This window comes from Anomaloglossus baeobatrachus, chromosome 5, assembly GCF_048569485.1.
Source record: "Anomaloglossus baeobatrachus isolate aAnoBae1 chromosome 5, aAnoBae1.hap1, whole genome shotgun sequence".
Lineage (NCBI taxonomy): Eukaryota > Metazoa > Chordata > Amphibia > Anura > Aromobatidae > Anomaloglossus > Anomaloglossus baeobatrachus.
In genome coordinates, this window is record NC_134357.1 from 389,249,841 (window position 1) to 389,321,929 (window position 72,089).

Below are 72,089 nucleotides of genomic sequence, written 5' to 3' on the forward strand. Positions count from 1 at the left end.
CTAGCGCTGTCTGTGCTGCCAACTAGCGCTGTCTGTGCTGCCAACTAGCGCTGTCTGTGCTGCCAACTAGCGCTGTCTGTGCTGCCAACTAGCGCTGTCTGTGCTGCCAACTAGCGCTGTCTGTGCTGCCAACTAGCGCTGTCTGTGCTGCCAACTAGCGCTGTCTGTGCTGCCAACTAGCGCTGTCTGTGCTGCCAACTAGCGCTGTCTGTGCTGCCAACTAGCGCTGTCTGTGCTGCCAACTAGCGCTGTCTGTGCTGCCAACTAGCGCTGTCTGTGCTGCCAACTAGCGCTGTCTGTGCTGCCAACTAGCGCTGTCTGTGCTGCCAACTAGCGCTGTCTGTGCTGCCAACTAGCGCTGTCTGTGCTGCCAACTAGCGCTGTCTGTGCTGCCAACTAGCGCTGTCTGTGCTGCCAACTAGCGCTGTCTGTGCTGCCAACTAGCGCTGTCTGTGCTGCCAACTAGCGCTGTCTGTGCTGCCAACTAGCGCTGTCTGTGCTGCCAAGTAGCGCTGTCTGTGCTGCCAACTAGCGCTGTCTGTGCTGCCAACTAGCGCCGTCTGTGTTGCCAACTAGCGCCGTCTGTGCTGCCAACTGGTGATCTCTCTGCTGCCAGCTAGTGCTCTCTGTGCTGCCACCTAGTGCTGTCCGTTGTGCCGCCTCGTGCTGTCCGTTGTGCCGCCTCGTGCTGTCTGTTGTGCCGCCTCGTGCTGTCTGTTGTGCCGCCTCGTGCTGTTTGTTGTGCCGCCTCGTGCTGTCTGTTGTGCCGCCTCGTGCTGTCTGTTGTGCCGCCTCGTGCTGTCTGTTGTGCCGCCTCGTGCTGTCCGTTGTGCCGCCTCGTGCTGTCCGTTGTGCCGCCTCGTGCTGTCCGTTGTGCCGCCTCGTGCTGTCCGTTGTGCCGCCTCGTGCTGTCCGTTGTGCCGCCTCGTGCTGTCCGTTGTGCCGCCTCGTGCTGTCCGTTGTGCCGCCTCGTGCTGTCCGTTGTGCCGCCTCGTGCTGTCTGTTGTGCCGCCTCGTGCTGTCCGTTGTGCCACCTAGTGCTGTTTGTGCTGCCACCTAGTGCTGTCTGTGCCCGCCACTAGTGCTGTCCATGTTCAGCATCTCCTGTGATGTATACACCCCTCCTGTGATGTATATGCCCCAGCCTTTTCTTGGATGTATATGACGCAGCCACGCCTGTGATGTATATGCCTCAGTGTCTCCTGTGATGTATATGCCTCAGTGTCTCCTGTGATGTATATGCCTCAGTGTCTCCTGTGATGTATATGCCCCAGTGTCTCCTGTGATGTATATGCCTCAGTGTCTCCTGTGATGTATATGCCTCAGTGTCTCCTGTGATGTATATGCCTCAGTGTCTCCTGTGATGTATATGCCTCAGTGTCTCCTGTGATGTATATGCCTCAGTGTCTCCTGTGATGTATATGCCTCAGTGTCTCCTGTGATGTATATGCCTCAGTGTCTCCTGTGATGTATATGCCTCAGTGTCTCCTGTGATGTATATGCCTCAGTGTCTCCTGTGATGTATATGCCCCAGTGTCTCCTGTGATGTATATGCCCCCAGCCTCTCCAGACCAAGACAAACCTGGAAAAGCAGTTGTGAGAAACAAAATGATCAATATCACCAAACATCACAGCCGCTCCGGCCACCACAGTAGGGGTGAGTTAATGAATTGTTTGACCAAATATAGCCTGGTCCTTTTCAAGTTGATAATTTTGTGCGGCCCCCGAAGGTTGGTAGAAAATTCCAAATGGCCCCCGGCAGTAAAAAGGTTCCCCACCCCTGCCTTAGTGTAACTGCAGTATAGTTTGTGTGTGTGTGTGTGCGCACGCACACAGCAGAGCTGTGCATTTAAGTGTAACTGTGCAGTAAGCTGTGTGTGTGCACACACGTAGCAGAGCTGTGCATGTAAGTGTAACTGCAGTAGAGCCGTGTGGGAGAGTGTGCACGCACGTAGCAAAGCTGTGCATGTAAGTATAATTGTATATGTAGCAGATCTGTATATAAAAGTGTAACTGTGCATGTAGGAGAGGTGTATGTGTGTGTGTCAGCCAGCCAGCCAGAAGCAGGGGAGGATGGCATGCAGCATACATGCTGGGAGCACCCACTGAGGATCGCAGAAGGACCTGGGAACCATGCAGACGCCCAGGGTCTGGTAAGTATGACAATCCTGGGAAGGGAGATCTGCATTTTTTGGGGAGCTAAACTTTCCCTCAACCATGTTTCCCCCGAGAATAAGCCCTCCCCCGAGAATAAGACCTAGTGCTTTTTTGGGGGCAAAAAAAAATATAAGACAGGGTAATTTCGAGTGATGAGACCAAAAGCAAACTTTTTTGCCACAACCATAAATGTTACATTTGGAGAGGTGTCAATGAAAGGAACACCATTCCTACTGTAAAGCATGGAGGTGGATCGCTGATGATGTGGGGATGTGTGAGCTACAAAGGCACAGGAAACTTGGTCAACATTGAAGGAAAGATGACTGCAGCATGTTATCAGAAAATACTAAAGGCAAATTTGCACTCATCAGCCCGGAAGCTGCGCATGGGATGTTCTTGAACGTTCCAACATGACAACGATCCAAAACACAGAGCCAAGTCGACCTGTCATTGACTACAGCAGAAAAAAGTGAAGGTTCTGGAGTGGTTATCTCACTCTCCTGACCTCAATATCATTGAGCCACTCAGTGGAGAACTCAAGTGTGCAGTTCATGCAAGAAAGCCCAGGAATTTACAGGAACTGGAGGCTTTTTGCCAAGAAGAATGAGCAGGTTTACCATCTTAGAAAATAAAGAACCTCATCCACAACCACCACAAATTACTTCAAGCTGTCATTGATGTTAGAGGGAGTCATACATGGTATTAAGAACTGGGGTATGTGAACTTTTGATCAGGGTCATTGGGATGGTTTTGGTTGTGATTTAAGAAGAGAAAACACAGTAGTTTGACTATAAATGGCTTCACCCAACCACTAACCATGAGTGGAAAAAAGATTGTTATTATTCATATTCTCTGAATAAAGGCCAAGAAATCAAAAAAATCTGGGGTATGTAAACTTTTAAGCACAACTGTATGCAGGCTATGCTGTACAACTGCAATGGTTAGTCATATCGCACTAGATGGAGTAATATATACAGTGGCATACAGCCAATGGTTGCAGACCATGTGGCTGGCACCGGGACCTCCTCTTGTACATATATTTCTATAGGCATCCTGTATGCCGATACAATTGAAAGCAGTGATAAAAGAGGGGTGTGCGCTTCTTCATCCTCCATCATTTTCCTTCGCTGTCTGATGTCTCAGCGCAATGAAGTCACTACAGTGCGCCAGCTGTGCCGTGATGAGCAGAACTGCAGGGATGCTCACCATGGAGACTAGAGCAGGGGAAAAGGCAAGCAGTGAGTGTCACAAACCACCGGGGGGGTCACTCAGAAATCCCCCGCGCTGGCTACCAGTACGTCACAATCGGGGGGTAACAAGTGGGGGTCACCCCTCCCTTATACCTCCCGACCGACAGACAGAGCACGTGACGCGCTCTCTAGCGCCCCTCTTATAGTCAGGCCAATTATGGAATTGCCCGACAATAAGCAAGGAGGCCGCTATACTACTTATGCCGATTATTGAAGGGTCCCCGGTGAGAGTAAGGTATATATTCCCCCGACCTCCGCGGGCGGAATATATAAAATCTCCCCGAATCTCACTGGCCTCCCCACAATAATCCTTGGCACAATTCGCTGCCACCAACCGATTTACGGTAACTATTAGCCGAACACACAGACGTGGGATTCAAGATCGAGATAACAGAACAGCCCAAGATTAATTATATAATTTAATCAGCCTAAAGCACACTAGAAACTACAATATATACAATAGGGAATCTACAGAATATACATATGTCAGAGTACAGTTACAGATAAAGCATGGTTTACAAACAGGCATACACAGTTCAATCAGTTACCTTGTGCGTCTGGCCACAGGGGGGCGCTGTAGACCAGGTTTCCAGGAACTCCCACAGATGTTTCCTACACGTGCCCCCAGCGAAAGAACACTGGAAAATGGCCGAAGTAGGGTTATCAACCTGGCCAAATCCAGGTCCCCTCCTACCTTCGTGACCTCACAGGGAGCACTGCTCCACCCCTGGCTTGAGTTATGGACAATATCCCAACATGGAATATGGGCCATAACTTTGCCTGGGAGCGTCGTAGGCGGACGCCAATGCTCTCATTGTGACAGTTATGAATTTAGCTACAGAACGAGGGGACTCATGACCTGTCTGCCAGTTCCCCATTGGCTGATATCACGCCTGGGGCATTTCCCAATGTCCTGCTCCCATAAAAAGGGTGTGCCGGCATCGTCTGCATGCGGAGACACCATTTTTATGGTTGCCATATTTATCGGAAATATGGCTTGCGAGATATGAACCATTTTTTACTGGAGTCGTTCTGTCTGGCTATTTCCATAGCCTTGCTAACTAGCTAGCAGCTCCTACTACAGGGTGACGGCAGGGAGTCATCCTGTGTCCATTGTTCCCACACCACCTCATCTCCATATCACAGGACATGGCCATGGAGGTGTAAGTGGAACACTGAGAACAAGAAGGGAGGGGGCACTGCCAGGGAGTGATGAGGGATTATGACTGGAGTCATAATTCATCTTCATATCCCGGGATTTGCCTCACACCTCCCCCCTTTTGAGGGCGCTAGGGGGCAGCACACTCCGGTGTTCCCCCGTGCGCCCGTCCGCGACCTCTCCTTGTCGGGACAGCCCGTCTGCGTTACCGTGGTCACGGCCCCTTTTGTGGCGAATGGTGAAGTTGTATTGCTGGAGCGCAAGGCTCCATCGCAACAATCGCCCATTCGTCCCAGAGACGGTGTGCAACCAGCTGAGGGGATTGTGGTCCGTCTCCACGATGAAGTGGCGCCCGTATAGATAGGGTTGCAGACGCTGCAGGGCCCACACTATGGCCAGGCACTCCTTCTCCATCGTGGAATAGGCAACTTCCCTTGGTAACAGCTTCCTGCTCAGGTACAAGACTGGGTGCTCTTGGCTCGCAGAGTCCACCTGGCTGAGCACCGCACCGAGGCCGAAGTCACTGGCGTCGGTCTGTACTACAAACGGCCGCGTGAAGTCGGCTGCCTGTAGCACGGGCGGGCTGGACAGGGCGTCCTTTAGGGCCCGGAAGGCTGTCTCGCAGTCCATTGTCCAATCGACTGCAGAGGGCAGCTTCTTCTTGGTGAGGTCCGTCAAGGGCTTTGCCAGGCTACTATAGCATGGAACAAACCTCCTATAGTACCCAGCGGTCCCCAAGAAGGACATCACCTGCTTCTTGGTCCTGGGGGTGGGCCAGGATGCGATGGCTTCCACTTTCTCAGGCTCGGGCTTCAGTGTTCTCCCACCTACCCGGTGACCGAGGTACTGGACCTCGCTCATGGCCAGCTGACACTTTCCCGGCTTGATGGTCAAACCTGCCCGGTGGATCCGCCTGAGCACCTGTGCTAGATGCTCTAGGTGGTCCTCCCAGGTGGGACTGAAGACGGCAATGTCATCCAGGTACGCGGCCGCGTACCCTTCAAGTCCCTTGAGCAGGGTGTTGACCATCCGCTGGAAAGTGGCAGGGGCATTCCTCATCCCGAATGGCATCACCGTGGACTCGTATAGTCCAAATGGGGTAATAAAGGCAGAGCGTTCCCTGGCCTTGCGAGTCAGGGGGATCTGCCAATATCCCCGGCTCAGATCCATGATGGTCAGGTACTGAGCCCCGGCCAACTGATCGAGCAGGTCATCGATGCGTGGCATTGGGTACGCATCGGCGACCGTGACAGCATTGAGCCCCCTGTAGTCCACGCAGAACCGAGTGGTTCGGTCCTTCTTAGGGACGAGGACTACAGGCGAGGCCCAAGCGCTGTTGGATGCCTGGATCACCCCCAGCTTCAGCATCTCGTCAATCTCCTGGCGCATGTGTTGCTGCACCTCCAGGGAGACCCGATATGCTGAACGCCGGATCGGGGGATGATCCCCAGTGTCCACGTGATGGACAGCCAAGTCAGTCCTTCCGGGCTGGTTGGTAAACAACCCCCGGAAGGGGTGTAGGGTGGCCCACAGCTGGGACCGTTGGTCCTCCAAGAGCTGGTGGCCAACCTCCACATCCTCAATGGATCCGCCTGCCCTAACCTGGGCTAGCATATCCAAGAGGGTTTCCGCTTCTCCCTCCTCGGGCAGGTTGCACACGGGGAGCGCACATGCCTCCCGCTCATGATGTGCCTTCATCATGTTCACATGGAAGGGCTTCCGCCTTCCACGGGCAGGGTCCAGGGTGACCAGGTACGTCACAGGGTTGAGCTGCTGGTACACGAGGTATGGGCCTTCCCAGGCTGCCTGAAGCTTGTCCTGTGGTACGGGGACCAGTACCCACACCTTTTGACCCACTTGGTAGGTCCTCTCACAAGTGTTCTGGTCGTACCAACGCTTCTGATCGGCCTGGGCTTGAGCCATATTGTCGTGTACCAGTTGCGTCAAGGCCTGCATTTTGTCCCGGAAGCGCATGACATACTCGATAACCGACACTCCAGGGGTGGCCAAATCCCCTTCCCAAGCCTCTTTCACCAGAGCCAGGGGGCCCCGCACACGTCGCCCGTACAGGAGCTCAAACGGTGAGAATCCTGTTGAGGCCTGTGGAACCTCCCGGTAAGCAAATAACAGGTGTGGGAGATACCGCTCCCAGTCACGCCCATGGGAGTCGACCAACATCTTAAGCATCTGCTTTAAGGTGCCATTGAACCGCTCGCACAGGCCATTAGTCTGTGGATGGTACGGGCTGGCCACCAGATGTCGCACCTGGACTTGCTTACAGAGGGCCTCCATCAGCTGGGACATGAATTGGGTCCCCCGGTCAGTGAGCATTTCCTGGGGAAAACCCACTCGGGAGAAAATCTCCAGCAATGCGGTGGCCACCTTGTCAGCCCGAATGGACGACAAGGCCACTGCTTCTGGGTACCGGGTGGCATAGTCCACTACCGTCAGTAGGAAGCGTTTCCCGGAGCTGCTGGGGATGGCCAGCGGGCCGACCAGATCCACAGCCACCCTCCTGAAAGGCTCATCGATGATTGGCAGAGATACTAGTGGGGCTTTGGGGCGTGGCCCCGCCTTCCCCACTCTCTGACAGGTTTCACACGAACGGCAGTAGGCAGCCACATCGGCCCCCATTTTTGGCCAGTAGAAATGCTGGTTTAACCTGGCCTTGGTCTTAGCGATCCCTAGGTGTCCGGCCATCGGAATCTCATGTGCGATCCGCAACAACTCCGTCCGGAACGGATAGGGTACCACCAACTGTCGGTCCCTGGGCCACGCCTCCGGTGAACCCTGCTGGACCGTGGCCCGGTACAGCCGTCCTTGGTCCCAGACCACTCGCTCCGGGTCCGAGTCCGAGGGAGGCTGTGCCGCCTGCTCCTTAAGAGCTTTCAGGCTGTCGTCAGCTTCTAACGCTGCCTGAAACCCCTGACTAGATGTGGCCAGAATCGACGAGACTGTCACATCTTCAGTCAGTACCCCGGGACCTGTGTCCTGGCCTCCACCTGACTCGGCTGCCACTTGGTCAGAAGGGGAAGAGCTATCGGACCTCCGGGAGGCCCCTTGGCTTCCAGCACTCCCACTGCGGGTGACAGCGGCCACAGCCGCTGCGACCGTGGGTCGTGCCTGCTCCTCCTCCGTTCCTGACCAAGTCGCCGGTTCAGGCAGACCTACCTGGCTTCCTGACACCCCGGTTGTGGGGGAACCATGCACCGAGATCTTACCTGGGAGCACTTCCGCTCCTGGACCGGCCCCAATCTCACCTGCCTGTTCCCCTCCTGCAGCAACAGAACCCCGCTGTGAAATCTCTGGGGACCCCACATTTGCTGTGGTAGCCCCCACCCCACACACTGGTCCTCCCCCTGCAGCACCCTGCTCTCTGCTTATCCCTGCAGAGGGCAACAGATCCCAGCTCACAGGCTGGTTACTTGTAGAGGCATTGTCACACCTTTCTCTGACCCCCTCCCCTGTCACAGCTGCAGCTGAGTGTGTGTCTATGGTGTCTATGCAAGCAGAAATATCAGAGTTCACTCCCTCCTCCCTTACATCATTCATAGATAACACATTAACATTGTTAGGAGTCATGTCAGTACGGGCTGAAGGGTCAGCCCTTGGTGGGGGCCCAAACTGGGAGGTTATCTGCCCCAAATCTGTCCCAAGTAGCACGTTTGCAGGGATCCGATCAGTTACCCCCACCTCCCTCACCCCCCGCCCTGCGCCCCAGTCCACATAAATGTCAGCAACAGGCAGCGCCGGGTCAGTGCCTCCAATCCCGGAGACAGCGAGGGTTTTTCCAGGGATCAAGTCTTGGGGGGACACCATCTCAGGCCGCACCAGAGTCACCTCCGAGGCGCTGTCTCGCAGTCCTATGGTCACAGACCGGCCGACGGTGACAGGTTGGAAGCTGTCCAGGGACCTACCACCACCCCCACCCACACAATACACCTTGGGCGGCCCTTGGGACGGGGACGGAGCCGGGGCCTTGGGACGCTGAGGGCACATGGCCTTGAAGTGTCCAGGTAGGTTGCACTGGTGGCACCGTCTTGGTTCTGCCACGGGCCTGGAGAGGGGAGTTGAGGGGGACACCCCCTGCAGTCTAGGGGCAGGTGGGGCAGTCGCAGAATTCATCTTACCCCCTCTCCAGGTGCTGCTGGTGGCCGCTCTCCTGGCCTCAGGGGCCCGGTTGTTGGTGTAGTCATCGGCAAGGGCAGCTGTAGCCGTGGACCCCTTTGGCTTCTGGTCTCGGATGAACTGGCGGAGATCCTCAGGGCAGTTCCACAAGAGTTGCTCCGTGATGAACAAGTCCAGGATCTCCGGTCCGGTGGAAAGCTGCAGGCCTTGGGTCCAGTGGTCGGCAGCTCGGGCAAGTGCCCGCCGGTGGTCAGCCCAGGAGTCCTTTGGTCCCTTCTGTAGGCTCCGGAACTTCTTGCGGTAGGACTCTGGAGTGAGGTTGTACTGTTGGATCAGGGCCCGCTTGATGGTGTCGTAGCCCTGATCTGCCTCAGCAGGCAAGTCACCAAGGATATCCAGGGCCTTACCCCTTAAACGGGGGGTCAGGTATTTGGCCCACTGGTCCTTGTTCAGATGGTGCTGCAAGCAAGTCCGTTCAAAAGCAGTCAAGAAAGAGTCCAAGTCTCCATCCTTCTCCAGCACTGGGAAGTCCTCAACACGGACCTTTGGAAGTTTGGTGTCTTGAAGGTCACGTGTGGCTGATGAGGGCCGGAGCTGAGCTAGCTGCAGCTGGTAGTCACGCTCTGCCTGGCGCTCTTCACGCGCTGCCTGCCGCTCCGCAGCCTCAGCCTCACGCGCTGCTTGCCGCTCTGCCCTGCGCTCTGCCAGGAGTCCCTTGTAGCCCTCCTGGTCTCCAGCCTGGAGTAGGGCCATAGCCATTTGAAGAAGGCTATCCGAGCCTCCCAGGCTCGGTGGAATGGCACGGGGTGATCTGCGGCCCGCTGCGGAGCCTGGTGATTCACTGTCCCTTGCAGAGCGGAGGGCTGGCATCTGGCTCGTTGAGGACCCTTGGGTGAGCTGCTCCTCATCTTGTCCATAATTGCCAGCTTGTGCGCTGTCCTCTGCAGAACGGTTTTCTGGCGTCGAGCTCCTGGAGGACTCGTGGGCAACCTCCTCATTACTGCCCACAGCACCGTCCTCCCTCTCTTCGGCTCCTGCTTTAGCATTGGCCAGTTGCATAGCTCTGCTCCTGGTGCCATCAGCCATTCTTGCAGACTTTTGGTCACTGACACAGAACTGACACCTGATGCCTCCACACACCTTACAGTATCTGCACTCTGACACTCTAGTGTTGAGCTAGTCTGAAGACCCCAGCAGCCACAGCTGCTGCAGGCAGTCTTTAGTGTCTGGGAGTATGGGTCTCACACTCACACACACTATTATCTCGATCCCACCGCTATGCCACCAATATGTCACAAACCACCGGGGGGGTCACTCAGAAATCCCCCGCGCTGGCTACCAGTACGTCACAATCGGGGGGTAACAAGTGGGGGTCACCCCTCCCTTATACCTCCCGACCGACAGACAGAGCACGTGACGCGCTCTCTAGCGCCCCTCTTATAGTCAGGCCAATTATGGAATTGCCCGACAATAAGCAAGGAGGCCGCTATACTACTTATGCCGATTATTGAAGGGTCCCCGGTGAGAGTAAGGTATATATTCCCCCGACCTCCGCGGGCGGAATATATAAAATCTCCCCGAATCTCACTGGCCTCCCCACAATAATCCTTGGCACAATTCGCTGCCACCAACCGATTTACGGTAACTATTAGCCGAACACACAGACGTGGGATTCAAGATCGAGATAACAGAACAGCCCAAGATTAATTATATAATTTAATCAGCCTAAAGCACACTAGAAACTACAATATATACAATAGGGAATCTACAGAATATACATATGTCAGAGTACAGTTACAGATAAAGCATGGTTTACAAACAGGCATACACAGTTCAATCAGTTACCTTGTGCGTCTGGCCACAGGGGGGCGCTGTAGACCAGGTTTCCAGGAACTCCCACAGATGTTTCCTACACGTGCCCCCAGCGAAAGAACACTGGAAAATGGCCGAAGTAGGGTTATCAACCTGGCCAAATCCAGGTCCCCTCCTACCTTCGTGACCTCACAGGGAGCACTGCTCCACCCCTGGCTTGAGTTATGGACAATATCCCAACATGGAATATGGGCCATAACTTTGCCTGGGAGCGTCGTAGGCGGACGCCAATGCTCTCATTGTGACAGTTATGAATTTAGCTACAGAACGAGGGGACTCATGACCTGTCTGCCAGTTCCCCATTGGCTGATATCACGCCTGGGGCATTTCCCAATGTCCTGCTCCCATAAAAAGGGTGTGCCGGCATCGTCTGCATGCGGAGACACCATTTTTATGGTTGCCATATTTATCGGAAATATGGCTTGCGAGATATGAACCATTTTTTACTGGAGTCGTTCTGTCTGGCTATTTCCATAGCCTTGCTAACTAGCTAGCAGCTCCTACTACAGGGTGACGGCAGGGAGTCATCCTGTGTCCATTGTTCCCACACCACCTCATCTCCATATCACAGGACATGGCCATGGAGGTGTAAGTGGAACACTGAGAACAAGAAGGGAGGGGGCACTGCCAGGGAGTGATGAGGGATTATGACTGGAGTCATAATTCATCTTCATATCCCGGGATTTGCCTCACATATGTCACGAACCACCGGGGGGGTCACTCAGAAATCCCCCCGCCCTGGCTACCAGTACGTCACAATCGGGGGGTAACAAGTGGGGGTCACCCCTCCTTTATACCTCCCGACCGACAGACAGAGCACGTGATGCGCTCTCTAGCGCCCCTCTTATAGTCAGGCCAATTATGGAATTGCCCGACAATAAGCAAGGAGGCCGCTATACTACTTATGCCGATTATTGAAGGGTCCCCGGTGAGAGTAAGGTATATATTCCCCCGACCTCCGCGGGCGGAATATATAAAATCTCCCCGAATCTCACTGGCCTCCCCACAATAATCCTTGGCACAATTCGCTGCCACCAACCGATTCACGGTAACTATTAGCCGAACACCCAGACGTGGGATTCAAGATCGAGATAACAGAACAGCCCAAGATTAATTATATAATTTAATCAGCCTAAAGCACACTAGAAACTACAATATATACAATAGGGAATCTACAGAATATACATATGTCAGAGTACAGTTACAGATAAAGCATGGTTTACAAACAGGCATACACAGTTCAATCAGTTACCTTGTGCGTCTGGCCACAGGGGGGCGCTGTAGACCAGGTTTCCAGGAACTCCCACAGATGTTTCCTACACGTGCCCCCAGCGAAAGAACACTGGAAAATGGCCGAAGTAGGGTTATCAACCTGGCCAAATCCAGGTCCCCTCCTACCTTCGTGACCTCACAGGGAGCACTGCTCCACCCCTGGCTTGAGTTATGGACAATATCCCAACATGGAATATGGGCCATAACTTTGCCTGGGAGCGTCGTAGGCGGACGCCAATGCTCTCATTGTGACAGTTATGAATTTAGCTACAGAACGAGGGGACTCATGACCTGTCTGCCAGTTCCCCATTGGCTGATATCACGCCTGGGGCATTTCCCAATGTCCTGCTCCCATAAAAAGGGTGTGCCGGCATCGTCTGCATGCGGAGACACCATTTTTATGGTTGCCATATTTATCGGAAATATGGCTTGCGAGATATGAACCATTTTTTACTGGAGTCGTTCTGTCTGGCTATTTCCATAGCCTTGCTAACTAGCTAGCAGCTCCTACTACAGGGTGACGGCAGGGAGTCATCCTGTGTCCATTGTTCCCACACCACCTCATCTCCATATCACAGGACATGGCCATGGAGGTGTAAGTGGAACACTGAGAACAAGAAGGGAGGGGGCACTGCCAGGGAGTGATGAGGGATTATGACTGGAGTCATAATTCATCTTCATATCCCGGGATTTGCCTCACAGTGAGTATTTATTTTTTTTTTAATCAGGGAGTACACTGGTGGCCATAATACTATGCGGGTGACTATGGGGTGTACATTATTTTATGAGTGAAGAAAAAGAGGGACCGCACTCTACACTAGAGGAGCCTCTACCTGGGAGCCAGCTCACAGCTCGTCTCCTGCTTTTTACCATGCACCGTCTAATAAACTAAAGATTCCTGCACAGCGGTACGGAGTGCGGTCCCTCTTTTTCTTCACTCATCCATCGGTACTTGGACTTTTCTTCTGGACGAGCACCCCCGCTCAGGATACGGTAATTCCCAGCCCTCGACGAGCACACATGCGTTATCGCTGAGTGACATACAGTGGTGCAGCACCCTTTCTATCTTGCTGGTGTACATTATTTTATAAAGCGGACTATGGGGGGCATTATAGTATATGAAGGACTGTGGGGGGGTGCATTATTCTATATCGAGGAAGATGGGGTGTGCATTATACTATGTGGAGGACTATGGGGGGTGCATTATGGTATGTGGACGACTGTAGTGTGTGCATTATTCAATATGAAGGACTATGGGGTGTACATTATTCTATATGGAGGACTAAGGGAACCGGAACCGCATTATTTTTTATGGAGGACTATGGGGTATGCATTATACTATATGGGGACTATGGGGTGCATTATATGCAGGACTATGGGGGGTGTATTATAATATATGGAAGACTATGGGGGTGCATTTTAATATATAGAGCACTAAACGATATGCAGTACACTATATGGAAGACTATGGGGTGCATTATTTTATATGGAGAAATATGGGAGGTGTGCATTATTCTATATGGAGAACTATGGGTTGTACATTATACTTTATTGAGCATTATGGCTGATGCATTGCATTAATGATTAATCAATTTAACAAAGTAGAAAGTAGCTGCCCTACCACTCCAAAACCACTGCCATGACTTTATAAAATAAATTCCTAGTCCTGCATAACAAAGAGCTCCTTGATATGCAGTATCCTTATTTCTATGTAGAGAAAAAAAATAGTTCTAAATCTGGTTTAGAGAATGCAAATTAGGTTGTACTAGACTTGTGAGGTTGTTAATTCCCCTAGATTACTGATTGACATTCACCACACAGGCTACTTAACCACTGGGTCCCTTGAAAACTTGGTGTATACGTGCAACATTTTCGCTCCCTGGAACAATTAAGTCAGGTGTACACTCCCAAATTTATGATTGTATTGTGCATGAGCAGGGAGGCAGAACACTGTGCACTTGTAACAAGTTTTCTGGTATGGGATAGTGACATCTCTCACGCCTAGATTTTAGTGCATGCTAAAAAGAGTTACCGTATAAACTGTTTGTTTTTTTTTACACATAGAAATACGAATACTGCGATGAAGGAGTTTATTGTAATGCTCCAGTAGGCTTATATGAAGTAGGGGAGATGACTGATTAATTTTAATAAGCTCTTGGGTCCCATTGCACAGTCCTTAACAATACGCCTATGTATAATTTACAATATAGGTGCTGTCAGACAGACTGTCAGCAGTTTTCACCCATAAAAACTGCAATATAAAGGGATGGTGGGGAGTAACGGAAAATTAACTGGGCTGATGGTCATGCAGTTACATAAACAAATCCATGTTTTCATGCCTCTAGAGGCCCAATCATATGTAGTGCCCTTGTATTTTTTGCTTGATTATTTTCCAGCCTCTCCTCTTTGCATTGAGTGACTGTTCTAGAGTGCAGCGAGCTCTGGACATTTGCAAATGTACTGCTGGGGTAGACATGGATTTCTCTGTTCTATTAACTGCATGTTCATCACCCCAGGTAAATAAACACTGCTTCCCACGCCCTCTGTACAATGCTGTTAACAGTTTTTGATGGGTAAAAATTGCCGAAAGACTCCATGCTAGTGGTAGATGGTTCTGTGGGTCCCTTCAGGCAATAGGACTCAAGTTCTACTGCTACCACTGCGTTCCCTTATTATATCAGGGGTTTGTGCAATTATAAGCTTAGATATCTGTCTGTATGCTTGTCTGTCTAAATATATCTCTAATCCAGGGGTCTCAAACACGCGGGCCACATGCGGCCCCTGAGGCAGCTTCTTGAGACCCGCAGGCCCCCTAACTATCACAGTCCTGTGCCGGGGGCCACAGCCATTTGCGCTTTACTTCAGATGATTGATTTCTGCCACTGCGCACAGGAACTCTCTGCAAAGCTTCACCAAAGGCAGTCGCCAGCCAATCAGAGACCAGCAGCGGACGTCATTATATGACGTCACCTGCTGGCCTTTGATTGGTTGGCAGCTGCCATTGGTACAGTTTTGCAGAGTTCCTGTGCGTGGTGGCGGCAGAAATCAATCATCTAAAGCAAAGCACCGTAAGGCTGAGGCTACTGGCATAGGGCTGTGATAGTTAGGGGGCCTGCAGGCCGCAAAGAGCAGGAAAGAGGACACCGAGGGAACGGAGAACAGATGAGAAGAATCTTTTTTTTTTTTTTTTTTTTTTTTTTTAATGTGTGTATGTGAAAACGGCATAATGTGGCATAAATACAGAATGGGACATTGTTAAAAGAAGGGGACAAGAATGGACCTATTACTACAAGGATGACAAGATGGGCACATTACTACAGGGGACAAGGATGGGGCACATTACTACAGAATGGGGACAAGGATGGGGTACATTACTACAGGGGATGGATCAAGGATGGGCAGATTACTACAGGGGACAAGATGGACACATTACTACAGTATGGGGACAAGGATGGGCAAATTAAGACCAGGGACATGGATGAGCACAATACTACAGGGCACAAGGTTGGGGCATAATACTACAGGGCACAAGGATGGGGCACATTAGTAGAGGGGACAAGATAGGAACGTTCCTACAATATGTTGTCCAAAATGACTATATGGTGTTAATTGTAAAATATTACTCACAAAAAGAGGATAAAATGTAAAAAAGAGAATTATTTTTTTTTTACCACTAAGAATGCTATACATGTGTGTGTGTATATGTGTGTATATATATATATATATATATATATATATATATATATATATATATATATATATATATATATATATTAAAAAACACGTGTGTGTGTGTGTGTGTAAGTGTGTAAGAAACAAAAGGTGTAGGTTTATTGCAGTAACCAAGCGAATAATTATGGAAAAAAATTGCACATGCAAAAAAAGCTGCACAACCCCAATCATTTTTTGTTACTTGCATTTTTATAGTGTGGGGTTTTTTACACTAGTCCATCGAGGTTAGTTGGTGAAAAAAATGCTGCAAAAACAGTGAAAAAATTGACATGCTGCACATCATTTTCTGCACCAAATCTACAAAGAGAAAAAACTCAATGTGTACATGACACTTCTGGATTCTATTTCACTTTGCTCACTTCAAGATTCCCTTCAGGTTTTGTGACAATTCTGCAATCTAAAACACACCAAACAAGGCAGCAAAAATGTAACGCGTGCACATGACCAAGCTCAGATTTCTGAAGTACCTAAATTCAGAGAGAATCCTGAACATGTGAACCCGGCCCTTTCTTGAAAAAGCTTACAATATAACATGGTTATGTTCACAATTATATTTAGACATTCCGTTATGAAGAAAAAAAACATTATTATTATTATTTATTATTATAGCGCCATTTATTCCATGGAGCTTTACATGTAAAAAGGGGTACACATATAGGGACAAGTACAATAATCATAAAGAAAACCAGGCACAGACAGTAACAGGAGGAAAGAGGACTAAATGTCTACAAGACGTGATAATGATAAATCCATTTTATACATTATTCTAAGTGATGAAAACCAGAAACAGGACTCTATTGGTAGTAAGGGGTTAATCTGAGTAGTTTTGTGTTTGTTTTTAGACCTAAAGAAAAAGCACATGTTGTAGAATTTATTTTTTTTTTACATTGTAAAAACTGACACAATGGAACGTAGATGAACCCCAAAATAATAGGTCCCCTCTGCTTCTATTTGTAGCAGTTATGCAATGGATCCGTTTTGGACATTTATTCAGTTTGTCTGTTCCTCCAAATGGAATTCTTCATAAGTATTGAATTAGATGTGAAGCCACAGCTGTGCTCTCCTTTTGTAGAGAAAGATAAATGTGAAGGGAGGAGGAGTGTGACAGAAGGAGCAGCTGCAGCTCACTCCCCTTGCAACCACTTTGCTTCCAGCCCCCACCACCATCAGCTTCTACCTCCCAAGGCCTCGAAGATGCTGGACATTTTCATCCTGATGTTTTTTGCCATCATTGGCTTAGTCCTTTTATCATACATCATCTATATATTGTAAAGGTCATGCCCACCAAAAGGCAGATTAAACCCTCGCCTGCAGGTGAGTCTATTTCCCTCTTCTTTTAATACATTCCCTCCTGTTATGGCACCAGTGAATGACAGGTTAGATCCTTATTCACATACCGCATATGTAGAGCCTGTAAAGAAGCCCTATGATTGATGTTGTTGCCTTACATAACCTTCAGTAAAGAGATCTCTGTTTATCACATGCATCATTTAATCAGTGTACTGTTATACATGCACGTAGGTTTTTCTGTAGAATAGAGTGTGGCTTCACATAAACCATCATGTCCTGATGTCACTACCTAAGACTTTACGGTGCCTTTGTGATAGACCTGTCATCCTACTTAGGCCCCCATGACAACTTCCTACTCCCACGCATATAATAAAATCATGGCGGTTTCACGACTATGTTCAATGTTAGTTTTCATCCACACATAGCGTTTTGAATTAGCATTGAGACATTCTACCTTGATCTCATCTGACCAGAGCAGCTCCTTTATCATTGCCCTCCACATGAGACCAAAGTAGAACTTTTTGGCCTAAATGCAAATCTCTGTGTGTGCTGGAAAACTAAAACTGCACATTGTCGTGAAAACACCATCAAACATGGTGGTGGCAGCATCATGCTGTGGAGATGCTTTTCTCCAGCAGGGACAGGGAATCTGGTCAGAGACCTAAATTTTAGTGAGAAACAATCTGTGGCAAGACTTGAAACTTGCTGTTCACAGACGCTCTCCATGCAATCTTTGTGAGCTAGAGCTGTTTTACAAAGTAGAATGTGCACAAATTTCAAAGTCTTGATATGCTAAGCTGGTAGAGAAATACTCCAAAAGACTTTCTGCAGGAATTGCAGCAAAAGATGGTCCTACAAAGTATTGACTCAGAGGGGCTGAATACAAATGTAGGACGCAATTTAAAGATGCACACTACAGTTCAAAAGTTTAGGGTCACATAGATATTTCTTTATTTTTGAAAAGAAAGCACTTTTTTTTTTTTTAATGAAGCTAACATTAAATTAAACAGAAATACACTCTATACATTGTTAATGTGGTAAATGACTATTCTAGCTTCATACGTCTGTTTTTTAATGCAATAACAACATACAGTCATATGAAAAAGTTTGGGCACCCCTATTAATGTTAACCTTTTTTCTTTATAACAATTTGGGTTTTTGCAACAGCTATTTCAGTTTCATATATCTAATAAATGATGGACTCAGTAATATTTCTATATTGAAATAAGGTTTAGTGTACTAACAGAAAATGTGCAATCTGCATTTAAACTAAATTTGACAGGTGCATAATTATGGGCACCCTTATCAATTTCTTGTTTTGAACACTCCTAACTACTTTTTACTGAGTTACTAAAGCACTAAATTGGTTTTGTAACCTCATTGAGCTTTGAACTTTATAGGCAGGTGTATGCAATCATGAGAAAAGGTATTTAAGGTGGCCACTTGCAAGTTGTTCTCCTATTTGAATCTCCTATGAAGAGTGGCATCATGCGCTCCTCAAAACAACTCTCAAATGATCTGAAAACAAAGATTATTCAACATAGTTGTTCAGGGGAAGGATACAAAAAGTTCTCTCAGAGATTTAAACTGTCAGTTTCCACTGTGAGGAACATAGTAAGGAAATGGAAGAACACAGGTACAGTTCTTGTTAAGCCCAGAAGTGGCAGGCCAATAAAAATATCAGAAAGGCAGAGAAGAAGAATGGTGAGAACAGTCAAGGACAATCCACAGACCACCTCCAAAGACCTGCAGCATCATCTTGCTGCAGATGGTGTCACTGTGCATCGGTCAACAATACAGCGCACTTTGCACAAGGAGAAGCTGTATGGGAGAGTGATGCGAAAGAAGTCATTTCTGCAAGCACGCCACAAACAGAGTCACCTGAGGTATGCAAAAGCACATTTGGACAAGCCAGTTACATTTTGGAAGAAGGTCCTGTGGACTGATGAAACAAAGATTGAGTTGTTTGGTCATACAAAAAGGTGTTATGCATGGAGGCAAAAAAACACGGCATTCCAGGAAAAGCACTTGCTACCCACAGTTAAATTTGGTGGAGGTTCCATCATGCTTTGGGGCTGTGTGGCCAATGCCGGCACCAGGAATTTTGTTAAAGTTGAGGGTCGCATGGATTCAACTCAGTATCAGCAGATTCCTGACAATAATGTGCAACAAGTTGAAGTTACGCAGGGGATGGATATTTCAGCAAGGCAATGATCCAAAACACCGCTCCAAATCTACTCAGGCATTCATGCAGAGGAACAATTCCAATGTTCTGGAATGGCCATCCCAGTCCCCAGACCTGAATATCATTGAAAATCTGTGGGATGATTTGAAGCGTGCTGTCCATTCTCGGCAACCATCAAACTTAACTGAACTGGAATTGTTTTGTAAACAAGAATGGTCAAAAATACCTTCATCCAGGATCCAGGAACTCATTAAAAGCTACAGAAAGCGACTAGAGGCTGTGATTTTTGCAAAAGGAGGATCTACAAAATATTAATGTCACTTTTATGTTGAGGTGCCCATACTTATGCACCTGCCAAATTTAGTTTAAATGCAGATTGCACATTTTCTGTTAGTACAATAAACCTCATTTCAATTCAGAAATATTACTAAGTCCATCAGTTATTAGATATATGAAACTGAAATAGCTGTTGCAAAAACCCAAATTGTTATAAAGAAAAAAAGTTAACATTAAAAGGGGTGCCCAAACTTTTTCATATGACTGTAGGTGTATGGAGGCCCATTTCCAACAACCATCACTCCAATGTTCTAATGGTACATTGTGCTTGCTAACTGTGTTAGAAGGCTAATGGATGTTTAGAAATCCCTTGAAAACCCTTGTGCAAGTATGTTAGCACAGCTGAAAACAGTTTTGCTGATTAGAGAAGCTATAAAACTGACCTTCCTTTGAGCTACTTGAGAATCTGGAGCATTACATTTGTTGGTTCCATTAAACTCTCAAAATGGCCAGAAAAAGAGAACTTTCATGTAAAACTCGACAGTCTATTCTTGTTATTAGAAATGAAGGATATTCCTTGCGAGAAATTGCCAAGAAACTGAAGATTTCCTACAATAGTGTGTACTACTCCCTCTAGAGGAGAGCACAAACAGGTTCTAACCAGAGTAGAAAGAGAAATGGGAGGCCCTGCTGCACAACTAAGCAACAAGACAAGTACATTAGAGTCTCTAGTTTGAGAAATCGACGCCTCACAGGTCCTCAACTTGCAGCTTCATTAAATAGTACCCGCAAAACACCAGTGTCAACGTCTACAGGGAAGCGGCGACTCCGGGATGCTGGCCTTCAGGGCAGAATGGCAAAGATAATGTCATATCTGAGATTCTCTAATAAAAGGAAAAGATTTAAATTTGCAAAAGAACACAGAGATTGGACAGAGGATGATTGGAAAAAAGTGTTATGGACAGACTAATCGAAGTTTGAGGTGTTTGAATCACACAGAAGAACATTTGTTAGATGCAGAACAACTGAAAAGATGCTGGAAGAGTGCCTGACGCCATCTGTCAAGCATGCTGGAGGTAATGTGATGGTCTGGGGTTACTTTGGTGCTGGTAAAGTAGGAGAAGTACAAGGTAAAAGGGATTTTGAATAAGGAAGGCTATCACTCCATTTTGCAACACCATGCCATACCCTGTGGACAGCGCTTGATTGGAGCCAATTTAATCCTACAACAGGATAATGAGCCAAAGCACACCTCCAAATTATGCATTAAATATTTAGGGAAGAAGCAGGCAGCTGGTATTCTATCTGTAATGGAGTGGCCAGCCCAGTTACCAGACCTCAACCCTATTGAGCTGTTGTGGGAGCAGCTTGACCGTATGGTACGCAAATAGTGCCCAATCCAAATTGTGAGAGGGGCTTCTGGAAGCATGGGGTAAAATATCTCCAGATTACCTCATCAAATTAACAGCTAGAATGGCAAAGTCTTGCAAAGCTGGAATTGCTGCAAAGGGAGCATTCTTTGATGAAAGCAAAGTTTGAAGGAGAAAATTATTTCAAGTAAAAATCATAATTTGTAACCTAGTCAATGTCTGGACTATATTTTCTATTCATTATGCAACTCATTTGCTAAATAAAAGTATGATTTTTCACGGAAAAAACAAAGTTGTCTGGGTGACCCCAAACGTTTGAACTGTAGTTTATATTTTTAAAATATTTAGAAAACTGTATCATTTCCTTTGCACTTGAAATTGAGGAGTCTGAGTCGAAGGTTTGGCAGCCCTGGTTGTTAGGAGTCTTGCCCAAGGACCCCTACTGGCATCTGGCATTATTTCCAACCAACAGGTAAGGGGCGCGATTCGAACCCTGGTCTGTTGGAGGTTGTGCACTATATACCGTGTTTTTCCAAAAATAAGACACTGTTTTATATTTATTTTGCCCCCAAAAAAGCACTAGGGCTTATTTTTGGAGGAGGTCTTATTCTTGGAGAAACACGGTTGGGGGTAAGTTTACCCCCCAAAAAAACAGACACCCTCCCCTCCCCCACTTCCCAGGAGACTCATACTCACCAGACCCTGACGTGTGTCTGCGATCGGGCTGTGTGTCAGTATGTCAGCCAGCAGCAGAGGAGAATAGCATGTAGCAACCACCAGAGATCACAGGAGGACCTGGGAACCACGCAGACGTCAGGGTCTGGTGAGTATGAGTCTCCTGGGAAGTGGGGGAGGGGAGGGTGTCTGTTTTTTTGGGGGGTAAACTTACCCCCAACCGTGTTTCTCCAAGAATAAGACCTCCTCCAAAAATAAGCCCTAGTGCTTTTTTGGGGGCAAAATAAATATAAAACAGTGTCTTATTTTTGGAAAAACACGGTATATAGTGCACAACCTCCAACAGACCAGGGTTCGAATCGCGCCCCTTACCTGTTGGTTGGAAATAATGCCAGATGCCAGTAGGGGTCCTTGGGCAAGACTCCTAACAACCAGGGCTGCCAAACCTTCGACTCAGACTCCTCAATTTCCCGTGCACCGACTCCGACTCCACGACCCGACTCCTACATATATTGCTTATAGTTAAGTGAAAAACTTATTGTAGTACATGAACATGTGTATGTGAACATCAGACATTTAATAATTTTTATGATACAATAATCAAGATATTTGGATAGAACATGAAATATATTTATTGGAATACAACTTTAGAACACAAAAAACTGTAATAAATTGTAAATATGTAAAACACTATGTAATATACAGAAGATATATCTATATATCGTGTGTGTGTGTGTGTGTATGTATATATATATATATATATATATATATATATATATATATAATTACATAGTGTATTACATATTTACAATATTAGTTTTATGTGTTCTAAAGTTATATTCCAATAAATATATTTTATGCTCTAAATATCTTGATTATTGTATCAAAAAAAATATTAAATGTCTGATGTTCACATTGTACTACAATAAATTTTTCACTTAAATATAAGCAATATACTAAATGTTATTTAGTATGTTTTTGTTGAAAACTGTTTTTTGCCACTTACATAGTTTATTATATAGTGTTATATATAACACTATGTAATACACTATGTAAGTGGCAAAAAAACATTTTTCAACAAAAACATACTAAATAACATTTGTGCAGTCTATGAATTTGTTATAAGAAATAGAATTTCCTCCATCAGATCCTCCTTCGCAGATGACCTCAAATCTGACCTAATAATTTTAAGGCTAGAGAACAACCTCCCTACAGTAACTTGGGTTGGAGGCAAAGCCGTAACCACATGGGCAACATCTCTAACAATTCCCGAGTATAAAGCCCGCTTTATACACTACAATATATCTTACGATGTGTCGGCGGGGTCACGTCGTAAGTGACGCACATCCGGCATCGTAAGGTACATTGTAGTGTGTAACAACTACATGCGATTGCGAATGAACGGTAAAACGTTCATCGCATGCACGTCGTTCATTCCTCATGAATTGAACGTCAGGTTGTTCATCGTACTCGGGGTAGCACACATCGCAGTGTGTGACACCCCGGGAACGATGAACAGATCTTACCTGCGTCCTGCGGCTCCCGGCCAGCAATGCGGAAGGAAGGAGGTGGGCGGGATGTTTACGTCCCGCTCATCTCCGCCCCTCCGCTTCTATTGGCCGGCTGCCGCATGATGTCGATATGACGCCGAACGTCCCTCCCACTCCAGGAAGTGGACGTTCGCCGCCCACATCGAGGTCGTATGGAAGGGTAAGTACGTGTGATAGGGGTTAATCGTTTGTGCGGCACATTCAACAAAATTGAACGTGCCGCACATACGATGGGGCGGTTACGATCGCATACGATATCGTATGCAGAATCGTAACATGTAAAGCAGGCTTAAAGGAATTGCCTCATGCTCGGTCAGTTTTGAAGAACGGTTTGAATTTCTATTTCTTTGAGAGCAAGTGAAAAATTTTACTGAAATGTGGTCAATCTGCTGCTATAGGAGACGGAGTGAAATCTTTTTCCTTGCGGCAACGCTTTGCCTGCTCCATATCATCCAAATACTTGTCAAAGTTAAACTTCTCATCTGATGAGGATGAAGATATGGCAGCAGTAGCACTGTCAGGCCCCAAGTCCTCTTGCGCCTGGCAGTCCTGTAGCCGCTCATCCTAACTGCTACCTCCCTCAAAGCTTCTTTTCCTTTAGTAAGCTGTTGATCATATACAGTATACGATGTCTTGGGTCCACATAAACAGCTGCCAGAAGAATTTTATTTTCCAATATCTGTGTGTCTCTCCATTTCATTGAAGCAGAAATGCCATCTGCGATTAAACCTCTTTGGGACAGGCAAAATAGCAAGTTCTTCCACTCCCTTATGAAAATGACAGGAGTTAAATCCTCAGCTTGTAATTTTTTAGTCACTGTAAATGGGTGATTAAGCAATTCCTTCAATTCAGCCACCTGTGTCCATTGACCTTCATTTAATGTTACTTGAGGGTTCACCATATCCATAAGAAACGATTTTAGTTCAAGCAATCGCTCAGTCATTAAATAAGTGCTGCCTCACTGAGTGGCTTGATCAACAATTGCCCCTTTCCCAGCACGTCTCTTCAAGATGGAATCAATTTTAGGGGTTCTGGCGGCAATATCCAACTTCCTCACTTTTCTAATTAGATTTCCAGTATGTCCGCCCAGTTTCACACATCCGTTTTTTCGCCGGTTTGGCGGATGCGGCGCACGCCAGTACAGTACGATACAGTACAGTGGCAGCGCTGCAACTTCCGGGTCACATGCTCCGGTCACATGACAGCATGTGACCGGCGTTTGTCGCGCTGCCACTGTACTGTATACACTATACTGGAGTGCGCCGCATCCGCCAAACCGCAGGAAAGCCGGATATATGAAACCGGGGTCCCTCTTGCAGACTCTCTCTTATTGCCAGCTGCAGCGTGTGCACAACACAGCGCAAGTGATGAATATGAAAGTGTTTTGAAGCTACTTCAGCAAGATCATCTAATCCTAAATGATACATTTTGCTGTTCTTCTGTTGTAATATCTGTTTGTTCCTCAGTTACATGAACAGCACTGTGGCTCCATCTCACGCATACTGAATCCTAAATGTTCTTCTAGCTGTTGTTCATTACTCTCATTCATCAGTTTAATTGTACTCATCAAGTTTGAAGCATTGTCCTTTACAATAACCTGTTCTTTTTTAAGTTCATAATCTTGCAGAACTTTTTCCACAAAAGGGCACTTTACACGCTGCGATTTCGCTAGTGAGATCGCTAGTGAGCGAACCCGCCCCCGTCAGCTGTGTGTCACGGGAAAATCGCTGCCCGTGGCGCACAACATCGCTAGGACCCGTCACACGTACTTACCTGCCTAGCAACGTCGCTGTGACCGGCGAACCACCTCCTTTCTAAGGGGGCGGTTCGTTCGTCATCACAGTGATGTAACAAAGCGGCCGCCCAATAGAAGCGGAGGGGCGGAGATGAGCGGACGAACATCCCGCCCACCTTCTTCCTTCCTCATTGCGGGCGGCCACAGGTAAGGTGAGATTTCTCGTTCCTGCGGTGTCACACATAGCGATGTGTGCTGCCGCAGGAACGACGAACAACCTGCGTCCCGCAACAGCATCGATATTTGGGAAATGGACAGCGTGTCAACGATCAACAATAAGGTGAGTATTTTGGATCATTAGCGGTCGCTCGTACGCAACAACGTCGCTAATGAGAACGGATGTGCGTCACGAATTCCGTGACCCCAGCGACATCTCATTAGCGATGTTGTTGCGTGTAAAGCGGCCTTAAGGCCTGGAGAAACTGGCTGCTGTGATGATCTTTGTATCTTTTACCGCCAGTGTCTTGCTAACAATTACTTTCTTGTTACAAACATATCGAACATTGATGGCAAAATAATTCAGTGAAATGCAGTGACTCGGGGCACCCAGCAAAGGCAATGGGTTTCAAGATAGGACATTCAGACACAGCGTTTTGTGAGGATCCTCACAAAGAATGAGCATGTCAGTTTGTGTGGCCTTTTTCTAATCTGCTTTTCCTATTGAAAGCATTATTTATGAGCTCAAAAACCTTTCAGGTGATGCGGTTTTTTAAAAAGCTTACCTGCTTTTGCAGCTGACAAACGTATCCTCAAAAAATGCAGCAAAAACGCTGTGTGTGAATGTAGCCTTAGATCAGGAATAGAACAGCCATTTATGGGACATTTCATAACTTTCCCAAACTCCTATGAAAAAATATTCAGCACATTCTTCATTGCACTACTGTGCCCAATTTATTATATATTTTAGGAGTCGGAGTCGGTGCATTTTATACCGACTCCGACTCCACCAAAATGAGCGACTCCACGACTCCGACTCTACAGCCCTGCTAACAACACTATGATGTCTACCTCAATAAACATGAGTGTCATGAACAAAGAGTCATGCCGTTTCGAACATCATCTGGAAAAACAAGGTCTGCGTCAGATGTTGAGGAACCTGGACAATCTGATGATAAATGGGGTACTTGAACAAACCATACATGGACAAGGCAAGAGAACCTGGATCTGATGAAGTGCTACTACAACAGCAGACCAAATGAGAGGGGATATATGAAGTGTATGAGGAAACTATGAATGGATAGAAGACCTGTTTATCCATTGACTGAGAAATAACTAGTCACTCAACACTTCAATGTCATAAAAAGGAAGCTATCATTACAGCCATTATCTATCCCCCATTTCCTTGAGATGACTGGATTGTCATTCTAAATAAGCATTTGTACCTTATGTCCCCCCCCCCCACCTCTCACTGTAGATTGTAAGCTCTCACGAGCAGGGTTGTCTTTTTTCCCTCTAAATATTGTATTTTCTATAACTATTATTTGTTTGTACCGTGTTTTTCCAAAAATAAGACCTCCCCCAAAAATTTTCAGCATTTTCGGAGCAAGGCTTAAATATAAGCCCTCCCCTGAAAATAAGCCCTAGTCGCGGATCAATAATGAAGTGTCCGTGCAGCTAAAAAGGTTACAGATACTGCAGGACACTTCATTATAGACAGCGGCACCCGGCAATTACACTCACCCGACACTGAGCGGCAGGACCTGTAGCTATCGCACACCTGCACACATCAGCTCTCACACACACACACACACACACACAAACATTGGATCGCACACATAATCAGATTGCGCACACACAAACATCGGATCACACGCAAACATCAAATCACACACACAAACATCGGATCGCACACACATCGGATCGCTTACACACTCACCTCATCCAGCGCCACCGATCTCTTCTCGCCGGCAGAATCCTGAGAGGCAGTGCGGTGGAGCGCAACGAACAGGACCTGCGGCAGGACACGTGACTTGCTCTCATTCCCTGTGTCCGTAAGCGCTGGATGTGATGTGTGCGCGCGCACGATCGGCTGTGTGTGTGTGTGTGATCTGCTGTGTGTGTCTGCAATCGGCTGTGTGTGTGTCTGTGATCGGCTGTGTTTTCTGCGATCGGCTGGCGGTGTGTGTCTGCATTCGGCTATGTGCATCTGTGATCGGCTGTGTGTGTCTGCGATCGGCTGTGTTTTCTGCGATCGGCTGTGTGTGCCTGCGATCGGCTGTGTGTATCTGTGATCGGCTGTGTGTGTGTGTGATCTGTGTATGTGTGTTCAGCTGCTGCTCTCTGCTGCTTCCAGGCCAGCTCATTATTCTCCAGTATATGCATTTATGCATGGCACCGCGTCCTGGAAGTAGCTGCAGAGGGGTGACAGCGACAGCCGGAAACGCAGCAGAGCCAAAGAGTTCCGCACTATGGAGAGCAGGAGTGGGGACAGGTGAGTTTATCTCCATGTGCTATCACGGATGATGGATCATGGATAGCACATGGATAACTCGTGTGTCGTGAATCACGATACCGTAAACGGAGGGAAAGATGCATTGACACAGTCCAGTTTAAATCGCAAATTCACAAGCAAAGTCTACGAAAAATCAGAATTTCCATCCGCATGTTGTTTTTTTTTTTAGGCAGCGTTTTGTTTGACAAATATTTGTCAAAATTACTGCCTAAAAAAAGCAGCATGTTCATTCTTTTTGCATTTTGGTTACGTTTTGTCACCCATTGAAATGAATTAACTGTGTCAATCCGCAACCAAAATGTTAACTGTGCGTTTGCACTGCGTTTTGGATGAGTTTTAGATGCATTTTTGTCAACAAAAACACAGATCTCCAACTTTTCTCCATTCTATCTCTCGCTCTGTCTCTCTCCGCTTCGTTCTCACCAAACACACCGCTCCCACGGCCTCTCCTGCTTCTGAAAGTGACGACCGCTCATTAGGCTCATTTCATATTCCCTGCACCCGTTCATTAGGCTCATTTCATATTCACTCCTTCCCCACCCATTGGCGCCTATGATTGGTTGCAGTAAGACACGCCCCCACGCTGAGTGACAGCTGTCTGACTGCAAAAAATCACAGCCGCCGGTGGGCAGGTCTATATCATACAGTAAAATAAATATATAATTTAAAAAAAAAAGACGTGTGGTCCCCCTCAATTTTGATACCCAGTCAAGATAAAGCCTCACAATTGGGGGCTAGTATTCTCAGGCTGCGTAAACCCACATTTTTAGGAGCTCCTCAGCCTAAAAATATTAGCAGCTGCCCGGAATTGCCGCATCCATTAGATGCAAAAGTCCCAGGACTTTGCCCAGCTCATCTTGATTGCCCTGGTGTGCTGGCAATCGGCGTAATAAGGACTTAATAACAGCTCACAGCTGCTACTAAGCCTTAGCTTAGTGATGGCAGGCGTCTATGTGACACCCCCCATTACTAATATGTAAGTGAAAGTAAATAAATACAAACACTGAAACATCCTTTATTTGAAATAAAAGACAAAAAATGTACCCTCTTTCACCACTTTATTAACCCCCCCAAACACCCCTCCAGGTCCGATATTATCCACACGAGGTCCCACGATGCTTCCAGAACTGCTCCATCTGACTCTCACAGTGAGCACCATAGAAAGACTGTGAGCTGCAACTGAAGTGACTCATGCTATCAGTGCTGACGTCACTCAGGTTAGCTGAAGCCATAGCTGGAGTCCCCCACCTCTGACAGCAAATAACCCAAGTGACTGAAGTGAGCAGCGCGATCAGCGGTGCCGTCACTTAGGTGATTTCTGGTAACAGTTGGAGTCCTTCACTAGGGCCGCAAATCAGGCCGTGACACAGAGCCGCACGAGGAGAATGAACTCTAGTGAACCTCTGACGTCACAATTGTGGGCCCCGCACTACTGCCTGAGTTCTTTATCATTGCGGGGCTGTGTCTCTGTCTGCTGTCAGCGGGCAGTCATGCTCTATGGAGCTCGCTGTGACAGGACAGGGATGTAGCAGAGCTGAATCACTGTGGGACCTCGCGCGGATTACTTCGGACCTGCAGGGTATGTTGGGGTTAAGAAAGTGGTAAAGGAGGGTATTTTTTGTATTTTATTCCAAATAAAGGATTTTGGGGGTGTATGTGTTTATTAACTTTCACTTACAGATTAGTGATGGGGGTGGGGTCTCATAGACGACTGCCATCACTAATCGAGGACTTAGTGGCTGCCATTAACTCCTTATTACTCCGATTGCCACCGCACCAGGGTAATGGGAAGAGCCGTGTCCAGCACCAGAATTGGCGCATCTTATGGATGCGCCACTTCTGGGGCAGCTGTGGGCTGCTATTGTTATGCTGGAAAGGATCAAATAACGATCAGCCTTCCCACACTAATAATATTAGCCCCCAGTTGTCTTCTGCACCTTGGCTGGTTTTAGAAAAATTTGGGGGACCCCACATCATTTTTTTTTATACATCAAATAATTAACAAAAAAAAAAAAAAAGCGTTGGAACCCCTCTATTTTTCATTACAAGCCAAGGTAAGCACACAGCTGAGGGGTGCAGCCCGCACATGCTGCTATTTCTGTGCTGGATATGAAAAATAGGGGGGACCCCACGTAATTTTTTTACCCAAAAAAATTAGAAAAACAGCTGTCCAAGCTAGATATTCCTCTATCAAGCTATTCTGTTATTTCTTTCTATTTATACTACCTGTTCTTTCTTACTATCTATTTTATATGTTCTATCTGTCTATCTATTCTACGAGGGGCTGATAAGTCTTTGGTTTTGTGATTTTTTTGTTTTTTGTTTCTATGGTAACGAATGTTACATCACATGAAAGCCTTATGTGTCTAATATATGTTTTCAAAATGTTTGTTGCTTATGGCAACAGTGTTCTACGTGTCCAGGAAAACAAAATGTGGGAGACTAATGTGATATTCACAGCAACTGAGAGCAGAGGCGTGATAAAATTCTTGTTTTTGCAAGGAAAGTCTGCGAAGGATATTCATGGTGATAGGTCTCAGACATTGGGGGATCAATGCCCTTCATATTCCACAGTTAAAAACTGGGTTTGCGAAATTTAAAATGAGCCACTTCAGCACCAATGATGAGGAACGTCCTGGATGACCGAGAGTGTCTGTTGTTCCGGAGGTCTTTGATGCTGTGCACAACCTCATACCGGAGAATCGACGGATTTCAGCTAAGGCAATAGCAGACATTATGGAGATTTCCCGTGAATGTGTTTGTGTTATTATCCATGAACATTTGAACATGAGGAAGCTATCTGCAGAGTGGGTCCCAAAATCTTAGACAACAGATCAGAGAAGCATGTGAGTGAAAAACTTCCCTGTCCATTTGTCAGCGTTTCCGGACTGATAAGAACTTCCTGGATAGACTGGTCACTCTGGATGAGACCTGGATTTATTTGTATGACCCTGAAAACAAGAAACTGTCAACAGAGTGGAGGCACAGTGGTTTTCCTCATCCAAAGAAGTTCAGGGTGCAAAAATCAGCCACTAAGGTGATGGCGTCTGTGTTCTGAGATAAGGAGGGCGTGCTGCTAGTGGACTACCTTCAAAAGGGTTCCACTATCAATGTAAGGCATTGCATTGAACTTTTGGACCAATTGAAGGCAGCTCTGAAGGCCAAAAGGCGCGGCAAGCTGTCGAAAGGAATCTTGTTCCTGCAAGACAATGCCTCCGCTCACACTGCACAAGCGACCATGGCAAAACTGGCAGAGCTGGGCTTCCAGCTGGTTGACCACCCACCTTATTCACCAGATCTAGCTTCCTCTAGCTCCCTCTGACTATCATCTGTTTCCAAACATAAAGAAACACCTCAAGGGTTCCAAATGTCACACTATTTCTGATGCCATGGCTGCTACGGATGCCTAGTTTGAGGCACAACTAAAATCCTTCATTTTTGCTAGGTTTACAGAACTTGGAATACCGACGTATGAAGTGTGTTGACATCAGTGGAGAGTATGTGGAATAAATGTAAAGTTTCATCATCCTATCTTGTGTTTTTCTGGGTAAAGCCAAAGACTTATCAGCTGCCCCTCATAGCTATCTATCAATTATCCTATCCTCTAATATTTTATTTCTCCATTTAAAAAACGCACTCAGAAAAATGCATCGAAAACACATGCGTTTTCACTGTGGGTTTTTTTGTCAAACGCTGTATTTACAGTTGTCAAGTCTGCCAAAGGGTGATTTTTTTTTGTCACATCAAGAACGCAGCGTGCGGACATACCCTAAGGGGTACTTTGCAAGTTTCGACATCACTACTGCGATGTCGTCGGGGTCAAATCGAAAGTGACGCACATCCGGCGCCAGTAACGACGTCGCAACATGTAAAGCCTAGATGCACCGATAAACGATCGCAAAAGCATCGTAAATCGGTGATCTGTGTAGTGTCGGTCATTTTCATAACTTCGCTGCAGCGACAGGTACGATGTTGTTCCTCGTTCCTGCGGCAGCACACATTGCTATGTATGAAGCCGCAGGAGCGAGGAACTTCTCCTTACCTGCCTCCACCGGCTATGCTATCGCTTCTATTGGCTGCCTGCCGTGTGACGTCGCTGTGACGCTGCACAACCCGCCCCCTTAGGAAGGAGGCGGGTCGCTGGCCAGAGCAACGTCGCAGGGCAGGTAAGTGCGTGTGAAGCTGCCGTAGTGATAGCTTCTGTAGCGAACATTATCACAAGATATCACATGTGCGACAGGGGCGGGTACTATCGCGCTCGGTATCGCTACCATCAGCTAGCGATGTCGCAGCGTGCAAAGTACCCCTAAGACTTTGCTGGGATGCATTAGAGCTGGCTGACAATCAGTGCTAGAGCTGCGGTTACAGTACCCAATTGTATTGAGTGAGACCATGCCAATCTAATCAGAATGTGTCCGGGAGTATTGATATTTCGTATGTCTGGCCACGTGACCACGGTTCTCGGGTCTCATACCGGTGAAATGAGGATTCACAAGTCTGCAGTCACATAGTGACCCATAGAGTGACTACAAACTTGTGGATTTGGAGTGGATAAGCCCTTTTAAGGCTATGTGCGCACTAGAAAGTGCCTTTTTCTTAAGAAAAATCCGGATCCTCTGAAAGGATCCCGCACCCGCGGTAAAAACCGCACCCGAGTTTTTGCTGCGATTTACCGCGGATTTACCGCAAGTTGGTCCCCACGGATTTTTACCATTATCTATGGCAAAAACTGCAAGTACCTGCGGAAAATAAGTGATATGCTCATTAATCCCGCAGCGGAAAATCCACGGGTAAATTCGAGGGTATAAAAAAAACGCAGTGTGCGCACAGCATTTTTTAAAACCCATAGGTTTTGCTGGGGAATTGACTGCAGCAATGTTAGACACATTTTCTGCAGCAAATCCGCCGCAAAATCCGCGGTAAATCCGCAGTGTGCGCATAAGGCCTATTAGCATTTTTTCACAGGTTCCTTTTAAGTGGTTTATTGCACAATAACTTCAACCTCTGCTTTAATGAAAACATATGTTAAAATAATATTTGTAAATGTGTTTAAGCTAATTAGACACTATATAGCAAAACATGCATTATGGGATCATACTTGAATGTGCTAAACAGAAAAAAAACAGTAATTATTTTATTTTAGCAGCAGGGTATTAATTAATGGGTGTACTTTGGTTACAAAGCCAAACGTGCCTGATAGAACAGCTCCTGCTGGTGGCTAATACTGCACTCTACCTTCTCGTCTGCTGCTATGCTTCTCATTAGAAGGTGTTGGTTCCGGTGAGGATTATGAATTCATAACCAGAGCTGAAACCTAAGTGTTGCAAGGGCAGTCTTGTCCTTGGCATTTGAGAGGTACTGAAATATTCAGTTCCCTGCCACTTGACCACATATGTGTAGGGTGCTCAGCTACATGAGCAGTAATGCTGTAACACTAATGTTTATGGTAGGTGAGGAAATTACAGGTCATGCATCATCTGTGTTCATTCTATATTATTACTAAGAGCATATTAGAATATTGTGTTAAAGAAAAAAAATAAAACTGATTCATCATTTGCGGATTTTTATTTATTTTTTTAAACCTCTTTTCTCTTTGTATCTTGTGACCTTTTTTGCAGCAAAATCATCAAAATAGTGCATGATAAAGTAAAACATGGTCTTTTATAGCCTCTTAATGATTTTTTTTGCAACTTTTTAGAGCAAATAGTCATATGGTTTGCAAAATATTGCAGAAATTGCTGGTGTACAGTAAATAAAGTTACACAAGGAAGAATATTGAAGTACATTTGCAACAAATGTTATGACTTTTTTGAAAAGTCTCAAATAATTAACCAGGTGGAAACATCTGGAAACCTAAATCCCATCCACTGTGGCAAACTAAAAATAAAATAATAGTTAACACATATAAAAGTGATTAGAAAAAAAAAGGCACAAATGGAAAGATGAATTTGGTGAAAAACTAAAAAAAAAAAATAATCACAAAACATCAAAGACTAGACAAAAAAACAAGTACAAATACAATAAACAATTGGGTCCAATGTTCCTGTGTGTTATCAGTAGTATTACAGCACAGAGGCACCGTATTCACTTTCTGTTATATCATAAACCGGTTATGGGATCCATACTTAAAGGGGTGGTCTGGCAACTAAAATGTATTCACTAAATATCAACCTGTGAGGTTTCGTTGGAGAGGAGTGCCAAACATGACCTCCCAGGAGGCTGGGGCTGCACTCACTGCCCACAATGTCCATCTCCCCTCCTGGAACAGAACGTCACCAGGGGCAGCTCTGCAGTTACTTACTAGTTTCTTGCATCGTCACCCCCTCTGAAGACGTCTGTGTGATGTCAGGTTTGAAACTCATCTCAAAGGAAATGTCACAGGAAGTAAGGATAGGGTATTATGTAATAAAGATCATAGATCATTACAAAAGTGATTAGTGTGTAAGGTTAGATATTTAGAAAATACATTTTAGGTGTGAGACCACCTCTTTTAGGCTATGAGCAATACAAATCGTGTATATGCTTTCTTGGACTAGGTTGAGAGTTTGCCACAATATTTTCTTATTATATTAACTTATTTTAAAATGGATAGGCATGAGAAAAATGATGGTATGTCACTTTCTACAGCAGCAGATTAACTACAGCATCTTTCATAACAGCTTTTGTATACTTTTTTACATTTTAAGGGGTTTACAATAACAGGGGAGGGGATAATTGAAGTATTTAAAATGCATTCTTAAAAATATTGTTGGAAGAACAAAGAAGAGGAAGGGAAGAAAGGTTAGGCTAAAAGTGGATGGGGAAGGGGTATTGGAGGGGAAGTGGGAATGGAAGGAGTTAGGGAATATAAAGGGGGAGGAGAAAGGGAAGGATGAAGACGTTGAGGCAATTCGTTAAGTTTCAAAGTTAAGCAAGATTATAAACTCTTATCCATTTAGCACAGTAAATAAACACATTCGGAAATAACATATTACATTTATATTATTTAGAGAATGTCAAGGAACTAAGTCAAAACAAGGATTGGCATGTACATCTGGGACCAAGGAGACCATCTTATTTTATATCTTTGATATCTTTTTTTTCTTTTAACACAATATTATACTCATAAATTATGAGCTGAAACCCTGTCCGTAACTTCTGAAATAGATGGTATTCTTTCTTCTCTCCAGTTGGCTGCTAATAAATTCTTAATAACTAAGAAAATGTGACAGAATGTATCTATATTTTTTCTCGTATTCTTCTAACTCTAGGGAAAGAATGACCAATTCTGGAGTAAGGTTTATTTATATCTTTTGTAGTTAATTGCTTTAAGAGGTCTCTGACTTCCTTCCATAAGGGTTTAAGTAAAGGACATCTCCAGAAAATGTGGATAAAGGATCCATTTTTCCTACAACCTCTCCAACATAGTGGGGAGTTTTTAGCAGAAAACTTGCACAACTTTAGAGTGGTATAGTACCATCTGGAATACACTTTATAATATGTCTCCTGAAGAGAAGCACAGGTTGCAGTTGCATAAGTTGTTTCAAGAGTTTGTTTCCATGTACTTATAGATTTGCACAAGGAATTCCCTTTCTCCCAATTATTTAGGTTTAGCTTTTTCTCAAATTCATAATCTTCATTTAGCAAGGAATATATATTATTGGTTTTCCAAATAATTTGGTTTAACCCCTTCACGACTGGCTGATTTTTCGCTTTCCGGTTTTTTTTTTCGCCATTCTTTTTCTGAGACGTAACTTTTTTATTTTTCAGTCAATATGGTCATGTGAGGGCTCATTTTTTGCAGAACGAGCTGTACTTTTAAATGAAACCATAAGTTTTACCATATAGTGTACTGGAAAACTGCAAAAAAATTCCAAATGCAGAAAAAGTGCAAAAAAAGTGCGATAGCACTATTGTTTTTGAGATATTCTATTCACTGTGTTCACTATATAGTAAAACTGATGAGTGGGTGTAATGCCTCAGGTCAGTGCGAGTTCGTAGACACCAAACGTATAGGTTTACTTTTATATAAGGGGTTAAAAAAATCGGAAGTTTGACCGAAAAAAGTGGCGCACGTTTTACGCCATATTCCGTGACCCGTAGCGTTCTCATTTTTCGGGATCTATGGCTCAGTGATGGCTTATTTTTTGCGTCTCAAGCTGACGTTTTTAACGGTACCATTTTTGCGCAGATGCTACGTTTTGATCGCCTCTTATAGCATTTTGCGCAAAAGTTGTGGCGACAAAAAGTCATTTTGGCGTTTGGAATTTTTTGCCGCTACGCCATATACTGATCAGATTAATTGATTTTATATTTTGATAGATCGGGCATTTCTGAACGCGGCGATACCAAATGTGTGTATATTTTTTATTTTTTTAACCCTTTAATTTTCAATGGGGCGAATGGGGGGTGATTTGAACTTTTAGGTTTTTTTGTTTTTTTTAAATTTTTTAAAACTTTTTTTAACTTTTTTTTTTTAATTTACTAGTCCCCCTAGGGGGCTATTGCGATCAGCATTCCGATCGCTCTGCACTATCTGCTGATCACAGCTATACAGTTGTAAACAGCAGATACGCTCTCTTTTGCTGTGCTGCTGGCAATTCATGTGTAGTACAGGAGTCATCACATGACCCTGTGCTACCATGACAACTATCGGAAGTCACGTGATCGCGTCACGTGACTTCCGGTATCGGGCGGTAAGTAAAAGTTTACCGCGATCGCGCTTATAATGGCGCTGTCACATATTGACAGCGCCATTTAAGGGGTTAAACGGCACGAGCAGATAACGATTCTGCTCGTGCCTAGCAGGCACACATCTCAGCTGTGAAAATCAGCTGAGATGTGCGCTGATCGCGGCATGCTGCCGCCGGCAGACCGCGGGCAATAACATTATGACCGCTAGGACGTAATTTTATGGTCCGCGGTCGTTAAGGGGTTAATGGATTATTCAATAAATTTATTAGGGGTTTAGGAAGCTGAAATCTAATTTGTGTTTGTAAGAAAATGTTCTGTACGGTACCAAATTTTTTTCTCTTTATTTGGGATGTTGAATTTTACTTTGTATTCATAACAGCTTTTGTACAAAATGTTTTACAGGTGAAATAACAAACTGGCAGAAACATAGATGCTGATTTACTCAGACTAACCTTAACAAGATGACTACTATTTATGTTGCCTATATTTTTTTTTTAGGTAAACAAATGTGTCAACATCACAAAGACATACATGAAGTACCTTAATCCATTGTGTGTTAGAGAAGTGTCTGGAACACAGCAAGACGATGGGAGTTGTGGACCAAGAAAAACAATGTTCACTAAGGTGCCGCTCATGTACAGGGACCAAGATCAGTGTAAAGCAGGAGATATCCAACAGATTAAGCCACATCTAAAATGTACAAGTTTACTACATTTCATGGATCAATGAAAATACACAATAAACACAACTGAAAACAAAAAATGTTTTGCTACTTGAAAATTGCAATTGAGCAAACTGCTGCTGCCTGGTATTATACATTACTGAAATTATAAGTATGTTTTAAAATTGCAGTAACTGCTCAAGCCAATCCATATTATATTTTTGGTGCAAGTTTGAAATATACACTAAAAAGTTCTCCAAATGTTCTAAGATAATTGACAAACATGCCAAAGAGGAGTCCTTTTAACATATGTTTGGCTGCAACCACAATTGTATTAAAAAATGCAGTCTTCACCTAGCTAAACAGTCTTGTCCCTCACCACTCCATTATATACACTCCTCAACTCTGAAATTGCAACAAGATGGAAAACTCATGGAATTATGGAAATCAATAGAAAGGTTATGCAAATGAAGGAAAAATTTAAACCCATTTTTTTAAACATCTCTATTTATTCAGTATCCGGTATGAGATCCATACACAGAAATAAACAAGCTTACATACCTTGGCTACTATCAGAGAGGTTATTAATGATTGTCTGACGAATGTTGTGCCATGCTGAATGCATTTAGGCAAATCATCAAGTTCCACTGCTGGCAGCTCCTTTTGCAATTGCTGTTCAATGACAATTGAGATGTACTCAATGGTAGATACCTGGCTCCTGTGGAAGTTTGAAGAAATGGCCGTACCACTGGTTCCACTACCAAATCATTATAGCGCTGAGCTGTTAGTGTACCTGAAATAAAAACTACAGGTGTCTAGCTGCTGTACATTATGCCACTGTATACAATAATGCCAGGAATATGACCATTGTTATGTTCACTTGTGAAGGCCTCTTCATGACCTGGCTCACGTGGGCTCCAGCCAAATCTTCAGCTATAGTTTGGTCCAAGTCAAAAGCGGGACTCTGCTAAAGACGACTGACCTTTTTTCCAACTATCATTGCCGTGTGCTCTGCACAATGATAGCCTTTGAGAGCAGTGGCATGAGGTCAGTAGAAAACCTGAAGCTGGACATCAGGCTTGTAGACACTATTTGTTGCCCTGGGCTTGGTATATAACATCCAATTTGCCCTGCAGTACAGAATGGAGGGTTTGTGGAACCAGTGGTACGTACCAATACACAAGGGTTAATCCAATCTTCATCAGGAGCACACACCTCTACAGCAACAAACCTAACCTGTGCACTCTTCAATGCTGTTATATAAGGCAGCTTTGTCTCTGCAGCATTAAAGGGAACCTGTCAGGTGCAATATGCACCCAGAACCATGATCAGTTTTGGGTGCATTTTGCTATTCCTTGCATTTCCTGTTTCTAGTAGCATAGATAAAGGGATCTTTAGAAAAAATATTTCCAAAGATTTTTTATCATATGCTAGTGAGGCCAGCGGGTAGTTGCAAGGGCGTTACTTCCCCGAGTAGTCTGCCCTCTTAGTATAGTAGCATACCCACAGAGGCGTGCTAATATGCTACTCAATGCAGCATCACCAGCGATGCGGTGACATACGTATCTGTGTCTGAGGTCTCCACTGTTCAGAAGTCCCCGGCACTTCCGTTCATGCGCAATAGACCTCGCTGAAGCTGGGACGCGTACACCCGGCTTCATACTGCGCATCACCGGAAGTGCTGGGGACTTCTGAACAGCGGAGAAGGAAGACACAGGTACGCACATCACCGGTGGTGATGCTGCATTGAATAGCATGTTAGCACGCCCCTGTGGGTGTGCTACTATGCTAAGAGGGCGAACTAGTCGGGGGAAGTAACACCCTTGTGACTAGTCCCTGCACTGATTAGCATATGATAAAAGATCTTTAGAAATACTTTTTCTAAATATCTATTTATATATGCTACTAGATGCAGGGACAGTTAAGCAGGGTTTAGCAATACGCTCCCAGAACTGCTCATGGTTCACTTTAATGAAGTGTAGTGGTACTAATGCTGTCCGGGATCAGGAGCTATTAATGCACTCCAGTGATCCTGGCAGCTTCAGACCAGTGTTTAAAGCTCTATTGGAACCATATTGTAAGCTGTGCACATCTTCAGCCACCTCTACTAGATTGTAGCAGTGACTGGTATTTAAAATTATTATTTGCATACATTCATTTTTGTGTTCTTGACCCTCATCAGCGCAAAGCAGGAGGCTGGCTTGGTGGGTGGCCTTGCAAAGAAAGGTCTAAATGGTAAATTTCTCCTATTCTTTTGTGATTAGGCTATTTGCACATAGAAACACTTAAAACACATGGTAAAGGACAGGTGCATACCCACAATTTCAGTGGAGAACTGAAGTATCCTACAAAACGCCAATAATACTATCATAAAGTATACAAGCAAGTGTATGCAAGAGACTACAGCATTAATCAGTCATAGGCAGAATACCTAAGAAGGAGGAAATTCTAATTCTGGAACGCTTTCTAAAGAACTCTGCTTCGTGCAGTTCCTTTACAATTTCTCTTGAAAATGTATTAATAAGAATGGGGTCCTTGGTAGTATACAGTGTGTTGTGTCCAAAGCCATAATGTTCCGTCAGTTTTAACTGTTTCCTTTTTCTTATCAAAGGGATGTATCCTTTCATAGTTTGAAAGTGTCAGACTCTTGAAACCCTTCGCCCCCGAGCCTGAAAACACCTTCATGACCAGGCCATTTTTTACGATTCTGACCAGTGTCAAGGTTATAACTCTGGAACGCTTTAACGGATCCCGGTGATTCTGACATTGTTTTTTCGTGACATCTACTTCATGACAGTTGTAAATTTAGGCCAATATTTTTTTCATTTATGTGTGAAAATGTCGGAAATTTGGTAAAAATTTTGAAAATTACGCAATTTTCAAACTTTTAAATTTTATGCCTATAAATCCGAGAGTTATGTCATGCAAAATAGTTAGTAAATAACATTTCCCACATGTCTACTTTACACCAGACCAATTTTTGAAACATATTTTTTTTGTTAGGAAATTAGAAGGGTTCAAAGTTCATCAGCAATTTCTCATTTTTCCAACAAAATTTACAAAACCATTTTTATTACGGACCACATCATATTTGAAGTGACTTTGAGAGGCCTGGGTGACAGAAAGTACCCAAAAGTGACACCATTCTGAAAACTACACACATCACACCGCTTAAAACCACATGAACCATTTTAGTTGTTTTTTTTTTTTTTTTTTAATTATTTATTTATAAACAGATCACAACAAACCAAAGGCTGACATACAAAAGCCCGATACACATAACAGTGGGTCTAAGGGCGAGCTGACTACAGTTACAAGAAACACTCCAATCAGCCTACCCAAACCAGGATATAGATCTGAACATTTTAATATATACAAAATGGGATTTTGATGGACAGCGCAGCACCAGTTAAGGATCGGGCCCCGCTGCCCTTAGGGAGGAGAGACCCCCGAAGAGAATAATCGAGAAAGAAGGGAGGGAAGAGAGAAACAGAGAAAAAAAAAAAGGGGGAAAGGGTTAGAGGGAAATCGGGGAAGGGAGAGGTGGAACAAAGAGGGAGAGGAGGGTGGAAGGCAAGTGAGGATGTGGGAAAACTGATCCCTCCGGGGGTGGAAGCCCCATTCAAACGAAAGCAATAGCATCAGTCAGACAGCAAGCAGTCGTAATTGTCTGAAACCTTAAATTCCAGCCAGGGGAGCCAGGTCCTATAGAAGTGCTCATACTTGTCATGAAGCTAAGAGGTCAAGTCCTCCATTAGTAGCAACTCATTGACTTCCATTTCAAGGGGATGCATGACCTAGCCGCCATCACCAAGAAACGCAACAATGATCTTTTGTACAAGGAGACCGAGGCCTCTGAGAGCTGTAACAAGAACAACTCCAGTCCTAGAGTCTGGGTCGTACCCATGTAATGTCTGATAGCCTCACCCACTTTGGCTCAGAAACTCTCCAAAGCTGGACAGGACAATAAGATGTGCACAAAATCACGCACCTCCTCCCATCTCCAGCAGCCAGGATCCACTCCCGGGAACATCCTGTGCAGTCTGGAAGGAACCCTGTACCATCTTGCCAAAAGTTTAAAATTAGACTCCTGAAGCCTGGAGTTATTGAAGTTTTATGCGCCAGGATTAGGACGTTGCTGCTCTGTGCATCTGACAGAGATAGTCCCAGGTCTCGTTCCCACTGCAACCGATAACCTGGAGGGGGTCATCAGCCGGACTGGCCAACAAACCATACACCAAGGAGAGGGAGTGTCGCAACACCCCCTCTCCCAGACAGAGGTTTTCAAACTCGGTAAGGCAGCCGGGAAATTGAGCATAGTCTGGGAGAGAGCCAAGGAAATGTTTGAGTTGTTTGAGATCTCCATCCACCCAGAGGGACAGGCACCATGCAATCCTCGATTTCCCTCAGGGAAGGCCAATCTCCCCCAACCCCCAAGTGACAGGCCCGAAATCTCCCCTCCAGAATCCAGCGACAGAAAACCAGATCTGACAGGCCAGGGTGGAAGTCCAGTGAACCAATCACGGGCAAAAGAGGAGAGGGCACAGGCAGCAGTCTCTGCTGGACAACACGCATAGAGCAGCACTCCAATGTGGCCCCTATAGTAGGGTGGTGCCTCAAACTGGGAAGCGGTACATGCAATATCCAAGGGACGGCTGGGAGATGGACCTCGGAGAAACTTTGCTTCAATGATACCCAAGGCTTCACAAGGGAATGGCGACACCAATTAATTACTCTAACCAAGTGTAAGGTCCAGTAATAGGACTTCATGTCTGGGATTCCCAGGCCCCCTCTTCTTTTAGATCTACTCAATAAGGACCGTGAGAGACAGGCTGGCTTATTAGCCCAAGTCCTTATAAAAGGATCTGGGGATCCTTATAGGAAGAGCCTGGAAAAGGTAGAGGATGCGAGGGAGCACGTTCATCCTAAAAATATCACATCTCCCAAACCACATAAACAGGCCTTTGGCCCACCTGACACAGTCCTCACGGATATTCTAGAGAAGAGGTGGAAAATTAAGTTTATATAGAAGATTGGTGTCAGCCGCCAAGTGAATCCCCAGGTACTTCAAAGACTGGTTGGCCCATTTAAAACTGAAAGATGACCTAAGAGTTGAAACCAAGTCAGGAGGTAGAGACACACTCAGGGCTTCTGACTGAGACATATTTAATCTGAAGTTAGACAGGACAAAATATTTTCAAATTCCTTTAGTAGGTTAGGTAGGGACATCTTGGGGTTGGTGAGAAAAAATAAGAGATCGTCTGCATAGGCGGCAACTTTAAATTCATTTTTTTTAACCCGAGGACCAGATACATCGCAATTGCATTGGATATGACGTTCCAAAGGCAATTACTAGTCTTGCGGCGCTCCTGCTGGTTCAGAGGTTAGAAAGCCTGGAATAATCAAAAAGGAGTTGATCCACTTTCCAATAGGATTATGGTGCAGTATGCAGCAATCGCACTGGATACTATAGAGGAGCCCTCCAGCAGGTATGTTTATATAGAGACTAATCCATCATTTCAAAGTGGAGACATCCTGAACATTTGAAATGAGGGATTAGTCTCTATATAAGCATGCCTCTTCATGAAGTTAGATGTATACATCTTTTTTCTCTCAATTATACCTGAAGAAGGCTGAAGGATAAAACATCCGAGCTGAAACGCGTTGTATAACCATATTTTAATGTACAAATAAAATATCTCTTTACTTATTTGTATATTGGTCCAGTCATATGACCAAAAATCATCCAATATGTTCAACCATTGGTAGCAGGAGCGCCGCAAGACTGGTAATTGCCTTTGGAACTTCTTTCACTAAGTGGACCTGCTGGAGAGCTCCTCTATAGTATCCAGTGCGATTGCTGCATACTGCACCATAATCCTATTGGAAAGTGGATCAACTCCTTTTGGATTATTCCAGGCTTTCTAACCTCTGAACCAGCAGGAGCGCCGCAAGACTGGTAATTGCCTTTGGAACTTTCACTAAGTGGACCTGCTGGAGGGCTCCTCTATAGTATCCAGTGCGATTGCTGCATACTGCACCATAATCCTATTGGAAAATGGATCAACTGCTTTTGGATTATTCCAGGCTTTCTAACCTCTGAACCAGGTGAGAGTTCCACTATTTCAACACCTTTATATATAAAACACTCACTACACTCAGATTGGCGCCGCGTTTGTCTCTTTCTATCATAAGATTCAGGGCCTTCGTTGTATTGTCCCTAGCCTCCCTGCCCTCCATGAACCCGGCCTGATCCGGATGAATAATCTCTCCCAACAGAGAATTCTAGAATTCTCGCAAAAAGCTTCAGGTCCATGTTCAGGAGAGATAAGGGACGATAGCTAGCACAATGAGTTAAGTCCATCCCCTCTTTAGGAAATACAACTATAGTAGCCGCCAATGTGTCACGAAGAACCGGTGACTCTGCAGAGAGGGCAACATTATTATAGGCCTGCAGAAAGGGAGAAATTAATAAAAGAGCCAATCTTTTTATAATTTGCTAGAGGGAGGCCATCTGGTCCCGGGGCTTTTCCGGACGGGGATTTTTCAATGGCTGCTAGGAGTTCCGCCTCAGTGATAGGCCTTTCCATTGCCACTACATCCTCTGCCCTAAACTGTTTCATGCCCGAACTGCGGATATAGTTACATATCTGGTAACAGAAATCCACCATTGCCTGTCCAGATTGAGGGTTTTCAATAAAATAGAGGGAGGCATAAAATTCCCCAAAAGCAGATGCAATGTGTCTCAGTCGCACAGCCAAACTACCCCCCGGGGACCGGACGCAAGGGACATACCAATTGGCGTAACTAGAGTTTGATGGGCCCCGGTGCAAAGTTTGGACCTGGGCCCCCCCAACTGTACGCTGACACTCAGGGTACGGCATAGTGTGGCTGACATTGGGTTCTTTCCCTCAGCACCCAGGTCTCCCATGATCTGAAATCCCTTTTTCTATCAGCACTCAGCTTTCCTATGTTCTGATATCTTATTCTCAGCACCCACCATCCCCATGCTCTGCCATTTATCTTTCTCTCAGTACCCATCTTTCCCATGATATCAGAGCATGGGAAAGCTGGGTGCTTAGGGAAAGAGCCTCAAACCCATCCCATGCTTGTAGCTTTGTCCCCATTCGTATATAGCTCTCCAAGTACTATAATGGCCCCCACATACCATTCCATATAGTATAATAGGTCCCACATAAGCCTTCATATATTAGAATGCACCCCCATAGTCCTCCATGTATTATAATGCAGATCCATAGTCCTGAATGTTTTATAATACACCCCATAGTCCTTCATATTGTAGTATGCAGCCCCCATACCATTTAATGCACTCTATAGGCCTCCATGTACTATAATGCACACCCATAGTCCTCTATATATTATAATGCAGCCCCATTGTCCTCCATGTTTTCTAATGCAGCCCCATAGTCCTCCATATTGTATTATGCAGTCCACATACCGTTTAATGCACACCCATAGTCCTCTATATATTATAATGCAGCTCCATAGTTCTGAATGTTTTATAATACACCCATAGTCCTTCATATTGTATTATACAGCCCCAATACCATTTAATGCATCACATATGGTTACAAGTATTATAATGCATCTCCAAAATATGTATAAGCTGTCTCTCATATTGTATTATATAGCCCCCATACCGTGTAATGCACCCCCATAGGCCTCTGGCCACCATGTACTCACGGATTAAAAAAAAAACAATAAATCCTCCAGGGGTGGGCTTGGACACCGAGAGCAAAGGGCCCCTGTGCAAGAATTGACTATGCCCCCCTCCCGAACCCTTCCCACACATTCCTCTGCCTCCATTTTACCATTTTAAGTTTTGTTGTGCTGATCATTTTGCACTTGGAAAAAATAAAATCGGAGTTACTCATTTTCACCGAGTCCAGTGGTGTCTCTCTGCTGCGCCATCTATGTTTACAGTAATAATGTCACACGTGACCACTTTAGCTAATCACAGGGATGCGCAACTGAGACTATCTACCTTGGTGTGACGGCTGAGCTCAGTGATTGGCTCCAGCAGTCACATGTTTTAGTCATGATATCACTGCTGCAAACATAAATCAAAGCAGTAGCAAAGAGGACTTGCTGGTTCTGAGGATAAACACACACACAGGTACATATACTATGTAAACACACACACACACACACACAGGTGCATATACTATGTAAACACACACAGGTACATATACTATGTAAACACACACACACACACACACACAGGTGCATATACTATGTAAACACACACAGGTACATATACTATGTAAACACACACACACAGGTACATATACTATGTAAACACACACAGGTACATATACTATGTAAACACACAGGTGCATATGCTATGTAAACACACACACACACAGGTACATATACTATGTAAACACACACACGCAGGTGCATATACTATGTAAACACACACAGGTACATAAAATATGTAAACACACAGGTACATATACTATGTAACACACACACACACACGTACATATAATATGTAAACACACACAGGTACATATACTATGTAAAGTAAACACACATACACATACATATACTATGTAAACACGCACAGGTGCATATGCTATGTAAACACACACACGCACACACAGGTGCATATACTATGTAAACACACGCAGGTGCATATACTATGTAAACACACACACAGGTGCATATACTATGTAAACCCACACACAGGTACATATACTACTATGTAAACACACACAGGTACATATACTATGTAAACACACACAGGTACATATACTATGTAAACACACAGGTGCATATACTATGTAAACACACAGGTGCATATACTATGTAAACACACACACGCAGGTGCATATACTATGTAAACACACACAGGTACATATACTATGTAAACACACACAGGTACATATACTATGTAACACACACACACACACAGGTACATATAATATGTAAACACACACACAGGTACATATACTATGTAAACACACACACACGTACATATACTATGTAAACACACACGTACATATACTATGTAAACACACATACACGTACATATACTATGTAAACACACACAGGTACATATACTATGTAAACACACACACACGTACATATACTATGTAAACACACACACACACAGGTACATATACTATGTAAACACACACACACACGTGCATATACTATGTAAACACACACATATACTATGTAAACACACTCGTACATATACTATGTAAACACTCACAGGTCCATATACTATGTAACACACACACAGGTACATATACTATGTAAACACACACACACACATGTACAGTGCCTACAAGTAGTATTCAACCCCCTGCAGATTTAGCAGGTTTGATAAGATGCAAATAAGTTAGAGCCTGCAAACTTCAAACAAGAGCAGGATTTATTAACAGATGCATAAATATTACAAACCAACAAGTTATGTTGCTCAGTTAAATTTTAATACATTTTCAACATAAAAGTGTGGGTCAATTATTATTCAACCCCTAGGTTTAATATTTTGTGGAATAACCTTTGTTTGCAATTACAGCTGATAATCGTCTTTTATAAGACCTGATCAGGCCGGCACAGGTCTCTGGAGTTATCTTGGCCCACTCCTCCATGCAGATCTTCTCCAAGTTATCTAGGTTCTTTGGGTGTCTCATGTGGACTTTAATCTTGAGCTCCTTCCACAAGTTTTCAATTGGGTTAAGGTCAGGAGACTGACTAGGCCACTGCAACACCTTGATTTTTTCCCTCTTGAACCAGGCCTTGATTTTCTTGGCTGTGTGCTTTGGGTCGTTGTCTTGTTGGAAGATGAAATGACGACCCATCTTAAGATCCTTGATGGAGGAGCGGAGGTTCTTGGCCAAAATCTCCAGGTAGGCTGTGCTATCCATCTTCCCATGGATGCGGACCAGATGGCCAGGCCCCTTGGCTGAGAAACAGCCCCACAGCATGATGCTGCCACCACCATGCTTGACTGTAGGGATGGTATTCTTGGGGTCGTATGCAGTGCCATCCAGTCTCCAAACGTCACGTGTGTGGTTGGCACCAAAGATCTCGATCTTGGTCTCATCAGACCAGAGAACCTTGAACCAGTCTGTCTAAGAGTCCTCCAAGTGATCATGAGCAAACTGTAGACAAGCCTTGACATGACGCTTTGAAAGTAAAGGTACCTTACGGGCTCGTCTGGAACGAAGACCATTGTGGTGGAGTACGTTACTTATGGTATTGACTGAAACCAATGTCCCCACTGCCATGAGATCTTCCCGGAGCTACTTCCTTGTTGTCCTTGGGTTAGCCTTGACTCTTCGGACAAGCCTGGCCTCGGCACGGGTGGAAACTTTCAAAGGCTGTCCAGGCCGTGGAAGGCTAACAGTAGTTCCATAAGCCTTCCACTTCCGGATGATGATCCCAACAGTGGAGACAGGTAGGCCCAACTCCTTGGAAAGGGTTTTGTACCCCTTGCCAGCCTTGTGACCCTCCACGATCTTGTCTCTGATGGCCTTGGAATGCTCCTTTGTCTTTCCCATGTTGACCAAGTATGAGTGCTGTTCACAAGTTTGGGGAGGGTCTTAATTAGTCAGAAAAGGCTGGAAAAAGAGATAATTAATCCAAACATGTGAAGCTCATTGTTCTTTGTGCCTGAAATACTTCTTAATACTTTAGGGGAACCAAACAGAATTCTTGTGGTTTGAGGGGTTGAATAATAAATGACCCTCTGAATAAACTTTTCACAATTTAAAAAAAAAATAAAAAAATAAATAACATTCTTTTTTGCTGCAGTGCATTTCACACTTCCAGGCTGATCTACAGTCCAAATGTCACAATGCCAAGTTAATTCCGAATGTGTAAACCTGCTAAATCTGCAGGGGGTTGAATACTACTTGTAGGCACTGTACATATACTATGTAAACACACACGTACATATAATATGTAAACACACATACACGTACATATACTATGTAAACACACACAGGTACATATACTATGTAAACACACACACACACGTACATATACTATGTAAACACACACACACATACAGGTGCATATACTATGTAAACACACACACACACACACGTGCATATACTATGTAAACACACACACACACCACACACACACACACACTCGTACATATACTATGTAAACACACACAGGTATATATACTAATATACTATGTAACACACACACAGGTACATATACTATGTAAACACACAGGTGCATATGCTATGTAAATACACACACATATACATTATACACACACACACGTTTACACATACTATTTCTGCAGAGATACATATACTGTATGCACACATTCACATACACACGTGTGTGTGAGTATGTGTATATATATATATATATATATATATATATATATATACATATACAGTGCCTACAAGTGGTATTCAACCCCCTGCAGATTTAGCAGGTTTACACATTCGGAATTAACTTGGCATTGTGGCATTTGGACTGTAGATCAGCCTGGAAGTGTGAAATGCACTGCAGCAAAAAAGAATGTTATTTCTTTTTTTTTTTTTTTTTTAAATTGTGAAAAGTTTATTCAGAGGGTCATTTATTATTCAACCCCTCAATCCACCAGAATTCTGTTTGGTTCCCCTAAAGTATTAAGAAGTATTTCAGGCACAAAGAACAATGAGCTTCACATGTTTGGATTAATTATCTCTTTTTCCAGCCTTTTCTGACTAATTAAGACCCTCCCCAAACTTGTGAACAGCACTCATACTTGGTCAACATGGGAAAGACAAAGGAGCATTCCAAGGCCATCAGAGACAAGATCGTGGAGGGTCACAAGGCTGGCAAGGGGTACAAAACCCTTTCCAAGGAGTTGGGCCTACCTGTCTCCACTGTTGGGAGCATCATCCGGAGGTGGAAGGCTTATGGAACTACTGTTAGCCTTCCACGGCCTGGACAGCCTTTGAAAGTTTCCACCCGTGCCGAGGCCAGGCTTGTCCGAAGAGTCAAGGCTAACCCAAGGACAACAAGGAAGGAGCTCCGGGAAGATCTCATGGCAGTGGGGACATTGGTTTCAGTCAATACCATAAGTAACGTACTCCACCGCAATGGTCTCCGTTCCAGACGAGCCCGTAAGGTACCTTTACTTTCAAAGCGTCATGTCAAGGCTCGTCTACAGTTTGCTCATGATCACTTGGAGGACTCTGAGACAGACTGATTCAAGGTTCTCTGGTCTGATGAGACCAAGATCGAGATCTTTGGTGCCAACCACACACGTGACGTTTGGAGACTGGATGGCACTGCATACGACCCCAAGAATACCATCCCTACAGTCAAGCATGGTGGTGGCAGCATCATGCTGTGGGGCTGTTTCTCAGCCAAGGGGCCTGGCCATTTGGTCCGCATCCATGGGAAGATGGATAACACGGCCTACCTGGAGATTTTGGCCAAGAACCTCCGCTCCTCCATCAAGGATCTTAAGATGGGTCGTCATTTCATCTTCCAACAAGACAACGACCCAAAGCACACAGCCAAGAAAACCAAGGCCTGGTTCAAGAGGGAAAAAATCAAGGTGTTGCAGTGGCCTAGTCAGTCTCATGACCTTAACCCAATTGAAAACTTGTGGAAGGAGCTCAAGATTAAAGTCCACATGAGACACCCAAAGAACCTAGATAACTTGGAGAAGATCTGCATGGAGGAGTGGGCCAAGATAACTCCAGAGACCTGTGCCGGCCTGATCAGGTCTTATAAAAGACGATTATTAGCTGTAATTGCAAACAAGGGTTATTCCACAAAATATTAAACCTAGGGGTTGAATAATAATTGACCCACACTTTTATGTTGAAAATTTATTAAAATTTAACTGAGCAACATAACTTGTTGGTTTGTAAGATTTATGCATCTGTTAAGAAATCCTGCTCTTGTTTGAAGTTTGCAGGCTCTAACTTATTTGCATCTTATCAAACCTGCTAAATCTGCAGGGGGTTGAATACTACTTGTAGGCACTGTATATATATATATATATATATATATATATATATATATATATATATATATATATATATATATATATACATACACAGACACATCCACAATTATATACAGTACAAGCAACGCCAACATAGGTAACTGTGTAAAATCAAACAGACAGATCCAATAAATCTATACTCACCTCTGTTTCTTCATAAGTTGCCGATGCCCTGTGGAGTTTTTCTTGCTCTTCCTCTCCTGCTGTGGATGTGGAGCGGCCTCCATCTTCCTGCTGTTCCCTCAGCTCTGACGTCCTCTCCTGCAGAAATCAGCTGCTGCTCTTTGGCTGCGGCCTTCATCTTCTGCCCTGGCTCTTAGCAGGGGGAGGGGCAGAAAGTCCTGCAGATCTGCACAGGAACATAGGAGGGTCTCTTACTGGTGCCAGGGCTGATCGGCACTCAGCAGTTTCCTGGTGAGTGTCGGACCCCAGACACATATACTACTTTATTGCATGGCCCTCCAGCTTAGTTGCGAGGGCCCCCCTACCCTCTGTGCCCCGGTACAATAATTGCACAGGCTGACAGCCACTGCACTGTCCTCTCACCACTTCTTGTTCCCCCGTTGTTCCGGTCAGCTTCCTCCCGTCCTGTGCTGTGTTGTTTCATCTTAGCAGCGCACAGTGATGACGTCACCACGCTCTGCGAGCGCAGGCACAGGGGGAGAATGAAGAAAAATGGAACGGAGCGCTCCTCTCCATTTTTCTTCATTGCTGTGTGCGATGACGGGTGAGGGGGTCCCGGTTCTCTTCGCTGCCGCTGACACCCGGCCCCCCTGACTCAAGGGTGCATACCGACAGCGTGGTCTGCTATTGATCAGCGCAGCTCCTCTCTTACAGAAAGAGGAGCCGGCTGCTGATCTGCAAGGCGGGCCCCATAACCCCGCGGGCCCGGTCGCAGTCGCGACCTCTGCGACCGTGGTAGTTACGCCCCTGGACATACCCCCTCAACCTCTGAGAGCACAAAGCCCTTGCCAGAGTTCTCCCGCTCTTATTTCCGAACTCATAGAAATGCCTCCGGCACTTTACCAAGGTACCCCTTGCTTTGTGATTCAGGAGAATACGTAGTTCCTCTAGCTTTTTGGTTAGCAGAGGACCAGCCATAACGTCTCTAAATCCTTTGTGCAGAATTTCAAATCCATGAATTTCGGAAAGAAGAGCAGCCACCTCAGCCGCATGCCCCCTCTTTAACAAAGAGCCGTGCTTAATGAACAGCCCTCAAACTACACATTTGTGTGCTTCCCAGACTATGTTAGATGACACCTCACCCGACGCATTGTCCTCCAGGTATTCCACCAGGGCTGTGCGAACCTCCCCCATCACTGTCGGGTCATCCAGCTGCGAGGTGTTCAGACTCAACTGACTCTGCCTGTCAGAAGTGCAGCTGAGGGCAACCGTTAGGGTTATCAGTGCATGATCAGAAAAATATATACTCTCGATTGATGCCGCCATCAGGAGATGAAGGTCTCCATGTTTAACTAAGAGGTGGTCCAGACGAGAGTCACTGTCATGGACTGCAGACTAAAACGAGAAATCCTTGTCTGATGGGTGCAGCAACCGCCAGGCGTCTATCAACTGATGGTCGTGAGGCCCCCGCTTGATCCGTCGCAATGCCCCCTGTGATAGGTAAGAAACTCCTTTGGAGCTATCCATCTGTGGTGACATTGAGATCCCCTCCCAGAACTAGGGTGCCCTCCGTAAATTCGTCTACCATCTCAAGATACCGCAGGAGTGCAGGGCACTGTCCCGAATTTGGTAGGTAAATTGCCACGAAAGTAAAAATCTGCGAAGCAATACGACCCTTTATCATCATGAGCCTCCCCTCATCATCCGACCTTCACTCCAACAGCTCACACTGTAAAAAGCTAGCTAACAGGATACAAGTCCCCCTGGATCTGGAGTCCAGGGAGGAGGAGTGGTACACTGTCGCATAGCGCCTGTCTGACAGCTTGTATGGTGTCTCTGAGCAATAATGGGTCTCTTGGAGAAAGGATACCTGTATGTGGTTTTTCCATAACAAATTTAGGAGGACTGACCGCTTCTCCGGGCTGTGCAGGTCCTTCACATTCAAGGAACCAATCCGTACTTTGGCCCGTGGCTTTGGCATCATGGAACCTTGTGGGCCCCCAAAGGGATCAGCAGGACTAGAAAAGGAGGAAGAGAAGGCAAAAAAAAGGGGGGGGAGTAGGGACAAAGAGGAGAAAGGAAAAAAGAGGAAAAGACCCAACAAAGAAAGAGGTAGGAAAGAAGGAAGAAGAGAGATGGGAGACAAAGAAGAAGAGGAAAGAAAGCTCACACAAAGCTCGTAGACTCAGGTACCAGCCCGGCATTTAACAGGTAGAAAATGGGGACAAATACAGACATCCTGCCCAGGCACAAATCCACGCCCGACAAAATAATAGCGAACGACCCCCTCGCCATACACAGCAAGGAAGGGTCTGCTGCTCAACCTCCCACTTAAACCTCCCCGAGAAAAAAAAAATACTTTCCTCCCTTTTAACAATATAACATAACACAGTAAACCTGATGTAAATTGCATCTAAAGTCATAATGCAGAATTGTGAAATGAGAAAAAGCAAAAATATGAAAAAAGAGGGATTATTACAGTGTCCCGTTCTTTAGAAGCCTAGAAACTCAGACGAGTTTAAGGCTGCCAGGTTGCCTTCCCTGCCAACCGAAAAAGAGGGAAGACCATCAAAGTCCCTGCTGAGACCCCATCCCGCTGGACGAATGGTGGGGTAAATAGCGCTCATCCTTGATCGCCCTCCAGGGCCAAGGAGACAACCTCCTGTCTCTTTTTCCGCTGCACAGAGGGGCCAGAGGGTTCCCATGACCTCCAATCTGGAATGGGGCAATCAAGTATCTCCAGGAAGGCAAATAAATCCGGGAGTTCCGAGTGTCTCCGTAACAAAAACTCAGAGTTCCCTCTACGCACTATTAAAAGGAAGGGGTGGCCCCACCGATATGAAGAATTCACTTCTATGATTTTAAGTAGAAGTGTGTGGAGCTGCGTCTCATGACGAGAGTGCGGCTAGAGACATCTGGATATAATTTCACCGTAGCCCCGTCGATCTCCACTGAGCCATATGACCAGGCCCTTTACAGGATCCTCTCCCGATATCCATAATAATGCAGGCGACATGAAACATCCCTTGGGAAGGAGGAGGACCTTGGGCCACTTCTGGCGACTCTGTGTATTCTACCAAAGAGGTAGGTAGCCTCAGGTGGTCTGTCCTTGACAGCGTTAAATATGGCCATAACATTGGTGTGCAGGAGGTCCTGGGACCATTCCTCTGGAATTCCCTTCAACCTGATGTATTTCTCCGGCTCCTATTCTCTTAGTCATCCAGTAGTAGGGCAAGGTCTCTGATCCGAGTGTTAAAGGCCTCACAGTCTCTTTCAAGACAATCAACTCTTCTCTCCAGGGACTCTTGAGCCTGCTCAGTGGCCTCCACTCTGTCCTCTAAGACGACCATCTCCTCACTCAGGGAGGACAACGCCACCTGCTGTGAGTACTCAATCCTAGCAACCACTTCCTCCAGATCCCTCTTATTAGGGAGAGCCAGGATAAGCTTCTTCAAAGCCTGAAAGTCCTGTGGAAAGGGGGGGCTGCAGTGCCGGGGTGGGGGTCTGAGATGCCTCATTCTCCAGGGAGGCTTGAGCCCCGAATGGATGGAATATGGCAGGGATCCCAAGGTCTGAAGGTTCCCTATATGCAAAACCAGGGGCGTAACTAGAGTTTGATGGGCCCCGGTGCAAAGTTCAGACCTGGGCCCCCCCTCCACGTACATCGACATTTAGGGTACAGGATAATGACACTGACACTCGGGGTACAGGATAATGATGCTGACACTTGGCTCTTACCCACAGCACCCAGATCTCCCATGATCTGAAATCCCTCTATCAGCACCCAGCTTTCCTATTTTCTGATATCCATCTTGTCCTCGGCACACTGCTTCCCCATGCTCTGCTATACATCTTTCCCTCAGCACCCAGCTTTCCCATATCAGAGCATGGGAAAGCTGGGTGCTGAGACATGATGTATAGCAGAGCATGGGAAAGCTGGGTGCTGAGAGAAGATGTATAGCAGAGCATGGGAAAGCTGGGTGCTGAGGGAAAAGAGCCTTTTTCCCTCATCACAAAACGTTCCCATCCCCTGCTTGTATCTTTGTCCCCCCTTGTATATAGTTCTCCAAATACAATAATGGCACCCACATAGCCTTCCAAATAGTATAAAGGGTCCCACATAACCCTTCATATATTAGAATATACTACCATAGTCCTCCATGTATTATAATGCATTTCCCATAGTTCTCCATGCATTATAATTCACCCCAGAGTACTCAATATATAATACTGCACCACATAGTCCTCCATATATTATAATCCACCCCCATAATCCTCCATGTATAAAGTAGCCCTTCAATTATTATCTTGAATTTCTCATAGTTCTCTATGTATTATATTTCACCCCATAGTTCTCCATGTATTATACTGCACCACATAGGCCTCCATATATTATAATGCAGCCCTATAGTCCTCCTTGTATAAAGTAGCCCTCCAATTATTATAATGAATTTCTCATAGTTCTCCATATATTATAATTCACCCCATAGTTCTCCATATATTATACTGCACCACATAGTCCCCAATGTTTTATAATGCACCCCCATAGTCCATGTATAAGGTAGCCTCCATAGTCCTCCATATATTATAATGTAGCCCCCATAGTCCTATATGTATTATAACGCAACCCCATAAAACTTCATATTGCATTATGCAGCCCCATACTCCTCCATGCATAAGGCACCCCTATATTCCATGTATAAGGTGTCATTCATTTTGTATTATGCAGCCCCCCCAGACCTCCATATATAATAATGCAGCCAGCCTCTCCAGGCCTCCATGTATAATAATGCAGCCAGCCTCCTCAGGCCTCCATGTATAATGTAGCAGCCAGCTTCTCCAGGCCTCCATGTATAACAATGCACCCAGCCTCCTCAGACCTCCATGTATAATATAGCACCCAGTCTCTCCAGACCACCTCCATGTATAACAATGCACCCAGCCTCCTCAGGCCTCCATGTATAATGTAGCAGCCAGCTTCTCCAGGCCTCCATGTATAATGCAGTATCTCTAGGCCTCCATGTATAATGCAGTATCTCCAGGCCTCCATGTATAATAATGCAGCTTCCCCAGACCTCCATGTATAAAGCAGCCTCTCCAGGCCTCCATGTATAATAATGCAGCCACCCCAGACCTCCATATATAATGCAGCCTCCCCAGACCTCCATGTATAAAGCAGCCTCTACAGGCCTCCATGTATAAAACAGCCTCTCCAGGCCTCCATATATAATGCAGCCTCCTCAGACCTCCATGTATAAAGCAGCCTCTCCAGGCCTCCGTGTATAATAATGCAGCTACCCCAGACCTCCACAGATAATGCAGCCTCCTCAGACCTCCATGTATAAAGCAGCCTCTCCAGGCTTCCATATACAATAATGCAGCTTCCCCAGAACTGCCTTCCCAAGCCTCTGGCCACCGTTTACTCACTTATATTAAAAAAAAAAAAACAAGTACTCACCTTCTCTCTTCCTTCCACCGCTGCTGTCTTCCCCGCTGCTCGTTCTCCCGGTGCTGCGGTCGGCGTCCTCCTGTCCTGCACTCTGTGCACTCAACACAGCAGTCGCTCGGGAGTGACGTCATCGCACAGGGGGAGAATGGTGATGCATAGTGCGGCACCGGCCGCGCTATGCTTCATCATTACTGTGCGCGGTGACGGGGGAGATGCTGCAGCCGCTGACACCAGGCAGGGGGCCCCGGTGCCGCCGCTGACATCAGGCAGGGGGGCCCGGTGTCGGCGGCGGCAGCGGGTCAAATAGCGGCCGCGAGGTCTGTGACAGATCAGCGCAGCTCCTCTCACACTGACAGGAGCTGCGACTGTGGTAGTTACGCCACTGTGCAGAACCCTCCATAACAGCGCGGTGCAGGGCCGAGGGTGCAGGCCGACCCCCACTCCCACTTCCATTCCCTGGGGACACCTCTTCTTTACCTTGCTGAGGTAAGGGGATCCTCAGAGTGCGGTGTCCGCTCAGTCTCCTCCGTTGTGCGCGGCCGGCGAGAAGGATCAGGGAAAGTCCCAGCAGAGGAGCGCTGGAGGCCTCACGGCGCCATCTTTCCGCCAGCCGAACGGGGAGGCACCAGGCCCGGCACAGATAGGAACCGCGCTACGCTTCCCTGGGGTCTCTGAGGCATACCGGAAGAGGCAGGGGTGAATGCGGCAGCCGGCTTCTTTTTAGGGGATATCCTGGGCTGGGGGATTCCACGGGAACCCAGGAAAAAAGCGCGGGGGCCCAGGGAAAAAGCTTCCTCACGCTGTCATGTCCAGGACATGCCCCCCACATGAACCGTTTATTAATCGTTTAGGTTCTTCACAGGAACAAAAGATATGTGGAAGGATAAAATGAACATTTTACTTTTTCACACAAAAATTTTACTTTAGCCATAAAATTTTGCATTTTCACAAGGGTATCAGGAAAAAATACAGTATAAAATGTATTGTTTCTCCTGAGTACAGTGATACCTCATATGTGGTGGAAATCAATTGTTTGGACGCATGGCAGGGCTTGGAAGAAAAGGTCGCCATTCGAAATTTTTGAAAGCAAAATTAGCTGGAAGCATTAGTGGACACCATGATGCATTTGGAGACCACCTGAGGTACCTAAACAAAGGAGCTCCCCCACAAGTGATCCCATTTTGGAAACTAGACCCCTCAAGGAATTTATTTAGATGTCTAGTGAGCCATTTGAAACCCCAGGGGCTTCAAAGAAGTTTATAACGTTGAGCCATGAAAATAAAAAAAAAATAAAAAAATTTACCACAAAATTGTTGCTTCAGCCAGGTAGATTTTTTTTCACAAGGGTATCAGGAATAAAATTTATTGTGCAATTTCTCCTGAGTATGCAGATACCTCATGTGGTGGAAATAATTTGTTTGGGTGCACGGCAGTGCTCGGAAGGGAAGGAGCGTCATTTTGAAAGCAAAATTAGCAGGAATCATTAACGGATGCCATGTCACATCTGGAGACCTTCTGAGGTGCCTAAACAGTGGAGCTCCCTCACAAGTGACCCCATTTTGGAAACTAGACCCCTCAGGGAATTTATCTAGATGGTTGGTGAGCACCTGGAACTCCCGGGGGCTTCACAGAATTTTATAACATTGAGCTGTGATAAAAAAAAGAATTGTTAACCACAAAAATGTTGCGTTAACGCCAAATATTTCAAAATCACTAAGGTAACAGAAGATAACGAACCATACAATTTATTGTGCAATTTCTCCTGAATATGCCAATACCCCATATGTGGTCGAAAACTACTTTTGAGGCACAGTACAAAATGAAAATGGGAAGAAGCGCCATATTGGAGTGCAGATTTAGTTTGAATGGTGTGGGATTGCCATGTCACATTGGCAGAGTAAGTAACCCCATTTTACAAACTGCAGCCCTCAATGAATTCATTCAGAGGTGCAGTGAGCATATTGAAACTACAGGTGTCACAAAATTGTATACTATTGGGCAGTGAACAAAAAATAATTACCGTATTTTCCGCTTTATAAGACGCACTTTTGTTCCCCCAAATTTTGGGGGAAAGTAGGGGGTGCATCTTATAATCCAAATATATGGGTCCAGGGGAGGTGGGGGCAACTCTAGAGCGGTGCTGGGGGCTGCTGGAGGCTGGTAGAGGTTTGTGAAGGCTGCTGAAGGCAGAGGGAGATCTCCTGCTCCCACTCATATAATATGCGCATATAATATGCACAGCCGCTGTCCATCACCGTGGTGCTGAAACCGCACAGTGGTGATGGGCTGGGGGAGCGGCGCATATTATATCTGCCTGCGCCCCACTTTGATCGTACATGCCCCCCGTTAGATATGGCCCCCATGGTGCTGCTCATCCTAAAATAAAAACTCTTTACTTACCTCCTCAAGCGTGTCTCCCGGTGTTTCCCCGATCTCACTGCTGCCACTGTGATCAGGCACGCAGAGATCATGTCACTCTGCTGTGCCAATCACATGACCAGCACCGAGAACCAGGAAGTGCAGGAGCTGAGCAGCATGGAGGGAGACACGAGGGATTACAGCGCTGGAGAAGGTAAAGTAAAGTGTTTATTTTACTATGGGCAGCAGCATGGGGGCCATATCTAACACAGGGGGGACGTGTGCCAGCAATAGGAGACCTGTGCTAGCTGTATGGGATGTGTTCCAGCAATAGGAGACCTGTGCCACCTGTATGGGATGTGTGCCAGCTATAGGAGACCTGTGCCAGCTGTATTGGATGTGTGCCAGCAATAGGAGACCTGTGCCAGCTGTATTGGATGTGTGCCAGCTATAGGAGACCTGTGCCAGCTGTACTGGATGTGTGCCAGCAATAGGAGACCTGTGCCAGCTGTATTGGATGTGTGCCAGTTATAGGAGACCTGTTCCAGCAATATGGGATGTGTGCCAGCTATAGGAGACTTGTGCCAGCTATAGAAGACTTGTGCCAGCACAGGGGGACATGTGGCATCACAGAGCGACGTGTGCCAGCACAAGGGGGCTATATTCAATATAAGGGGGCCATATCCACATTAAGGGGGCCATACCCTATATGATTTGTTAGACGGACACTGGCATTATAAGACGGACCCCATTTAACATTTAAAAAAAAAAATTCTCTTTTCCTTCACCAAATTTGGGGTTCGTCTTATAATCAGATGCGTCTTATAAAGAGAAAAATATGGTACATTTTTACCACTAAAATGTTGTTGTTTGTTTTTGTTTTTTTAAAAACATATTTTATTTGATGTCAGCAAGCACATATCATCAACAAGAGAACATGTTGTTACAGTCCATAAAATTTCTCCGGATCGTACAATGCTTCTGTTACATCATTTTCTTTTTCATTGTCACAACAATTTAATCTCCATAGACTTATCTTAGCAATAATTTCTTTTAACTTAACAAACTAACATATTTGTTCAATTCAGTTGGTCCTTTGGATGCTCCCTACCTTCAGTATCCCTAGTGTCCCTGCAATGTCTTGCAAGCCGTGTGTTCAAATGCTAATTAACTGGGTGATTTCCGTCTGTGTGAAGCTTTGCTCAATAAATGTTCTCCACTTTTTGAAGAATCTTTTAGTGCACTTCTCCTTATGTTTCTCCGAATCCAGTTTGTTGTACATCATTATTGCTTTTAGGGTATCAACTATTTCTGTATTTCTCGGAGTCTGTCTTATCAGCCAGTTCCTAAGAAGGCATTTCTTGACTACAAGCAATACTACGGGTGTTACATCTGGAATGTGAGCACTTACTCTGTCAGTTTCTGTAGGGGCTTCTATACAGTGAAAAAACAGGCCTGAGGGGTAACAGGTATAACTACTTTCCAAATCCTAAATATGTACGTCACTGCTTCCTCCCATAACCCCCTCACCTGTGGGCATTCCCATATGCAGTGAAACAGTTTTGCTTTATGGAGTCCACATTTAGGGAAATGGTCCAAGAAATGCACTGGTGAGATGCTATGTGGTAAATTAACCCCTTCAGCCCCAAGCCTATTTTGACCCTAAAGACCAGGCCATTTTTTGCGATTTTGAAAGGTCTACATGACACAAAACACCCAAAAGTGACACCATTCCAAAAACGGCACCCCTCAGACTACTCAAAACCACATTCAAGAAGGTTATTAACCCTTCTGGTGCTTCACAGTAACTAAAGCAATGTGGAAGGAAAAAATTAACATTTTACTTTTTGCAACAAAAATGTTAATTTAGCCTCAAATATTGCATTTCACAAGCGTAACAGTGTTAAATGAACCCCCAAAATTTGTTGGGCAATTTCTTCTGAGCATGCAGATACATCATATGTGGCGAAAAACCACTGTTTGGGCGCACGGCAGGACTCGGAAAGGAAGGAGCGTCATTTGACTTTTTGAACAGAAAATTAGCTGGAATCGTTAGCCGCACCATGTTGCGTTTGGAGAGCCCCTGAGGTGCCGAAACAGTGGAGCTCCCCCACATGTGACCCCATTTTGGAAACTAGACCCCTCATGGAATTTATCTAGATGTTAATTGAGCACTTTGATCCTCTGGGGGCTTCACAAAAGTTAATAGAGTTGAGCCGTGAAAATAAAAAAAAAATGTTTTACCACAAAATTGTTACTTCAACCAGGTAGCTTTTTTTTCACAAGGGTATCAGGAAAAATTGCACCATAAAATGTATGGTGCAATTTCTCCTGAGTACACAGACACCTCATATGTGGTGGAAATCAAATGTTTGGGCACACAGCAGGGCTCAGAATGCAAGGAGCGTCATTTGACTTTTCAAACGCAAAATTGTCTGGGATAATTTGCGTATTCCATGGAAACAGTGGAGCTCCCCCACATGTGACCCCATTTTGGAAACTAGACCCCCCATGGCATAGAAAAAAAAACAGGGCGCACGCACGAATGTTCTGCAAAACAGGGGGGGGACTAGGTGGGATGGAAAAAAGAAGTCCTGTCCAAAGTCGAGTACGACTGCAGGACGATTGCTGATCAGGTACCTAATTGTTCAAGCTTTTTTTGTTTTGTTTTTTATTTTGGGTGCACAAAAAAAGCAAAAACTAGAGCAACAATTACGTACCTCATCAGCCAATCACATAGCTGATCAGCACTTGGCGGCAAGCAGGTGGGGGAGGAGAGGGGGGCGAGAGGGAGTGGGAGATGCTATTGGGGATAGTTAGAAAAGAGCCATGAACAATACTTACAGGATGGATCAGAACAGCGGCAGATGGGGGGCGGCAGATGGGGGGGGGCAGCGGCATATAAAGGGAGCATCTGTGATTGTGAGATGGAGGCGACTGGGATAGGGTGGAGGCGGCTGGGATAGGGTGGGGGCGGATGGGAGAGGGCGCAGTGGATGCAGGAGCGGCAGAGGATGGGGTGAGGGGGGATGGGGAGTGGGAGGTAAGATTGGGGATAGTTACCTTACAGGATGGATCTAGGCAGCAGGATCACAGGAGACGAAGGAGGCAGCAGATCGGAGAGGGTGAGAGGTAAGAGAGGGAGCGCAGCGCAGATCACGGGGGAGACAGGTGAGCAGAGCACAGATCATGGGGGTGAGAGGTGAGAGAGCACAGATCACGGGGGTGAGAGGTGTCGGGAGAGCAGACAGCAGATCACGGGGTGACAGGTGAGGGAGCACAGATCACGGGGGTAACAGGTAAGGGAGCACACATCACGGGGGTGACAGGGGAGGGAGCACACATTACGGGGGTGACAGGGGAGAGAGCACACATCACGGGGGTGACAGGGGAGGGAACACAGATCACGGGGGTGACAGGGGAGGGAGCACACATTACGGGGGTGACAGGGGAGAGAGCACACATCACGAGGGTGACAGGGGAGAGAGCACACATCACGGGGGTGACGGGGAGGGGGCGGGTAGCCAATCCCGGGGGTGAGAGGTGGGGGGGAGTGGGCAGCACATCATGGAGGGGAGGGGGCGCCAGCCGATCACGAGGGGGAGCGGCGGGCAGCGCATAATGGAGAAGAGGGGGCGCACAGCGCATAACGGAGGAGAGGGGGCGCGCAGCGCATAACGGAGGAGAGGGGGCGCGCAGCACATAACGGAGGAGAGGGGGCGCGCAGCACATAACGGAGGAGAGGGGGCGCACAGCCGATCACAAGGGGGATGGGCCAGGCAGCAGATCGGGGAGAGCGGTGACACTGTGGCAGATGGAGGAGGGCAGCGGCGGATCGGGAGGGGTGGGGGTGCGGGCAGCAGATCACGAGGGGTGAGGGTGCGGGCAGCAGATCGGGGAGACAGGTGGCAGATCGCGGAGGGCAGCGGCGGATCGGGAGGTGTGTGGGGGTGGGGGCAGCAGATCACGAGGGGTGGGGGTTCGGGCAGATCGGGGAGACAGGTGGCAGATCGCAGAGGGCAGCGGCGGATCGGGAGGTGTGGGGGTGCGGGCAGCAGATCACGAGGGGTGGGGGTGCGGGCAGCAGATTGGGGAGACAGGTGGCAGATCGCGGAGGGCAGCGGCGGATTGGGAGGTGTGGGGGTGAAGGTGCGGGCAGCAGATACGAGGGGTGGGGGTGCGGGCAGCAGATCGGGGAGACAGGTGGCAGATCGCGGAGGGCAGCGGCGGCGGATCGGGTGGCTTTTCGCCAGTTTCATACAGTGCAATGGCAGCGCGGCAACTTCCAGGTCCCATGCTCCGGTCACATAACAGCATGGGACCGGAGCTTGTCGCCCTGCCATTGCACTGTATACACTCACTGTGCTGGCGTGCTGCAGGGACGACAAGTGACGGTGACGGGGGCAGTCACCGGCAACAGGTCCATGGTGATTGGAGAGATCGGTCACAAGGCCGATCTCTCCAATCAGAGCTGCTGGAACGGGGGGAGGGTGATCCAGTGAGGTCACCCAGCTCCAGCCAATGGCCAGTGCTACAGCTGCAGTGGTCAGGGCTGGATTTCAATGTTTCAGTCATTTTAAATGGCTGGAACATTACAGTGGCTGTGATTGGTTGAGCAGCGTTCGTGAGCCAATCACAGCCTCCGTAGGTCCAGGGGAGGAGGCACCACCCCTCCTGAGGTCAGGAACAGGTCCCCTCCTCCCCGAATCTGCGGTTTATGCTAACTTTTCGCAGTCACCGGAGGCTCCGGTGCCGCGATTACGCCATGACGGAAAGATCTGTCCATGGTCGTGAACAGGTTAAAGGCGTAAATTGCATTGTGTACTAGCTTAAATTGCATCTCCCTCCATTGTTCATTTATCATTACTTTCTTAACAGATTCCAACCCCCTTAGAATTTTATCATAGATGTCCGGATCGCCCAGAGCCGTCTTCCAGGTTTTATATATTTGCTCTTTCCAGGGGCCCTGTACTTAATCTCTCAATCGTTGGTATATGATCGAAAGTGATTCATGTCCCGCTCCCTGACCAATCAATACATCAAAACTCCCCTTCTTCTCAGCCTTCCCGACCTCTTTTACTACTGATGTGTAATGTCTTGTTATTTGTACATATTGTAGGTAATGGTGACTTTCCATGTTAAATTTTTCCGATACCTCCGCCCAGCTCAGAACTCTCCCCTCCTCCGTTTTCAGTAAATCCCCCTCTGCTTCCATCCTTGAAATACTTTGTTTTGAGACCCTTGAATAAAATTTGGATCCTCCCACAGCGGGGTAAATTTTGAAAGACAATAAGAGAGTCTATACAGTTTTCTCAGTGCTCTCCAGGCCCCCACCGATTCCTTTATTAATTAAATAGCTTTGTTTCACGTACGTTGGTATTTTATCTAGCTTCATATGTAATACCGCTACCAAGTTAAAAGGGCTTGTTAGCTCCCTCTCCAGCTGAACGTTAGAAAAGAAGGTTGTCCCATTGATCCAGTCTTTTATATGTCTGGCAAGCGCCACTAAGTTGTACAATCTAATCATGGGCATTTGTACATCTCCATCTTTTTTCTGTAGACACAGCTTTGAGTAGGCTACTCTTGGTCTCTTTCCCTGCCATAAAAAAATCACAAATGCTTTTTGCAACTTGTTGATATCGGTGTGTTTCAGCAGTAAGGGAATAGCTTGCAGAGGATAGAGCAAACGGGAGAAGCTGATCCTGTTTGGCAGAGCACGTCTGATAAAGATGGACAGGGAAAGATTTTTCCACCTATCTAGCTCTTTAGTTATTTTTTCAATTAGGTGTGGATAGTTAAGTCTATATAATGACATTGAGTCTCTGCCTATTTTAATTCCTAAATAAGTGATGTAGTGAGGGGCTATGGCTACTTCTATTCCTTCACCTTGCTTGTTTCTCAGGGGTGTCAAATATAGAATCTGACATTTACTAATGTTTATCCTGTAGCCTGAGAAGGAGCCAAAGTACGCCAGTTTGTCTATTAAGTTCTTTAGTTGGTTTACTGGGACTGACATAAATAAAAGCATATCATTTGCAAAGCAGGTTAGTTTTATCTCTCTATTCCCAACCTTGATTCCTGAGAAATCTTCTGATTTTATTAAGTATTGGGCTAGTGGTTTATGGGCCAAGTCAAACAGAAGAGGGGACAGGGGGCACCCCTGCCTAGTCCCCTTTTGTAGCTGAAAAGATTTTGACAGAAAGCCCATTGTCAAGATTCTAGCTTCAGGCGTAGCTTAAAGTGCCTCCATATAGTTCCAAAAAGTACCCATTATACCAAATTTATCCAATACTAGCCCTAACCAATGCCAATTTACATTGTCAAAGGCCTTTTCCGCATCTAAGGCCAACAACGCAGGGTTCCTCTTTATCAGGCCCGGTCTTTTTGTTCCATCTAGTACCGCCAACGCTGCGTGAATGTTGAACACTGCTGACCTATTTCTAACAAACTCCACTTGATGTGGTCCTACTATCGATGGGAGGAACAATGCTAGCCGGTCTGTCAGGATTTTAGAGATTATTTTAATGTCTTGATTTATCAGCGATATGGGCCTGTATGATGAAGGCTCCGAGGGGTCTTTTCCTTGTTTGTGTATTACCTTTACATACGCCATATGGCCAGACTGTAGTAGGATTTTATTTTGGAGAGTGTAGTTGAAAACTTTTACTACAGTGAGCATAACATCTTCCTGTAGTATTTTATACAATTCCCCCGTCATTCCATCGGGGCCTGGGGCCTTGTTATTTTTAAGGTTTTTCACAACTGTTCTCACTTCCTCCTCTTTTATTGGGGTATTTAACATCTCCCTATCCGATTCCGTAATTGTGGGTAATGACAGATTGTTTAGGAAGTTGCCTCCTTCTGTGACATTTGCTGGCCCCTGTTCATAAAGTTTTTTGTAGAATGCTCCAAATATGTCATTGATTTTCTTCGGGTCATTGTGACTAGCCCCAGATGGGTCCCTCAAATGACTTATAGATGTTAAAGGAGTTATTCCCTTTGCCATTCGTGGCAGAAGTGAACCTGCCTTGTTCCCGAATCTAAAATAATGTGATGCCATTCTCTGGCCCCTCATCCTCTCTGCCCTGTCCACCCACAAGTCAAATTCTGCTTTCTCTTTTATCCACTTGTTCCTACTACCAATAGATGGATTATTAATGTTGTTTGTGTATGCTTCTCTCGTCCTTCTGCTGGCTTCAGTGTATGCTTTAGTTGTTTTGTTTCGCAATGCTTTCACGTATCCCATTATTCTTCCCCTTAATACTGCCTTAGCTGCGTCCCAGTATAATAAAATGTTGTTTTAACACCAGATTTCCAATTTTCACGAAGGGGAAGATGTTAAAAAAAAAAAGGCCCCTTAATGTGTTACACAATTTCTCCTAAATGTGGCAATACCCAACGTGTGACCGTATAGTACTCTTTGTCCTCACCAAAGGGCTCAGAAAGGAAGGAGCGCCATTTGATATTTGGAGCACAGAATTTCCTAGAATAGTTTGCGGACTCCATTTTTAGAGCCCCTAAGTGCCAGAATAGAAGAAAAAGTTTGGGGTCACCCAGACAATTTTGCCTTCTCTATGCATAATCATACTTTTATTTATCAAATGAGTTGCATAATAAATAGAAAATATAGTCTAGACATTGACTAGGTTAGAAATAATGATTTTTACTTGAAATAATAATTTTGTCCTTCAAACTTTGCTTTCGTCACAGAATGCTCTCTTTGGCATTCTAGCTGTTAATTTGATGAGGTAATCTGGAGATATTTCACCTCATGCTTCCAGAAGCCCCTCGCACAAGTTGGATTGGCTTGATGGGCACTTTTTGCGTACCATGCGGTCAAGCTGCTCCCACAACAGCTCAATAGGGTTGAGATCTGGTGACTGAGATAGCCACTACAGTACAGATAGAATACCAGCTGCCTGCTTCTTCCCTAAATAGTTCATGCATAACTTGGAGATGTGCTTTGGGTCATTGTCCTGTTGTAGGATGAAATTGGCTCCAATCAAGCACTGTCTACAGGGTATGGCATGGCGTAGCAAAATGGAGTGATAGCTTTCCTTATTCAAAATCCCTTTTACATTGTACAAATCTCCCACTTTATCAGCAACAAAGTAACCCCAGACCATCACATTACCTCCACCATGCTTGAAAGATGGTATCAGGCACTTTTCCAGCATCTTTTCAGTAGTTCTGCGTCTCCCAAATGTTTTTCTGTGTGATCCAAACACCTCAAACTTCGATTTGTCTGTCCATAACACTTTTTTCCAATCTTCCTCTGTCCAATGTCTGTGGTCTTTTGCCCATATTAATATTTTCCTTTTATTAGCCAGTCTCAGATATGGCTTTTTCTTTGCCACTCTGCCCTGAAGGCCAGCCTCTTGAGTTGCCCATGAGTTGCCTCTTCACTGTAGACATTGACACTGGCATTTTGCAGGTACTATTTAAAGAAGCTGCCAGTTGAGGACCTGTGAGGCGTCGATTTCTCAAACTAGAGACTCTAATGTACTTGTCTTGTTGCTCAGTTGTGCAGCGGGGCCTCCCAATTCACTTTCTACTCTGGTTAGAACCTGTTTGTGCTCTCCTCTAGAGGGAGTAGTACACACCATTGTAGGAAATCTTCAGTTTCTTGGCCATTTCTAGCATGGAATATCCTTAATTTCAAAGAACAAGAATAGACTGTCGAGTTTCACATGAAAGTTCTCTTTTTCTGGCCATTTTGAGAGTTTAATGGAACCAACAATATGTAATGCTCAAGATTCTCAACTAGCTCAAACGAAGATCAGTTTTATAGCTTCTCTAATCAGCAAAACTGTTTTCATCTGTGCTAACATACTTGCACAAGGGTTTTCAAGGGATTTCTAAACATCCATTAACCTTCTAACACAACAAACACAATGTACCATTAGAACAATAGAGTGGTGGTTGTTGGAAATGGGCCTCTATACACCTATGTAGATATTGCATTCAAAACTAGACATTTGCAGCTAGAATAGTCATTTACTACATTAACAATGTATAGAGTGTATTTCTTTTTAATTTAATGTTAGCTTCATTGAAAAAAAAAAGTGCTTTCCTTTCAAAAATAAGGAAATATCTAAGTGATCCTAAACTTTTGAACTGTAGTGTATTTGCTGAAGTGCTGCCCTCTGCAGTCAGGGAAGAGTTCGGCCTGCTAATATGTTTCTGCCCTTTTGATGCCCTCTTTTTGTCCTGCACCAAACATGTTCGTGGAGAGAATATACAGTGTGGACATGTGGTAATTGGTAGGATGGGACCTGAGAGGGCTGAACAGTGAGACAGCCAATGTTCAGGAAATAGGTGTTTGTCATAAAAGTGGTCACGCAGAATCTGTATGCAGTATAGTGGAGAATTAAAAAAAATTATTGGGATAATCAGGTCACAACCACAAAGTTTAAGGAGAAAAGCACAAATCATGGTATCAAATGCTTACAGCAGGGGTCCCCAACCTTTCTTACCATGAGAGCCACATTCGGTTTTGAAAGTTGGTCGACAAGCACATTGTAGAGATGAAGACGTAGTCAAAGCCAAGTTACCAGCAGAAAACCGGAAACAACTGGAAACAAACATGTAGAACTTTATGGGGGTAGCATACACATTACTGGGGGGCACACATGTTACTCCAAAATACCGTATGTTGGTCAGATGTATGGGCCATTGTAGCCCTTTAAATCCTATAAAGACATACAATTTCCCCCCCGTCTATTGTGCTATCATAACCCCCCATCCTGTACTAATGTCCCCCATCCTGGGCCACTTCCTGGTAAATGTCCCCCAACCTGGTTAATATGTCCCCATAATTGCCCCATCCTGGTATATGCCTCATGGATACATCCTGCATTATATAGCTCCATCCTGGTATACATGGCTCCATCAAAGCCCCATCCTGGAATATATGTCCCCATCAAAGCCTCATCCTGGTATATATCTCCCCATCATGGTCCCATCATGGTATATATGTCCCCATCATGACCCTATCTTAGTATATGTTCCCATCATGGTCCCCATCCTGGTGTATGACTCCCATCATGGCTACATCCTGGTATATGTGTCCCCATCATGATCCCATCCTGGTATATATGTCCCCATTATGGCCACATCCTCGTATATATGTCCACATCATGTGGGGCACATACAGCTAGGTGGGGTGTACTTACAGCTGGGAGGCATAAACAGCTTAGCGAGGGCCCATGCAGCTCAGGGGTGGGTACATACAGCTTGTGGGTGGATCGCATACAGCTTGACGTGGGGCACAAACAGCTCGGCGGGAGGCACATACAGCTGGGGAGAGGCAGCACATGCAGCTGGGCAGGAACATACAGCTCGTGGGGGTCGGGGGCAGACACCACTAGGAGTCGCTGGCATCGCAACGGCTCCTGTTCATTTGTGGGACAGGTGCGCAACGCTCGCTAGCTCCGACCACGGATAAACTTCAATGCTCTTGCATGCAGTGTTCAGTGAATGCTGCGTGCTGTGCAGATTTAAAGGGCCAGTAGCCAGGTAAGTGCAGCTTCTTGCTCGAGCACTGTGGTTCCCGGCAATCAGCCTGGGGTCTGCAGAATAGATTGCAGACATTGGCAAGTGGGTCCCCAGCTGTCAAGGGCCCCGGCCCTTGCCTGGGTGCGGGTGGGCCTGGTCATGGTGGCGACCCCTGTGACCACAATAGTTCTGCCCGTGACTGCAATATCTTCTCTTCAGTGACTGGTGACGAGCCACATGTCAGAAGCAGACAAGCCACATGTGGCTCGCGAGCTACAGGTTGCGGACTCCTGACCTACCGTATATATAGCACTAATGCTGGAGTATTGTCATTTTACATTCTCGAACCAGTATTGTGATTGGAAATCAAGACTTTTTGGTAATGAAATATGGATTTGTAAGTATGCTACACAACACTTGCCGTTTATCCCTTTATAAACATTGGTGGGTTTCTCTAATTATATGAGAACAGTTGTCAGTCGACATCTGACATGTTAGTATGCCTCAGCCTTTGTTCCCTGGAACACACGTTGCACCAGAGTGCTGTCATTGGCTTATCACAAAAAGCATACTTGCCCAAATTGAGCATGTATAGGACTCTAATGTGAACACAGCTTAAAATAATCAAATTATAAAGACATTGAGACTATCAAGAATTAAATTCAAATCACTGCATTATTCATGGAATAAAATTTTATAGTTGACTCTTTGTTCTTATATTGTCACTGCTCAGTAATGCTTTTTGTAGTCCTCTTATTTTGGAAGAATAAGGCCCTGTGCGCACTTGCCGTTTTTTGCCGCGGATTTCCTGCATGTTTCGCTGCAGAAAATGTTAATAACATCTCTGCAGTGAATCACCAGCAAAACCTATGGAAAAAAAAATGCTGTGCGCACTATGCGGATTTTGACAGATGCATGTTTTGCTGCGGGATTTCACTCCATTGACTGCAATGTAATCGTGAAATCCCGCAGGGAATAACACAGGCAGCAAATTCTGTGCGGTTCATTGCGTTTTCCTGCGTTATTCCCTCCGGTATTTCGCGGTTTACCTGCAGTAATGTACATCGCTACCTGCAGTTTGCAGGGAAGTGATGTCATTATGGCAGGAAGAAGAAGCGGAGCAGACTCACACAGACACATAGAAAGCAAACGGACATATAGAAAAAAAAACATGTGGGCTCCGCCGTATTTTTAGCTTCCAGCAGAGGTAAGCACACAGCGGTGGCCCGGTATTCTCAGGCTGGGGAGGGCGAGGGGCAGGGTTAATGTCCCCCGCCTCCCTCCCGCAGCCGAGAATATCAGCCGCAGCTGTCCCGGGACTGTCGCATCCATTATGCGACAGTACCAGAGTGTCCCTGGCTCTTCCTGCTGCCGTGATGCTGTGGCAGTCAGGGTAATATAAGGCGTTAATGGCGGCGATCCGCCGCCACTAAGTCCAGGCTTGATCATGGCAGCGTCTATGAGACAGCTGACATGATCAACCCGTAAGTAAAGTGAAAACACACCGAAAAATCCTTTATATTACATAAAACACAAAAAAGCTCCTGGTTCACCCGTTTATTAACCCCCCCGAAACACACAGCTCCAACGTAATCCACGTCCTGCGATGCTTGCATCCAGCCGCGACTGACACACAGCTGAATGCAGCCTCGCAGAGAGGTAATTACCGGTCATTTCCCACGGCCGGTAATGTGAACACACTACAGACCGTGAGAAATGCAGCGTGTGCTCACAGGGACTCTATCTATCCCTCTATCTAACTATCTAGCTATCTCTCTATCTATTCTTCTATCTATTTATCTGCTATCTAGGAAAAGGCTTCTTTTTTTTTCTTCAATGTGCTTTATTGCATTGAATGCATTAAAGCACATGTACCAACCCGCACGCGGCAAAACCGCGGCAATACCGCGAACAATACCGCGGGCAAACCGCATGGGGATTTCGGGTGCGGTTTGCCGCGTTTTTTTTTACCGGGGGTGCGGTAATCTTTCAATGCCTGCGGAATTTTCTTGAGAAAATTCCATTTTCCAGTGCGCACAAAGCCTAAGAGGAAGTTTTATTTATCTTTTTAACTGCCTCCCTAATATATATTTACACTATATTTCATTATATAATATAAAATGTATCCTTATTAATACATAATTTTACTAAAATTGGAAGAAAATGAACACATTTACATTACAACGTTTCATAGGCTTTATTTTGTCTCCTTTGACAAAACATAAATTATTTCTGAAAGTGATGATACACATACATACATATAGCTATAGGTTACTATACTTATGATTAATTGCAGGCTATTTATACAGCACAAATGAAATAGTTCAGTATTTCAATGACACTCTAAAGAGCAGAATAACATTGGTAATGATATAGCTCCATTGATAAATACTTATAAGTTGTGCATTCATTTTATATTTACCCGTTCTATTAATTAGTGTAACTGAAATGCCTATATGAAAACCTACTTTAAATAAAATCATCAATGCTAAAATTAAAGAAATACTAAATAGAAGTTGCCTAAATAGACAACTCTCTATTAATATTTAAAATATTGGTGAATTTAAAGTAAACAAAAAGATAAAATTTCCCAATATAAGGAAGGTCTTAAAATTTTTTATAGCGTAAAAGTTGGCCAGAGTATATTAAAAATAAAATAGTTCTCTCCAGCTACTATCATAGGAATGAGCCTAATCATGTAAATGTTCTATGTTGGCATACGGGTAAATATCATGCTTTTGTGGATGTCTCTACAATCTGTCATAAGTAGAAATGTCACCATCACAGTACAATTTCTGGAAACACTAAGAACCTTTTATTTTAAAAACATGCAAGGCTTCCTCAAGTTTTCTCTCAGGACGAAGTAGAGTTGAGTGTCAAATAGAGGATTTCTTTGTGGAAATTTGCCTGAGCATTGACCAGATGGAATAAATTTAGAAAACCACTGTCTTCCTCATTGCGTCCCCCTGCAAAAAAAAAAATAAAAAAATCTTGACTACTGGGGGTGCATATAGAGTTTTTTTTTTCAATTTTAAAGTTTTATTGGTTTCAAAAGAAAAACATACAGATAGTTACATTGTCCAATACCTTAAGATGTTAGGTGTTATAGCATTGAAATAGAACAAGCCTTTACAACAGGTCCAGGCCTTAAGGCTACTTTACACGCTGCAATATCGGTCCTGCCCCCATCTGTTGTGCGACACGGGCAAATCGCTGCCCGTGCCGCACAACATCGCGCAGACCCGTCACACATACTTACCTGCCCGGCGACGTCGCTGTGACCGGCGAACCGCCTCCTTTCTAAGAGGGCGGTCCGTGCGGCGTCACAGCAACGTCACTGAGCGGCCGCCCAATAGAAGCGGAGGGGCGGAGATGAGTGGCCGGAACATCCCGCCCACCTCCTTCCTTCCTCATAGCGGTCGGGAGGCAGGTAAGGAGAGGTTCCTCGTTCCTGCGGCTATGTGTGCTGCCGCAGGAGCGACGAACTACATCGTTACTGCTGCAGTAACGATAATCGAGAATGGACCCCCATGTCACCGATGAGCGATTTTGCACGTTTTTGCAACGATGCAAAATCGCTCATCGGTGTCACACGCAGCAACATCGCTAATGCGGCCGGATGTGCGTCACAAATTCCGTTACCCCAACGACTCCGCATTAGCGATGTCGCAGCGTGTAAAGCCCCCTTTAGGCTCAACAACTACACAACAGTAGATTGGAAAAAATTGGACAACGAGTCTTACCAGAGATAAGAACATATCAGATGTACAGAGAAATGCACGGGGAGAAATAAGAACCAAAAGGAGAGGAACGGGTTTAGAATGTGAATCAGTGAATAGAGAGATATTGGGGAGGATGTGTGATGACCGGGACGGTATTTTCATCTGTTGAATCTAAAAGAGGAGAGTGAATAAATGTTTTCTAGGGAGTGATACATGCCAAGGAGTCTGAGCACCGGGAGTCAATTAAAGCTAAGAACTTGGGGCCCGAGAGGAAAACCTCCCACGTGAGCCATTTAGAGGCGGTTTCCACTATCTGACCCCGCGACTGGGCCACCACCATCTCCATACGGTGTACTGTATTCACCTCTGTCGCCCATTCCTCTATGGCCGGTGGAGTGGGATCTTTCCAATGTCGTGGGATCACAGTCTTGGCGGCCTGG

General features: G+C 45.6%; 1 protein-coding gene and 2 long non-coding RNA genes across 5 annotated transcripts in view; 2 read left to right on the forward strand and 1 right to left on the reverse strand.

Annotated features, from left to right (window-relative positions):
- The window catches only part of LOC142310175 (uncharacterized), a 10,382-nt gene extending 8,723 nt beyond the window's left edge, over positions 1-1,659 (forward strand). The window contains exon 2 of one of the 2 annotated variants that reach the window (XR_012754101.1): positions 1,535-1,659. This is a non-coding gene — a long non-coding RNA (uncharacterized LOC142310175). The remainder of the gene's footprint in view (positions 1-1,534) is intronic. The other variant, XR_012754102.1, reaches the window with a different exon arrangement.
- A 14,881-nt stretch (positions 1,660-16,540) lies between these two features.
- On the forward strand, positions 16,541-36,598 carry LOC142310173 (uncharacterized). Its single transcript, XR_012754099.1, has 2 exons — positions 16,541-16,884; positions 36,335-36,598. It is a non-coding gene; the product is annotated as an uncharacterized LOC142310173 (long non-coding RNA).
- A 33,876-nt stretch (positions 36,599-70,474) lies between these two features.
- FBXO47 (F-box protein 47) overlaps positions 70,475-72,089 on the reverse strand; it is a 242,821-nt gene continuing 241,206 nt past the window's right edge. For both annotated transcript variants that reach the window (XM_075347655.1, XM_075347654.1), the window contains exon 11: positions 70,475-70,893. In XM_075347655.1, coding sequence (XP_075203770.1) covers positions 70,781-70,893 — 113 coding nt within the window. In that variant the 3' untranslated portion in view covers positions 70,475-70,780. The remainder of the gene's footprint in view (positions 70,894-72,089) is intronic.